Here is a 67,243-nt window from a genome sequence, read left to right on the forward strand (position 1 = left end):
CTATAACCAATGCATCATATTTTAAGAGATCAACATGTGTTTTGCATGTAAAATCTGTTAAGTAATGTGCACCATAATTCTACAGGCTACAGTGCCGGAGTACTTGTACTTTAGATAAATATAAAAACAATCCAAGGAGATGTATAACAGGCCAAAACCTACATTAACTCAGTTTACACTGATATGAGACAAAGAAAAGCAGCAACTCCTCACATTTGAGAAGCTGGAACTAGCAAATGTTTGGCATTTTTGCTTGTAAAATGACTAAACTGATAAATCAATTTTGTATAAAATAAAAAAAATGGCAGCAGAATAATTTTCTGTTGAAAGGCTAATCGATTAATCAAATAATCCTCTCGTAAACTGTCATTGAATTCCAACATGACAGCTCTCATGCTGTATAGTCCTGAAACATAAACAGCCTGAGTGCGCGCAGCTCTCTCCATGTAAGGATGTGCAGCAGGGGAGCTGAAGTGTTTGTAAAAGCTGCTCAGTGGAGAGATTCAGTCTGTGACTCTCACATTTATTCTGTCAAATCAGGCAGATAAATAGATTATTGCGGCGCGTTGTGTTTATTTAAAGCCACTTTATTTTTTTCCAGAATTACATCTTCTGTTTTGGAGACTGTGCCGTCCCTCTCGGCTCCAGCTGCTCTGTCAAACAGCAGACGCTGACCAAAACGTCGGCTCTCCGATGAAATACCCTTGCGCGTGCGTGCGTGCGTGCATGTGCGCGCGCGCGGAAGGGCCTCTGGCGCTGCTCGTGCGTCAGTTGAGGATAAAAACGGGCGGCTCCTCGGCCAAGACTTGACCCCGACTGACTTCGCTGATATGGGATTTTTCCGATTGAGATGATTATCTTTAGTTTACAGTCTCTGGAAATTGCTTGAGTTTCCTGACAGTCTCGAGTCGCAGCTTGGATTTAACTTTCCCCATCCTGTCGCCGCGGTGAGTCCACTTTATTTGAACTTTTCTAAAGGTTTAGTGCAATGTAGTTAGTCGTGTGTAAAGCAGCTCAACATATCAAGCAATTAGTCTTCTGTTTACCTGCACTTGACCTCACAGCTGACGTGTGTTTTTGGAAGAGAATAACTTGAAGTAAGGAGAGTGAAATAAAGTGCGTCCTAATGTGGACACCATGTGGGAGGTACTCTCTTAAAAGTCCTGCATTCAAAATATTAATTGAGTAAAAGTACAGAAGTATTAGCCGTATAAAGTGCTCATCATCCAGAATGGCCATGTTCAGAGTTGTAGATTACAGCATTAATATATAAGCAGCATATTACATTGTAGTGGAGCCAATTGGATCTACTTTATGTACTGTTGGGTAGTTTAATATGTTTCAATGCATCATTGTTTTATAAAATGTGTTTTTGATGTAATAATTCATCTCTGAAGTATAGCTAATACCTAAACTGTTAAATATGTGTAGTGGAGTAGAAGTATAAAGCAGTTTAAACAGGAAATACTCAAGTAAAGTACAAAATACCTCAAAATGATACTTAAGCACAGTCTTGACTAAATGTACTTGGTTATATTTCACCACTGTACAACAGCACAACTGTGTTGGATTTGATTTTTGATTTGGATTGTGGTCAAATCAACAGTTTAATCTGTGTTTTCTACATTTTCTGTTGGTTGATGTTGGCCTACAGGGAGGGATTTTCTGCTTTTAGTAAAAGTGATCCTCACCTACAGACAGCACACTGCTGTCCCATCAGCTCACACCAAACGGTACAACTCTTCTTTGGATGGTGGTTTCCTTACACAAAATCTTATCTAGGTCCTCTGTTGTCGTTTTTATGTTGTACCGTTCTTCACATTAAATAGTTGGGAAACCCCCGACATGGATTTCAGTTGGACTGAACAGGTGGGATTCAACAACGCAACTTTCCATTTAAATACTGTCCTCTCTTTCCACACAGTGTGGTTGTTCGCTGACATTGTTTAAAACAACGATAAACATTCTTGAGCTCTGTGGAGATGCCTTCTGTGAAGACTCACTTGTTTGACAGCTATTTCCTGCATTCAAAGGGAGTTAAAAGTAAGACTCCAACTGTCCAATTTACTCCTCTCTGTCTTGTTTTTTTGTTGTTGTTTTTTTTGCAGGAGAAATGGCGATGATTTCAGGGTTCATCTTTCTATGTGTGCTCCAAGCTGCAATCCCTCAATATGTAACCCCCCGTGGACCCAGGCCAATACCTGGGCGAGGTGACAGTCCAGGACCCACTCCACCTCATCCAACACCAAGACCTGAAGGTTGTCAGAGTGAGTTTCATTCATTTCTTTCCAGCTCAGTAGAATATGATGATAGTTATTTTCAAGAATTGAGGCCTTTTCGAGTAAGAAGTATGAAGATCCTTAACGTAACGAACCACCCTAATAATGCTCTATTATTAAGTAAAACTACACAAGTACTGGCGACAAAATGTACTTAAAGTATCAAAAGGTGGTCCTTGTAAGTGTGATTATATTATTGGATGATTATTATTGATGCATTAACATGTAAGCTGTACTTTAATGTTGTGGTTTGTCAAGGTGGAGCTAATTCTATTTGCTTTATATACTTTTTGGTAGTTTAAACTACAACAATGCATCATAATTCATAGTGATCATTTGTTTTGTATGAAAAATGTTAATCTGAAAAGTAGCATAAAATGAAAATACTCAAGTAAAGTAAAAGTACCACAAAACTGTACCAGTGGTAGTTAAGTATTTAGATCCTTAACTTAAATAAAAGTACTGATACCACATTGTAAAAATACTCTATTACAAGCAAATGTATTTAAATAAAAGGATGTAAGTAGCCTATAATCAGGGAAATGTACTTACTAAATATTAAATTATATTAAAAGCAAAAGTACAAATTGCAGAAAAATGTCCCCTGTGAGTGTTCCACTAATATATATTATATCATTAGATTATTTAGATTATCATTACTCATGCTTTAATGTGTAAGCAGCATCTTACTGTTGTAGTACGTTGAGGTGGAGCTAATGGTTAAAACATGAAAATTATTAAAAGTAAATTAAAGTGATCACAATAATAAGCAACAAATCCTCACACTTGGAACAAGTTGGAACCATTAAATGTTTTTGCATGAAAAAATACTGAAACAATCAAATAAATAAATCAAAAAAGTTGCCAATGAATATTCTGTCAATTGACTTAGCGATTAATCGACTAATCATTTCAGCTGTACTTGTATATACTGTTGGGTATTTCAGTTTATAAAGTATCATATTTTTTAAGGTTTTGTATGCAAAAAAATCTTTATTTGATTAAAGCTGTCAGATAAATGTTGTGGAGTAAAAAGTATTTGAAATGCAGTGTGGAAGAGTGGAAGAATAAAGAGAACACTCAAGTAAAGTAAAAGTACTTCAAAATTGTACTTAACAATGCACTAAAGATGTTGACATGTCTGTCGATGTTCCCTCCTCCAGCCGGGATAATTGACTGTCCCATCAAGCTGTTTTTCACCATCGACACCTCAGAGACCATCGCCTTACAGGAGTCCCCACCCGGGGCGCTGGTGGAAAAAATCAAGGAATTCACCAAGATCTTTGTCCAGAGGCTGGCTGATGAGGAATACAAGGGCCAGATCCAGATCACCTGGTCCATAGGAGGCCAGAACTTCTCCCAGGAGCAGTGGGTCTTCAGCCAGTTCACGACCAGGGAAAACTTCATCAGGAACCTCAGTGGGGTCGAATACAGGGGCAAGGGCACCTACACCGACTGCGCCCTCAAAAACATGATCCAGCAAATGACTCAGCACTACTCAGGGACAGGGGGCGCCCTCTTCTCTGTGTTCATCACTGACGGGCATGTGACAGGAAGTCCATGTGGGGGGATAAAGGCGATGTCAGAAAAGGCCCGGGAGCAGGGGATCCATATTTTCTCAGTGGCAGCATCCAAAGCCATCGATGAAATAGGGATGAGGGAGATCGCTAGCTCTCCATCTGAACTGTACCGTGATGACTACTTAGCTGTGGAGATCGTAGACGGGCGATCAAAAATACAGACCGCATCCATCGATCGTATCATAAAAGCCATGGTAATCTGAAATCTTTCTTACTTTGAATGCTCATGTTTGTATTCAGATTTAAACTGCAGTATCACTGTCAGGTACTTTTCACCTAGTGTTGTCTTCTCTTTGCAGAAATATCAAGCCTATTTACAGGTAAGACAGAACAAAACTAGCAATTAAAAAGGGGTTTTGGATACATTTCTGCTTCTAGAAATGTATTACTACATATATAATATTATTTCATTTTTGTCTTTCCTCTTGTAGTGTTATGAACACAAATGCTTTGAGACTCCTGGAATCCCTGGACCAAGAGGGCCTCCAGGTCCAAAAGTGAGTATCGAAACCCAAAATCAAAACAAATATATATATATAAATGATGTGTTATTTCTGCTTGGACCAAAGATTGTTTTGTTGACACGTCAATATTTGTGCTCATTTCTAGGGTATGAAAGGAGACAGAGGTAATGTTGGGCCAAAAGGTGGCAAGGGTAGGCAGGTAAGTAGAAATTAGCATCATTACTACACTTCTTTTGTTTCAAGTCTGTAAAAATGACATTATATCATTTTAATTCTGAATGTAATTTATTATATTACAGGGTGATCCTGGCATTGAAGGTCCCATCGGACAACCCGGTCCAAAGGTTTGCTGACGCCCGCTGATTGATGATCTTGTGTGCTGCATAGTTAACTAAGTTGTCTTTTTTATCTCAATAACATGTCCTTCTGTGCTCTGATATAGGGAGAGACTGGTTTGACAGGTGACAAGGTGAGAGATAAATCTTTATTTCCCTGCTTCTCTGTTCATCTGTCAAATTGAGTGATGTTGGGGTGAATGGCTGCTCTGCTTTACCTTGACAGGGTGAAATCGGAGCAAGTGGAGCAAAGGTAAATAACACTTTTAATGTTGCTCTTGCGTATGTGTTTCCATTTTATATTCTATTACATCCAACACTGTCAGTGTTTGCTTACTGGAGTTAATATTTCTGTCTTCACTGATGTCCAAATATTATAGGGAGTGGCAGGAGTATCTGGCAGGAATGGAACTGACGGCCAAAAGGCGAGTCTTCATACAACAAAGTGAAATGTACAGTATGCCATGACTCTAATATCTTCAGTATACTGATATGATGTCATTGTCTCTGGGAATTCTTCAGGGTAAAATTGGCCGAATTGGAGCTCCTGGTTGCAAAGGTGATCCAGGTGACAAGGTAAGTCTAGTAGTTATAGGTCAGAAAGTGTATGTTTGGTTAGATCATGACTAGGCCCAATTCTATAATCGAATCGAATCTTATTTAATCATATTTATTAGTTGAAATAATGCATGTGGCTGGAGATTCGTTTACTCGTTTACTGCACCACTGAATCATTTTGTTTTTGTCTCTAAAAGGGACCAGATGGTTACCATGGAGATGTTGGGGATACTGGGCTGCCTGGTGACGCCGGAGAAAAGGTCTGTATTCAATCAAAACTGGGATCTCTTTCTTCCCTTTAACTTATCAGCAGATAAAAACAGTGCAGCCTCATAGAGCAGCTAGCTTTGAGCTAGATGCTAACATCAGCATGCTAACGTGCTATCATTGACATGCAGGTATAATAGCGTGTATGCTAACATTTGCTTATTAGCACAAAACACAGCTGAGGCTGAGGGGAATGTCTTCAGTTTTACAGGCATTTAGTCAAAAAGCAAAGTATTTTGACAAATTAAAATCTTGTCCTGATGAGGGCTCCCCAAAGTCACCACAATTCATCCTGTGGGGGACATGAATGTCTGAACCACATGTCACAGAAATCCCTCCAAAGATTATTGAGACATTTCACTCAAAACCATAAATGTCAACCAGCTGGATCACCAAAGTCATTATGATTCATCCTCTGGGGAACATGAATGTCTGTACAAAACTTTACAGACATTTTGAATAAGCATTAGTTATGTCTTCAGTCGTGTTTGTTTGTTTGTTTGTTTGTTTGTTTAGGGTGACCCAGGCCGCCCTGGAAAGTCGGGTCCACAGGGCCCTGTCGGCGATCAAGGACCAAAGGTAACTTTTAAATTAAAACATAACAGAAAACATTAACAATGATGATTCTCCTTTTCTTCAAAACAAAATCACAGAACTGAATCTCTGTTCCTTAGGGTGAAACAGGAAATCCTGGAAATCCAGGGCCACCGGGGGAAAAGGGACCTTCGGTACAAAATTTATTCTAATTATTATAGATTACGTCTGTTATATCCCAATGTAAGTTACTGTAATGTTACAAAGCTGACTCTGAAATAACACTATTAACTCTTGCAGGGGGTTCCTGGCTCATCTGGACCAAAAGGCGAACGGGTATTTTTTTTTATTTAAAAAAGAGAATTTTGTTTTTATATATATTATATGTTATAATATGTTATGAATGATTATAAATTAATATTCACAGGGAAGGAGAGGGGATTTTGGAACAAAGGGAGGAGTTGGTCCTGTTGGGCCAAAAGGAGAAAAGGTAAGTTCAGCGCTCAGAGAAAGTTATATCATATATACTTATACATATACTCACTTTCACGTTCAGTAATGTCATTTTTATATTTCTGGTTTTGTTTTTGGAGCAGGTTTGTTGCCTTTTTAAAGAACAACCTGGAAAAGCTGCAGAAAATACTAATATAATAATAGATAATTATTATATAATACTAATCTTTATACAATTTAAATATGACTCAACTTACTGTAATGTGTTTAAAAAAAAACATGTGGAGAGGAACATGAGGGAAACAGAGCTGGTGCTAGTGATCTGTAAGTCAAATAATGACTTATTGGAAAACACTGACAAAGAGCAGTGGAGTCTTTTGACCTTGCAAGAGATTTCGACAGCGTGAGAGCCAGACGAGTTCCATGAATATCAAATCTCTCTGTGGGGTTTAACAGAGAAAGATCATAAACTCTCTGTGTTGCTATAGGGCATTCCCATAGCCACATTCTCAGGAAAGTTTCACTGAAATAGATCTCTGTTGCATCTCTGTTGACTGTGGTGTTTTGTATACGTTGGTTGATGGTTAATGTTGTGGCATGAATCCTGATACATTAATTTCTTTTCAAGGGAGAACGAGGGCCACTGGGAGATAGAGGTCGGCCAGGGGAAAACGGACTCCAGGGCTCAAAGGTGAGGGGATCACGCTGTGGGGGGATTTTGGCAGAGGGGTGACTCAACAGCTTCCTAAGAACTCAGCAAGTCCCTCCTTAGACCTCCAATACTGGAGTTTTGCCCTCATGTACTGGTGTCCTGCCAAAAATAGCCTGAGCTGAGCCTGTTATCATAAAAAAACACATTTTGCAGGGAAATTGTTCTGCAAAAGAAGAAATAAGCCTTTTTAAAATGTGTCCATTGCCAAATTCACATCAGCATGAGTAATTCTGTGTATGTGGGCTGGAGTGAAGGTGATGTCCAGTAATGATGTTCTCTCTGTTACTTTCTTTCTCTTCCAGGGAGACCAAGGACTACCAGGACCGAGGGGTCAGCCAGGAGAATCAGGGGGCCCCGGAGGAAATGTGTGTCGTTTATAACATCATATTCATCAACACTAAATGATCATTGTCTGAGCTTGTGTTTTGAGTGGATTCTTTAGAAAGTATGATTCAACTTTCACTGAAAGTTTCTTCTGTGGTTGCAGGGGACCGTGGGAAACCCTGGAGATACCGGACCAAGAGGAGACTCTGGGATACCTGGACCAAAGGTGGGTAAAACTTTTCTATTCATCACTTACACCGTAGCAACATGTAAACTACTATAACGTTCAGTGATCGATGTTATATTTTTCTAAAGGGTGACAGCGGAAGACCAGGATTCAGTTATCCTGGACCAAGAGGACCCACTGTACGGTTTTCTGTTTACCTCACGAAATACTTGCTTGCACATCCTGCATATTTGAGTCTCAAGTGGCTGTCTGATCTTTCCAGGGAGACAGAGGTGATCCAGGTAGAAGAGGCCCCAGGGGTGGCAGAGGTGAATGTGGGGCCAAAGGAGAACCTGGAGATAAAGGATCAGTAGGAGTGACTGTAAGATTAATAACACACAATGTTTTAAGTGTTCTATCAGGGACATCAGGGAAATGTAAATTAACAAAACAAGCACTGATGTTTATGTTTTAACGTAACACTAATGGTATCTAGCCGTGCAAGTAGCTTTCATTTTATTTGCCCAAGTCTTGAGACATGTCTGAGATTTCTGCCACCACTAAAATACAAGTTAATTGAATGGAATTTGGTGCACACAGCGTTGAATATTTACTTTTGAAAGCAACAACAGCGTGTCTTTCCAAAAACAATGGCTCAGGTACTCAGGATAATGCACAGGCATCACTGTGATCACTTTTCATTGGGACTCTACCTTCAGTAGAAAGTAATTCCACAGAAAACTCTTCATAGGCAGGTCTGTGAATTGTTTATGGAAAGAGATGTTGGAGATTTAAATATCAATTTTAAGTGCTTTGTCATCCACAAAATATGTTTTATGCACCTCTCTTGTATTGGGATTGAGGCAAAAATCTTTGAGATCCAGTACATCAAAACCTCAGCTGATGAAACTGAAAATATCTGCAATGCATGGTTAGATACCATTAAAGGTCAGGTGCAAATGTTTTTTTTTGTAATTTGGGTGAAATGTATTTTGCAGTGACTGACAGTGAGAAAAGACAGCATAGTAAACATAATATGCATACGTCTTGTATGAATTTAGCTGAAAAACAAGGCTGTGAAGTCACTAGAGATTGTACCAGGTGCTGTTTCTCATTTGGACACACATCAACAGTCCCAAGGGATCATGTGACACCAACTGGACCAGTGAGGTGTGACGTTTCTCGATGTCAGATATGAAAACAATAATCAGCACTTAAGCTTAAGATGTTTTGTTTAGTCATTAATAGCGCCTACGTAAAACACAATAAAAGACATTTAAAACATATTTTGGAATGAGGTAAAGACTTACGCAGAATATGCAACATTAGAGGCAGAAACCACTAAGAAAAATACTTTCAAAGAAAAGCAATATTATGCACACGCATGAGTCACTTCCATTGAAAAATATGTTTTCTGTGCAGGGGGAAGCAGGTCAGCTGGGTGCGCCAGGAGAGAGAGGACCCAGAGGAGACCCTGGATCTGATGTGAGCAACAGCACAACCACTCAAATAATGACTTGACCATGCATGCAGATTTCAGATCCAATTACATTGCTCTCTCTTTGCGTGTGTGTGTGTGTGTGTGTGTGTGTTTGTGCAGGGGGATCCAGGACCAGTGGGCGATCCTGGGCTCACTGTGAGTACACATTAAAAAGCATTACAGTTTTGAAAATACTATATTAACTATATTTACTTGGTTGTATTACGTCTCACCTGCATACCTGTGACTGCAGGACTGTGATGTCATGACGTACGTCAGGGAGACGTGCGGTTGTTGTGGTGAGCAAATATCACCACTGATCAAACACAGCTTCATTGCTTAGTATCTCTCAGCACACTGATCCTGTTCTTGTCTTTTGTCTCAGACTGTGAGAAGCGCTGTGGAGCTCTGGACATTGTATTTGTAATTGATAGCTCAGAGAGTGTCGGGCTGACTAACTTCACCCTGGAGAAGAACTTCGTTATCAACACCATCAACAGGCTGGGATCTATGGCCAACAACCCTGCGTCCCCAACCGGTACAGTCGAGCAAAAACACAGCACAGACCTCCCTGCAAATCCTTTTGCAGACACGGTTTCAAGTGACAAGCGGTAGAGGTTGCCATAAAAGATTAACCATTTCCAAAGAGTGAATCACTTAATCCACCATTGAATATACAGTTAGAGCCAAAAATATTTGGACAGCGCCGGCCCCATGTTGGTGCTGGACTCATTATTAATACTGTGACTGAAGTGACCAATCAAAAGGGTTAATATTTCAACTTCATACTGTAAACAATGTCAATTCACATTCAAAATGATGTTAGCAAGTTTTTGTTTTCATCTTCATATTAATTTCTGAAAAGCACCTCTAACTAAATTATTTCTATATTTTTTCTTATTTTCAACCAAGACCAAAACCAACAATTCATTTAGGCTACTTAAATGTATAACCTGTGTAGCCCATGCCTGTTTTGGTTTATTCCTCTGTGCCGTAGACCTCCATTGTTGTCTAAAAACTATGAAAAACACATAAATGAGCCAAACCGTTGCACTGTTCCTTCATTACAAAGAAACATGGACACTGTAGTTCATTTTGAGTCAATTCCGCATCCTGCTGCTGTAAACACTCACAACAGCACCATGTGTGTATTAATACATAACTGAAAGTAGTGCCTGACAAATACACAATTTAAACCTGTTTGAGTAACATTTGCTATTAAAAAACCCACATATTTGTGACCCAAAAATACGTGGGAAGAGGTAAGAAATTTGTATTGGTTTTGGTCTTTTCGTGGGAGTTGTTGACAATAAGAACTTAAAGAGTAATGCCAGCCTTATCAAAAACTGAACTCACAAATTTGGAAAGGCACCACTTGACATGTCTGCCTCTTGTAGGTACAAGAGTCGGAGTTGTACAATTCAGTCACAACGGGACCTTTGAGGCCATCCGTCTCGATGACCCGAACATAAACTCCATGTCTGCCTTTAAAACGGCGGTGAAAAAACTGCAGTGGATCGCTGGGGGCACCTTCACACCCTCAGCCCTCAAGTTCGCCTATGATAACCTCATCAGGGACAGCAAGAGAGCCCGAGCCAAAGTATCTGTGGTGGTGATCACAGACGGCCGCTTTGACCCGCGTGACGACGAGGATCTGCTCAAGTACCTTTGCGACGACAACAATGTGGTGGTGAATGCCATTGGGGTTGGCGATATGTTTAAAAAGGAACAGGATGATGAGATCCTGGGGTCAATAGCGTGTGGCAAGAAGGAACGTGTCACCGAGATGAAGCGCTACATTGACCTGGTGGCTGAGGACTTCATAGAAACGATGCAGACTGTGCTCTGTCCTGGTAAGCCTGTACCCGTACACACAGCAGGATGACAGTACTGGTCCTTCTGAGTATTTGTCTAACCCATGTCCATTTGATGTCCCTTCCAGAGCCGGTGATTGTGTGCCCCGATCTCCCCTGTAAAAGTGGTAGGTGTTATTTATGGACAGATTGTTTGTTGGATGTTTTAATGGAGTGCAGCTCAGTGAGATATTTGTTTACTTTCATTACAGAACCTGAAGTAGCTCCGTGTGTGCAGCGGCCGGTGGATTTGGTATTTCTACTCGATGGCTCAGAGCGCCTCGGGATGGATAACTTCCGGCATGTCCGTGAATTTGTGCAGAAGGTGGCAGACAGACTGGTACTGGCCCGGAGCAAGACTGATCGTATGCGATCCCGCTTGGCACTGATTGAGTTCGGCAAGGAAAACGAGAACCACGTTGCCTTCCCTCTCACACACAACCCTGCCACCATCGCTGACGGCATAGCGAGATTGCCTTATCTGGACTCCTCTTCAAGCGTGGGGCCTGCCATCATCCACACCATCGACAACATCTTGGGCAACGGAAATTCTCGCCAGACGAGACGCAACGCAGAGGTTTCGTTTGTTTTCATCACAGACGGCATCACTGAAAGCATCAACCTGGAGGAGGCGGTTAGTGCCATGCGTGGGGCACAGGTCGTCTCCACAGTGATAGCCACAGGAAGTGACATTGACCAAGAAGTCCTAACGAAGCTGGCATTGGGTGACCAGGACGCCATCTTTAAAGGAAAAGACCTCTCTGGTCTGTCCGGGTCCAGTTTGTTTGACCGTTTCATCCAGTGGGTATGTTAAAGAGAGACCACATGGACGTGAATATTATACTGGTGCTACTGCTGTTAATCTAGCATTTTAAACATAAGATACTGGTTAACTATGTTTCTACTATGCACTGTACAATTTGCAAATTACATCACAGCTTTGTGGTTTTCTACATTTGTCAGGAAAACTGTATTCATCTTCAATATTTTGTTATGAACAAAAACATAGTACAAGTCGAGCATTCATCAACCATTAAGCTTTAATGATTTCAGATATTAAACCTGCAGTTTGGTGGACATGGCAGTGCTGTCTTATGTTAAGTCACAAGGGGTTTCTAGTGCTCATAAATTGTGAGATATAAAGCACTCACTGTATCCAACATTACTGAAAATCATTTTAACATATAAGACATTTCAGACAAACAACATTTAAAGCCCTCGACATACATTCTAGTTTTGAAGAAAAGAGTAGTTTTTTAATGCAGTACTAGTATAAACATTAAGTCAAACAAGGTTCTGTCCAGTATGTATGCAGTTACTCAGTATCACCGGTTACAAGTATCAGGGGTCTCCAAGTGGGAGGCGGAACAATGGACGGCTGAATTGGTTTGGTCTGGCCCGGCTGAATGATTGCATTCTTCCCATTTCTCTGCATGTCCACGGCAGACTCTCCCATTGCCTCCCTTCTTACATCATGTCCAGCTGCACAGGAAGAGAAACAAAACATGTACGACTGGAGAGTTTATATGAAAATGTCTCAATAGGCCAGGCACACATCATCAGACACGCACTCTGAGGCACATCCTGCAAATATACAGGAAATGGCTTTAACATGAGTTTGGGGCAAATTAGTTAAATATTTAAAACCTGAAAAGGACTGTAATTAAAAAAAAAAAAATAAATCACAGAAACACTTACCAAGTCATCAACATCTCCTGTATCTTCAGCCGGTGGTGCAGCCACCTCCTCTTTCTTCTCCTCAGCAACCAGAAACTGGGGACAAAATAGGTTTTAGTCCCAAGATCACCTTCATTTCAAATATATATAACAGTGTCCTCAACGGCTCACACCAACTCACCTGATTAGCTTCGTTCTTGGATACGGTGCTTCCTTCAACCTCGTCCTTGCTGATCAGAGTTATTGCATCTGTCAATCAAACAGCAACAATTAAGTCCACAAACACTGAACTTCTTTAGCAGACTTATGATTCAGGCCGCAGAGCATTTTTTTAAGCATCAATCAGCTCCCATTTTGCACTCAGGAAATTATGTGGAAATTTCATCTCATCTCAGGGGAGGAATGATTTGAGAGAAATCCTGCAGCCCTGAGTAAAGAGGCTTATCGTACCTTGAACAAGCAGGTCCCAGAAGACCTCCAGCCCTCTGTTTGGGATGCTTCTTTTCAGGGACTGGAGGTAGCTGTTGTACAGATCGGCATTCCCCTGCTGAATTACCAAAGATAAGAAATATTCAAAATCCATTTATGAGTCTCTAAAAGCTCACATCAACATACAGACACTTAAGCACATACTCACACCAGAACTGGCCTCGGTTGAACTCGCGAGAAATGAAACAGACTCATTGTAATCTTCTCAAGTTGACTCATAATCTCCGTAGCAAAGCCAAAACTATGCGTTCTGATATCTCACAATTATTTCACTCTTCTAACAGAAACCCCCATATCATCATGCATTTCCCAAATGGAAGATAGTGAATGTTTATTTACCTTAACAGACTCCTCTCTAAAAGCCTGGATACAGGTGATGCTTTTCATGTAGTAGTGCGTGTTCTTGTTGCTTAGCAACTGCTCTATCCTGTGAGTCAGTTGCTGACAGACTGGGAAGGACATGGGGGTCACCACAACCAAACAAAAAGATAAACACAATTACCAGGGCTGAACATGAGTCACAATGGTTTATAACGCAACCAGAAGATTTGTTTATCAGGCCAGCTCGCCAGAAAAACTGGATCTCACCCTCTCCAAATGGAAGACTCTTCCGCTTGATCAGAGTACGGAAGTCTCGGTCTGGATTCACGCTCCCCACCTGGTTAAGAGTTTAAAATGAGTGAGGACTGAAGTGAAATGGAAATTTTAAAGTATGCCTGTTCAAACAAGTGCGGAAGTACTTTATTTGGAATAGCTGCTTTTTATCAGTGGCTATCTCTCTAGGATTATTATGCCATCCAGCTCCCCTGATTCTCACCGAAGTAACAGAGCCTTCGGCAATGTCAGCCAGTCTATACTCCTCCTCTTCTTCGTCTCCTTTTGCCTTCCTGGCATCTGGCTCCTCTGAGCTGTAAATGGAAAAAGGGGCCCGTTAGAATACTTATTATTATTACAGAATCAGAAATACTTTATTGATCCCCGGGGGGAAATTGTACAGCCAATAAAACCACCACAGACACTTATACACACGCTTATAAAACACTGCTGTAAGACTAAAAATACATAAATTACATTCCAAATGCTTTTATACAATCTTCTACATAAATATTTTGGACAGCACAAATACTTTTCACTAGATGACTAACAGCTCTGTCTGTAACATTCAAGCACCCTCCACCATACTGAATCCAACTTACTCTTTGCCAAAAATCTGAGCACTAGTCTTCAGCTTCTTTTTCTTCTCCACTTCTGTGAGAGGAAACTTCTTCTTTATCTCCTCTAGTGGAGCCTGGCAACGTTCACTAATGACATCAGGGCGCTCAAGAGCTGCCTTCAGCCATGGCTCCATGGGGGGAAGAGGGGTGCCGGGGCTGACTGCACGATGATGCAGACACTGAAAGAGGGGTTGGGTCAGGGAGGTGAGACAGACAGTGACTGAGGAAGAATATCAACAGCCTCTAGCTGGTGAAGTTCTTGTCAGACAGATGAAAGATTTTTTGTAATGTCACGGAGCTGAGAATGACACTCCTCGTCTCCTTCAAAACTTTGCCATCTGCCTCATCTCAGAATAAATAAGTAATAGGGGTGCTGTATCTCGTAAATACAAACTTTACTGCAGTACCTGGAAGTGCCTCTGGAAGGCAGGGTTGGGAATGTTGTGGACCTTGAACATGTCCTTTTGTTTTGTATTATCATCCTCCTCTACCAACATCATGGAGTCAATGAGAGAGTCCACAGCTGACAGCTGGGGGTCTAGAGGAATCACATAACACGCAAAAGTCCATTCAGTGAAGTCTTCCAACTTATTTTTCTATTTATTACATCTTATTTATTATCCAACTGTAGAGCTGCAGTGCCAGCCAGTATCAGACCTGCAGTCCTGAACCTGTGCCACTTATAAGTAAGAGCAGTGGAAGTTAAAAACTGCAAATGTAGACACACCGGTGTGCGTGAAACCTGGTGAAACAGTTTTAGAATTGCAGCAGCTTTTCCTTCCTGCACTTGAAGGGGCAGCACTGTCATGTTTACACCTGCAGCTCTAAACACTGAAGCTGCTGCTGTGATAATGATTAGAAAGCTCCCTCTTGTGGAGAATCAGCAGTCACTTATAACATCATGTGGGAGTTTGCGAGTTAGTTACAAGTCAGTTCTGTGAGGAGTTTTGTATCCAAAAAGAACATAAAAATGAGCAGAAAACAGTACCTGACGGAGTGAACTTTTTGTTTTCAAGAGAAGGAAATGTAAAGTGTCTGAGGTCTTCCATGAAGGGCAGCTGGACGTACATCAGACACTATTGAGGGTGACAGACAATTAGCTCTGTGATATTTGGCACAGATTCAGTGAATATACTTGAAAACAGCATGCTTAGGAGTGGGTGATCTCACCTCATAGTCTCGCTTGATGCACGGGAAGGCTGCTCCTACTTGAGGGTTGCTGCGCCGGTCATAGGTGTAACGTACAATGGCCACCATTTGGAGTTCATCTAGTGCTCGGATGAGAGCGGACAGCGCAACTCCTGCATGCTGCTCAGACAGAACAGTAGAAACACGAACAGGTCAGCACCAACATGTAGTCACCAGCAATGTGGTGGTTCTCTCCATCCTCACCTCATCGTCCTTGGCAGGAAACATCTTGACGACTTGAGTCCCCATGAACTGATGGCGACGTACCTGCAGACAGATGGGAAAAAGAAACAGCAGGTTTAGGTTTACATTATCTGAGATTTGTGTTACTTGAATACTTTTTAGATCACACTGGAGTAAAAAGTACAATACCATGCTCTGTTTGGTGAAGCCGAGAACAGCAAAGCACTTCCCATCATGTTTGTATTTCATCTGGTCTTGATCTACTTTGGAAAAGGGAACAATATCGCTTCCGTAACGAAAACCTGTGAACAAAAAAAGTGTTTTTTTGTGTTATTATGTAACTAAGTAAAACAACATGAAGCAATCTGGTATCAAACAACTGCCTCACCTTGGATGGTATCATCCTTCTGCACCTCTGTCTCATTGTCATCATCCAGACAGTAGACTGTCTCTCTCTTCACGTCGTCTTTTTGGGTGGTTTGAGCGTCAACTGTAGTCCACATTTTCTTCAGTCTCTCTTCTGTCACCTGGATTACAGTTTACAGGTTTTACAGTTACAAGATACACACTGGTATGTAGGATATAATCAAAAACTGTTTTTTAGTCATTTTATTCTAAGTAAACAAATAAAACAAACAAAACATCTGACTGAAATTCTCCAACACCATTTGCAGGAACCAATGAGTAGAATACATTTTTGCCACAAGGTGTCACTAATTGATCAGAACAAGAACAAAGCATCATGATTACATTGATTACATGTGGAACAGCACTGTGTAATAAGCATGTAGTACATTCATCCAGTGCACTTCACAGTAAACTCACTGCTTTGTATCCAACAATACGGATGGGCAGAGAGCTGCCAATGGTCAGCTGACAGGGCCAGGCCATGGGTCTCCTCTCAATACGTTTGAACATGCACAGCTGCTCAATTGCATTCCTACAGCGGGAGTGAAGCCATATGACATCATCCAATAAAAGCATTACATAAATACTTTTAAATGTAAAAAGAATCCTGTGATTCAGAGAGAAAACATTTAAAGAATAAGTGAGGAAATATCCATTGTTCAATAAGAGCCCTCCAACCTGAAGGAGTAAATTTCATCCAGGCCGTCTTCCTCATCCAGACTCAGCATGATGTGTTTCACCATGTCCAGACGATCCTTCTGTTCCCTGGACAGACCTTTACCCGTGCCCGGGTGGCCAGGGCCTCTTCTGTTCGCATCTCCTCCACCCTCTTCATCGTCCTCCACAGGGAAAGGCAAACTGAAAACGCATACATTTTGAGTAGAACATTGGTGGAAGGAAAGATACATAGGTACGAGTAAATGCCATGAAACTACATGCAATGAACTTTAATCCAGAGTGACTTCTAATAACTGACAGTAAGTGTGAGGAGAATCCAGAAAAGAGTGTCTTTGTATTTATACTAACATAGAAAATGTGTAGCATGCCGTTTTAAACCTATAAATGAACCAACTTTCATCAAAATACCAATTATCAGCTAAATAAAATATCTGCCACCATCAGCCTGATGTTGATGCTGCACTGTAGTGGTCCTGGATGCTGTAGTGCCCTAGGCGAGCTGTCATTCACATCTGTTATAATTTAAATGGCTGCCATTTCTATCATCATTCTATACCTTCACTGGGGCTTCTTTATCTGCAGGTGTGCTCTTGTGTATAATGGCAGCACTGGAGCATTCGGCATGTCATAATGAAATACCATTTTATTGTACGAATGGAGACTACAGCACCCTCTAGCAAAATAGCCATTAGAGCAGCAGGGAGAGCAACAAACAGCACAGCTAGAGGGACTGTTATTAGATATGAATATGATAGCTATCTATGCTATCTATCTTTTTGAGTTTGTGGTGGCCTGTGTGAAGGTAGATAGCTTTAAAATTACACTTGGTGAATGTGTCTGAGCCTTACAAAAACTGCAGGGTGATGCCAGCTTTTTTCAGGTTTTCGATGATAATGTCCAGCTGCTCTGAGCTGGCCTGAGTGTTGAGGTCAGTCAGGAGGACGATGTTGAGACGATCACACTTCTTCCCCCTGAAAAGAAACCCCAGACAAAATGTCACATCAATGAAAAACCAATAATCCCATCAGCACAATTAACATTACAATGCAGTTTAAAACTGTTTGTTTTTTTCTGTGAAGACTGAGAGTTATGTACATGATACAGGCAGCTTCTTACTTTGTTTCTGTCTGAAGGAGATCCATGCACACAACAAGAGCATCCAGCCCTGTTGAACAGCAGTTAAGGAGCGAACACATTCCCACACATCATCAATACACAAACAGAATCTGACGCATGAATAAGAGTCAAAGAGTCGGTCTTTATCCCATAACTTTCACAGAATTGTCTGCCTTTTGCAAAGCACATAGTGATAAAAACATATAAACACACCGGAGAGCACACTTTAGACAATTAAATCCAATACACTAGATATTATCTGAGTGGATCTAATCACTTGAGTCATTAAGTTACAGCTATTAGCTCTGAAATAATTATTATTAAACAGTCAACCTAAAAGTGATCATTCCCATTTTGCAAATATTCAATTTTCGTTGTTAAAAGAGTAAAAATTCTAAACATTTGTTGCTTACAGCTTCACAAACAAGAAGAGTAACTTTCTTTAGTCTATTTGATACCATCATAAGCTGAATGTTTTAGGTCGGTCAGATTAAAGAGCTTAAAACACTACACAGCCCTAAGATATATGCAGGGTTATTGTTAATGTTATCAATTGTTAATGAATCCTTTCATGTGTTTTACAAATGAATGTGAAATGAAAGCCATGGAACTTATGTAACATAGCCTGGGGGGATGAATGTTATTGATAAAATGCTCTTTCAATATATTTTGTCATATAATACATTTTCTGGGAAAACTATTAAGACATTGTTAATGGATAAAACAATTCAACAGGAATGTCTGTTTTGGCTTATCCAGAAAATTAAATATATGACAAAACAAGGTACTTAATCACATTAATCCATAAATAATAAGCACCTTAAGGTGGGTCTGACAAAAGTTATCTCAATATTATCTGTGCCAATTCTTCCACAGTAATGTGAAAAGTGTCATTAGTTGTAGGCTTAAAACTTATATACCTTAACAGAGAGTTAAGAGGTGCTGATAAAAAGCATCGAGCAAAAGGATACAATCAGCCTGCTGACCCTCTGGATGAATCTGATTCTCTATTTCCTCCAGGAGCTCAAAATCAGGCACCATAAGGTGACGATGCACTGTGATGTTCTGGTACTGGCCATCTTGGTCCAGTGAGTTCTTGGTGGAGTCCGTGCCAAACAGAACTAAAGCTAGTTCATCCTTGGTCTCTGCAAACACCTGTCAAAAGACAAAAAGGCATTTTCAGTGTCTGTCAAAGGTGTGTGTCCTTGGCACACACCTAAGCTCAGTTTGCTTCTTGTTTCTTTTCTAAATGTGCAGTAGACGTTTACCTGGCGCTGGACAAACTTCTGGATGACTTTTTTGGCAAGTTCAAAGGGAGGCTCTTCACCGGGGGCAGAGTTGGACATGGAGAATCCAACATCCATACACAACACCAATGCTGACTACAGGAATCAAACAAGCCACTTGTTTTGATCAACACATCAGAGTTGACGTGCTTTGAACACAGACACAGACAAGAACGCATTTTGATTTTTCGAAAGGTATTATTGTTGTTCTCCTGCTGTTAAAACCAGTACAGACATCCAATAGGGGGTGTGACAACGTTTGCTGTAGTCTCAACATGTCCCAACCTGTCGCTGAAGTTAAACGTATGAAACTCAATGAAAGGGAACAATTTGTTTCTAACGTTTGGAAACCGCCCATTTAAAACTACGAACAATAGCTAACAAAGCTGTACAAAAGGGCAATTCATTTCTTTAAGAAGTGTAAAATAACTTACTTTGGCCCCTGCCATCTCCTTTTTTCCCTCTTCCACAGACAGTGTCACACTGTTATGGCACCGGCGAGAAACAGTGAAAGGAAGAGGAACTAAGTTCCTGTTTAGAGGGATAATTCCGCAGTTATCTTAGCGAGCTTCACACGATCTATTACTGTTGGTTGATCGCCGCAAGTTACGAAAAATCTGTTTAACGAAACATACTGGACTTGTATCAAGCCGTGATAATATCATCCGTGGTGTTCTTGAGCTTGAGACGAGCCTGTGAAATGAAATGCAAAAATCAAATGTAGGTCAAACGCCCCCCAGCGTTTCATACGACACTGTGCACAGAGGGACACTATGGCGTCATTTCACGGCTGTAGCCAGGGTTTCAGAAACCTTACTGTCCTCAATCATACAGTGGCCATGGCCCTGGCTTATTTGTGTGGTTTTCACACATTGACTGTCTTCTGTGTTTTAAACTTAAATTGTTCTAACATAAGTTTAATAAATCAGACAATAAAAGAGGGCAGTACAAGTTAGTAAATGTGTGTTGGCCCTGACAGTGCTTTTCTGTAACGTACTGTTTTTGGCTTTGGGGCGTATAGATTTTCTTCAGTAAGCACCCGAGTGTAACACCAGGGTGCCAATAATCAGATCTCAAAGCACCCAGAGAACCAGAGAGCCATCTGCATCTTTGTGCACCATGCAGGGATATATGCTGACTTGTTTTTCTAAGACACATCACAAACCACACAGAGAACAGTGACCTGCTGTGCATTGCTCTTTAATAACACAAAACAAGATGTTGTTTTCTCTTCCACCATATAGATGTAAAAATGAACACATAGTTGCGATGTAATGATATAACACTGTATTTCATGTGTGTGATTCTTTACTTTGCACAACATGGACGGCTGTGTATTTCAATCAGTCAATGATAGCTGTTGTCATTGCCAGAGTTTAAAACAGCCTAGCTACAACAATTTCAGGCAGAGTTTTAGACTTAAATATTTAAAATAAATTAAAATCAACATAAGAGTATTACTGTATGGAAATGTAACAGGAATGCAAAATTGCAGAGAACTTCATTTTACTCGTGTGTGGACCAAAACTGTGTTGATGGTGCCTTAAACATATGAAAATGTCACTATAAATACATAGAAATGTCTGATTTGTCAGCTTGTCCTGACTATGGCTTCATATCATGGCTGTTAAGGGGCCCTGGAGCAAAAATGAGCTGTGGGCCTCTACTGATCCTTCTTTATGCCTCTCTCTGTACATTGTTTATGTACTCCTACATAAACCTACATGTACACATCAAGTACAGAGCACACAGCAGACTTCACATGGCAACGTCATTATAATTAGCCTAGATGCCCAGAAAGCAGCAAGTACTCATATGTTGGGGTATGTCTTGATGAAACACAAATCTTTTTAGGAATATGAACCATGTATGCACAATATCATCCTGAATAATCCAGGCATTAAAAAGGACAAGGCTGGTAATATTCTATATTTTTCTTATTGTCTTATTGAAAAAAATCCATGAAAAGACCTAAATCAACACTTCCTGTGTATTCAAAGCCTGGTGTAGTTTATTACTCTGAGCAGCAGACTTTAATTGTTCTCCAAAAATAATAAAGTCAAAACACATCAATGAGCCACAGTGAGTTACACTGGGTGACATGTTCTTTCATTACCATGAACACACACTCGAGTGTATTTTGAGTAAATCCCACACACATGCAGAAGATACTCACTAGAGCACCAAATGTGTATTAATCCGCAACTGAAAATAGTCCCCAAAAATGTACTATTTACTCCTGTCTGAGTAACATTTGTTTAAAAGGAAAGCAATGCAAAAAAATCTGTGACCTAATTAGGAACCAATGGGTTTGGGATTGAGTGCCACAGACAGGATAGGAAAGTCTGAATTGTATGAGAGATGGACTAACACATTGTTGGTTTTGGTCTTTTCATGGGATTTGTTGACAATAGGAAACATACAGTATAAAGTAACACAAGCCTTATGCATTAAAAACTACATGCTGACACTGAACCCCTTCACAAGACATTGCCCATCTTAAGGTGCTTATTGTTTTAGTCAATATTGTGCTCAATGGTGCATATTCCCATTCAAATTAGTAATTAAGATAATTTCCACAAAGTAACTCTGTCCACTTTCTCCGGTTGGTAATCCAGCCGTGCTTCAAATACAACTTCAGTGAGTGATTATGATGGCTTTACATGCAAGCCAGCATTGCCTTTGTGTCCGTGCACAGCACAGTGATCACGTACATTTAATTACATATATTTACAGACAAAGTGAAACTTGGTTTAACTTTCAGACCTCCAACAATCTGTGTATCAGTGTCCACAGGCAGTTTATCTAAACTTTACTACAGGAGGCAGTATCAAAAGGAAGGTTTCAATGATTGGAGGATAACTTTAACAACTAGAACACATAAAAACATGACCCAGCATTACCACTCCCATGCTCAGAGGGATAATTTATAGAGATCTGGATCCAATAATGCCTTACAACATTTGAATAGTTTGTAACAGTTCAGCATTTCAGGACAATTCAGGCAGTGTTTGATAAGATGTAATTTACAGAAAAGTATAGTGAAACAGCTTTCAAATACTTTCCTGTGACCGACTTAAACTTTCTGTCATATTACTTTGACTTAGGCATACAAACCGAACCCGCACTTTACACCGATGATGTCTGGGCGAGTTCACTGGGGGCCTTGCTCTGCAGAGTACCAGAAACAGTATCAGAGTCAAGCAGCTCTACTATGCTATAGGGGGAACAGTCCTCCAGTCCCAGCTTCCCACAGGCCCAGCCGCAGAAGCCCTTCTCCAGGTCTCTCACAGCCTGCCACCACTCGCTGAAGGCCCAGGACACCTGCACCACAGCGGAGTACAGAGCCAGAGACAGCGCCAAGGGCATGATGAGCATGGGGTAGAAGATGATGAGGAAGGGGCATATTGTGATCTTGTGCCAGAACGTCCGCTCCTCATTGTACACCAGGAAGACATTGTACCAGGTGAGAGTGCCATAGTAGAAGGAGGTGATGAAAGAGAGGAGGAAAACCACTGGGGCACAGGAGATGCTCCACAGGACAACATGGGGTCCATGGCACACACCTAAGCTGCAGTTGCGTTTAGAGCCTTCCCCTGCCTCACACTCTGCGTCAAGACGCTCCCTTGACTTAGCCAGATCCCTGAGTTCCTTCTCTGTCAAAGTGAGGTGAATGTCCACCACCTGACCCTTCTTCTTTCCTCGGGTGATGGTGCCTGTCAGGGTCACGTAGCGGCTGTCTGGAGGAAGGCTCCAGCCTCCTCCTGTTGAAGAGATAATACGACATAGAACAGTTACTTATATGACAGCAACAAAAAATAAGGTTCGCTTCCTCTCTCCTCTAGTTTGGGTGCTAAGCAGCACTGAATTCCACTGGAAACCATATGAGACAGAACAGCAGCAGCTCTAAAAGAAAAAAGCAAAGCTCGACTTCAAATCACATTTTTTTGTCTGTTGAACTTTAATGCAGAATTGTGTTAAACTAAGGTTAATTCTTGCTTTTTTCAGTTTAAAAGTATTTTATGTGATGTTATTTCATCATTTGCGTGGTCCCATACTGATGAAAATACCTCAGATCCTTCTTTAGTTCTGTTAATATTTAGTCAATTTGCATGGTGTCAGTCGAACACTGGCTGAACTGTTAGAATAAGACATCCTGACACCTCTCTCACCTTCTCCTGTAGGTGTGCAGAGGAATTTAGCTCCCTCCTCTGCGCTCCTCTCTGTTCCCTCCTCACCACCTTGGTCCTCTCCAGGCGCCCGCTCCATTTCAGAGCGGTAGACAATAATGGACTCTGGACGCGGGTCTTTCTTCTTCCTCCTCTTCCTCCTTATGGAGGGTCCCGCTTCTCCATCATCCACATGGTTCCCTGATACGTCTGATCTTAAGGAGATCATCTGGGGGCTGCCCTCTCCTTCAGTTTGATGCTCCTCTACCTGCGCCATGCTGTCACCTGATCCAGTAAACTCTGACTCTTAGGCTACTTTCTGATGGGTTATGTATGGAGACTAATCAGCAGCACAAACTATGTCCACCCATTGTGTTTCAGTTTTCAATCTAGGGAAGATTTCTGGTTGAACGATAATGGATAAAAGCACACACACACACAAACAAAGAGAGAAAGTGCTATTAAAATGCAGGTTTGCTTTTTTACAGTCACATTAGTGTAATCCTCTATGTACAGTGATCCTGGCCTAGATTCTGCACAGTCACCTTTTCTGTGATGATGACTGATAAAATCGACCAAATGTCATATTATCATTGATCTAATGGCATTAAGCATCCGAGCAGACAGAGACCAAATCGCACTGGATTGATGACAAACAAAGCATGATAGATTTGTTCAAACAAGGGGGGGTTGCCTCTCTTTTGCATGACAGCGCAACGATACTCTCAGTGGATATGCTGCGAACTCAGTGTATTAACATCATCCTATCCCTTTTACAGAGATAATGACAGAAAAACTACACAATTCATGAACGGAATGTAGTGATTTTGCATCATTTGATAAAAAGGGGGTGAAATCGACAATGCAACCCATTCTTTACACAGCTGATCCCCTCCCATTTAAATCCCACCCATGTCCGCTCTTTTGTCTGCAGACGCCAGCCGGCGAACAACATGTAGGCTCCTCCAGCAAGAATTGCAACTGAAATTCAATCTTACCTTCAATAGGTTGGACGAACACCGGGTAGATAAACTATACCGTGTGAGGATAAATCACTGTATTTGGCTGACACAGTGCGCGAGCCCACACATCACTACGCTGTGTTTTTGCCGATCCAGATGCGCTACGCAAAATGACTTCCAGAATAGCACTAAACCCGCCCATCTGTCCTCTGTCACGCCAATCCATGGATGAATAGCTACCATCCATGCGCCAATCCCGAACCGACCAGGATCCGAACATTAATGTGAACATGAAAAAATGAAGGAAAATAATCTACGTCTATTAAAAGCACAGCTGTCCCAAAGAATGCTACGTGGGAATTAATAACCAATATGTCAACTAGAAATAAAAATAAATACATAAAAAGAAACTACAAAAACCATATAATGAAGTGTATATTTTTTTGTTAATTGTATACAGTATGAGCATATTCCCTCAGTTGAATAATGTTAGCCTATGACAACTATATAGCCTTAAAATGTAATGCAAAATTTCACTATTTCTATGGGCTACCGGCGCCATATGTTTTTGCGTTGCCTCTCAATAACGAGGGAAAACTTAAAGCGAGAGAACGCAAAACATATTGCAAGGTTACGCAGAAGTATTCCTAAACTGAAAAACCCTGAGTTGTCTTCCCAAACTGTTGTCAGTGCATCCACGTGACATTTAACTAAAAGCTAACCCATATGTCTTAGCTTTCTTAAGTAAAATAACAGGTTACAACATATATGCCTCCACCCATAACCCAGTTGATTAAAATAATTACCGTTCTATTGTGTCGAGAGTGAACGTGTGAACCGTTGACAACCGCAGCAGACCGACAGCTTGACCGTTGATACAGGAATCAGCTAGTGTGGCTAACGTTAGGCTGGTGTAAAAATGAACGACCAATACTCAATTGATAATATTGACAGCCTTCTCTTTCAGTTTGGTGAGCTCAGTTATTGGGGTTCAGTTTGTTGTAGGTTAACAGATAGTAGTTTTGCTTGCATGGCTTACAATCTAAAGGTTTAACGCTAGCTAACGTTAGCTGCTTGGCCAACGGATGTCAGTAGCAAGCTAGTTTTGGTGTTAGCTAGTTAGTTAGTTAAACTAAGCTAGCTTAATTCAGTTTAATAAATAGTAACACTTATAACTATATAAATACAACTTCTACAAATAATAATAATAATAATAATAATGTACTGTAGATAATAGTTATTTTCAACTAAGACAACACTAACTGTTGTTTGTATTTTATAGCTCTTCAAACTGTGGAGCTTTCCCAAAAGAAGAATGCAATCAATCAACAAATTAAACGTATGTCTTCTTAATCTAGAAATTGTATATAATTTGACATTTGTATGAAAGGCCAACAAACAGTTAGTTTACCATAGGTTTTATGTTGTGAAACGGTGTCAATCAAGTGTTCACATTCTTGTCAACAGTTTGCAGAGCTGACATTGCTGAGAGGAGATCTCACATTGAAACAATCTGCAGAAATACCAAGAAACATGAGCTGGAAATCAGGGTGAAGCAGAGCACTCTGATACATAATAAAGAAAATGCTGAAAGGTATGATGACTAGGTAATACATGGGCTAAACCATGATGGATCAAGGTGGTACATAATCAAATTTTACATATAACTTAACAGAAGCAGTGCAGTGTAGTATGGATATTCATATATTACTGCTTGTCATCCATGTAACTTTAGCATGAAGGCGGTTCACAGCCTGCTTCTTCAGTATGAGCAGACACTGAAAGAAGAACTTGAGAAGAGAAAAGCCAGCTACAGCCATGACATGTGGGTTCAGTTATTAAATAATGACATATTAAATAAATACATATTTGTGGGCAATTGTAAAAAGAGCTGAAATGTTCTTTATTTCTAACACAACAAGGGAAGTCTACGAAGAGAGAATTGAAAGCTATAAGACAATATTCCAGTCGTATAAAGAATATTATTACCAAAATCCTCTTGCTCAAAAGCTCCTCACGCTGCAGGCTGAAAAAGAGGAGATTGAGTGTCGGATCAAGGCTTGTAATGATCGAATAACAATGAAACAGAAGGAGCTGGAGCATCTCATTGGTAATAAACTTTTTATATCATCACAAACTTGCTCTGGCAGAGCTGAAATATTTAATGCGCTTTATACAGTCAGTTTAATTTCTGTCTGACCAGGTCCAGCAGTCAATTCTTCTTCCACTGAGAAACTACCAGACAGGTATCTTTCACTAACTTATAAATAATAAAGAATAATGACACATAGCCTCCAGCAGAGCTCAGTATTACTCTGATTGAGTCTTTTCTTCCTAGTGTTTCTGGCCAGCAGCCCATAACAGAACCAGAGAAACAATTAGATCCTCACACAGAGGAGGACAGTGATTCTTCCATTGACATCTCCTCTCTTAATCTCAACCAGACAAAGGTACTCGGATACATCGATCAAAACTAATGGCACTGTAAAGCTGATGAAATTCCAGCAGTTATGAAATGTAAAAGGTGAAGCTGGTCCTGTAATAACCACTAACCACTTTGATAAACCTCAACAGATCTTGCAGAATGGTCATAAAACCTCTGTAGAGGCAAATGATGAAGACATTCATCAGGAAAACAAGGTCCAGGATAGTACCGCCTGCAGCCCTTCCCCAGAAGAAGCAAGCAATGAGCTGTGGTCATGTCAACAGTTGGATGGTAAGTAGAGGAAAGCCGAATGTATGACAGCACATTACACACCACATGGCAAATTTTTCACATTTGGATGATTATGTTACATCAAACCCCATCAGCAGAATATTTATTTCTTCAGAACAAAGATGGCCAGATGTGACGCACACCGAGGAGCAGAACCAGGAAACTGGACCGGAGGACCAGGCCTTGGTAATGTTACTCTACTATATCTAGATTGATTAAAATGGCCACTTTTCCCAATTTACCAAAAGCCCATTCCCTCTTTTGCCTCGGGTACTGTCTCTTTTGGGTACTTATTTTAAGATCTGAACAGTGGAGGTGAAAGGCCTTTTAATTATGGGATACTACAGCAAATGTAATTTTTTAAACTGAACTGAAAAATCTGTTGTATCAGATTGTATCAAATAATGACACAGTGCCATTATGGTCTAAACTGTAAGTGCACTTTCAGAGGTTTCTACTCTGGGAAATGCTTTCACACTGTATTTTCTGCACAGGAACAGCAGTCCACTGTTTCAGACATACAGGAGGCAGTGGAGGAAGAGATGGAGGAAAGAGTAGATATAGAGGAAGAGCAGGCACCAAACAAAGAGGACAACGAGGAATTCACTGCTTTTCCTGAGTCATCATCTCAAGAAACTAATCCTCAGTCCTCCCCGACAAAAATGACAGCTGTGCCTTCAACCCCAACATTCCCATTTGAGTAAGGCTTTATCTGAGTTGTCCAACACTTTGAATCACTGTCAAGACAGCTTCTGAGAACTATTTTCATGTTGCTGTTTCAGCTTCAGCCCTGGCGGCGCCCCACATCGAGGGACTTCTGATACCAAATCTCCAGCTTTCCTGTTCTCTCTGAACCCTGATCCCAGCACCCCAGGCTTCTCTGGATTTGAATTCGGCTCATCACAGGAAGAGGTGAGGAGTGAGCAACAGGAATAAGTGATTTGACAGGAATCGCTGTTTCTTAGTTTGCAAATTACCTCCAAGTTTCTTTACAGGACTCATCTTTTGTTTTCACCGGCTCTTTTTTCAATGAGAAGGTACTGCATTTTCACTGTAACCCCTTTTTATTTCATACAATATTACTACAACCAAATATAACCAAACCAAAATAACAAACTGTGTTCATCTCTTTTCAGAAAACCACTGAATCTTCAAGCTGTACGTATCAAATCACATCTCACTATCTTTGTGATGTGTGTTACCTGCTTTGAACTATGTATTTGATTTTTCAGGCTCTGAGTTCCTGTTTGGCCAACCAGAGCAAGGTGAAGACTTCCAGTTTGCCTTTACCTCAAAGAGCCCTCAGACAACTAACAAAGATAATGCCGGGGATGATTTTCCATTTTCATTGAACTTTTGAGAGTTAAAAGAATTACTGTGCTTCTAAGACCAGTTCGTTACTTATTTTCTTCGGTAATGTTCTCATAAAGTGGGTAATGACACATACCTTATATAAAGGTTCATAGTTTGCCACAGTTTGCCAAATAGGACTTTTCCAATACCATTTCATTTTTTTGTTCTATTAAATGTTTGGTATTTATTTGTCTGTTAAACGTAATATCTAATTTCAAGAGCTTTTCACACCACAATGAACATATTTTTAACATTATCACTTTTGAATATCATTTTATTAGAGATATCGCATTAATATCAAAATAATACACAACATACAATTGACAGAATTCTCTAAGCACAGTAGTTGTGTTTAAGTTTATTGTAATAAACTGATTAAACTGTTGATACTTTGTATTTTGCATTAATTAATGACACTACACAGTGTATAAATAAAAGGAAATTAACATCTCACTGGTCACAGTCACATTCTGACAATACATGAGTTCAACCTGTATCAGAAGAGTATCTCAAACCAACCACTGGGGCACTCAAATTTAAATTTTGTGCAAAATATAGAGTAGCTCTCATTTTTAGCGAATGAAACGTGTTACAACATGGATATACACACTTCGTTTACTGAAGGTTCCTGATCAGATTACTTCTGGCTCAGTGAAGTCAACATTTCATTTGCAAGTGATTTTAGAAGCAAACTATACATACCACACAGCATACAATCTGCCTTATATAATCTATTCAGTAGTACATGAATAAAAATTAAGCTTCATGGTCTTTTATTATTGCAGTAATTTGACTGTACAACTATTGAATACCTGAAGTACATTTTTGCATACTTTATCTTTCCTCTAGCTACTATGACACAACAGACTGAGATCAATGCTGGCTTTAAAGCTCTTCAGTCCTGTAAATTGAAAACCATTCTTAAGTATGTAGTCTGTAGGAACAAAGGATGGACAAATAAGGGTACTGTAGTTTTGAAGAGCCTAGAATCCAGAGTCGATGCTGATGGTGCGTCGAGTCACATGTTCAATCTCTCCTGGGACGTATTCACAGAAGCTGGTTTGGTACTTGGCCAACATTTTCAACATCGGCCGAAGATTTATCCACCACTGGACCTTGGGCATCCGGTGCCTGAAAAACAAAGGCATAATTCACATATTTTTAAGACTAATAATGAACACTTGTGATTTGACAAAATTGTTATTTACTTACTCAAAGTCAGTCACAGCCTTCAGTTCGGTGACAGGGATGAAAGAGATGACCTTCCTGTTGAGGCCGAGCACACATGCTGTATCTGGTGAGTTGGCGAACACGCGGCCTGATGGGGAAAAAACAGTGGAATCATTACATCGCTGTGGTTTGACTTTCTGAGCAATTTATTTATGTCAACTACGACTTTATACAGTAACTCTACCTTGTCTGAAGTTTTCAGTCAATCTCTCTGAAATCCACTGGATAGCCCTCACACCTAACTTAGTGCCAAAATTTCTATCAAAGGGAGAAGGTGCCCCTCCCTAGAGCACAAACACAAGCTGAGAACAAATATGTTGCAAGATTGTCTTCACAGTATGAGTGTATATTGTCATTTGTAAGTTGCTGAGCTGTCTTTTGCCAGAGCCGATGGATCTTGTACCTGCTGAAGGTGTCCCAACACATTGACTCTGCAGTCAAAGATGCCCTTCCCCTCTGATGAATACAGCCTATGGAGGAAATCTGTCGTGTAGTTTTCATGGCATTTTTCATTCCTGTTACGACAGAGAAAACAACAGATCAGAAAAGTCTATATTAAAATATATACAGTGTATTATGTTCCAAATACGCTGTACAATATGTCCTTAATTAGTTTTGTTAAAATCAAATAGTTTACATTTTAAGGGCTTTTTTTTCTAGAGATGGTCAGTCCGCCACTTTGGTCCAGACTGAAATATCTCAGATTACCATGACATTTTGTACAAACAATAATGTTCCCCAGATGATAAATCCTAATGATTTTGGTGATCCACAGACAAATTCAACATAATCCAGTAAAATGTCCAGTTTGTCCAATTCCTTAGTTTGTGAACAAGTACCTGCAAACTAAACACATTCCCATCAGCTTCAGCATTACTTTGTGTTTAGCAAATGTTAACATGCTAACACGCTAAACTAAGGTGGCAAACCTGATAAATGTTATCTGTTAAACATCAGCATGTTAGCATTGTCACCGTAATGTTAGCATTTAGCTTTAAACTCCTCACAGACTCTGATGGCAGCAAAAACGGAGATGAAAGACACTCAGACATGTTTTTCCATCAGCTTAAGTATTGCAGGAGAATGTCAGTATGGCTGAATGAGTGATGTGTACCTCAGTACTAGACCCCGCTGGATGTCCTTCTTCATCTTTTCAGTTAAATGCTCCACATTGGTCTGTCAAAAGGCCAGATAGTTAAAGAGACTGAAGGCTGTGAACATTACAGACAAAAGAAAAGAAACAGCAGAGGTTTTTCTTTTGGTCTTTTACCTTAAGGTCGTGGATGTTGAAGGGGTCTTCAAAGATGTAGGCTGCATCAGCACCCACAGCTATACCAGTGCTGGTTGCCAGATAGCCACAGAATCCACCCATAGTTTCCACCACAAACACTCGTCTCTTGGTCCCAGTTGCAGACTGCTTGATCTTGTCGCAACCCTGAAGAGGAAATTGAAATGGCAGTGTGAAAGGAGACAGTGGCAATTAAATGCATGGTCAAAAGTGTAGGTCTGGAAGTGGAGAAAGACTCAACTTTAACTTACTCTTAATTAACACTAAAAACATATACTGTACTGTATACAGTTTTGGAGCCCATTATGCAACTTATGAAAAGCAAAAGACAGAAAGGAGCAGCTTTCAAAGATAAAAACAAAAGCTGTAAATATTCACTGTCATCCCTGCTTTGACTAAGTATACAGAGTTCAAAGTGTATCTCTGTAATACGGCAGCTCATATTAGATGCAATGTTTTCTGGTTTGGTTCAGTTTCTATTCATGTTAATCCTGAAACATCAAAGTCACACTGTTAATTTGCCATCTGCTCAGCATTACCTCCATGGCGGCATTGACAGCCGTGTCTGCTCCCAGGCTGAAGTCAGTTCCAGGGACGTTGTTGCTGATGGTGGCAGGGATTACACACATGGGGATGCAGAGCTCATCGTAGCGACTCCGGGCTTCAAACAGCTGCAGCACACCCTCGTACCCCTTTGAAAGTCACCAAGAGGTAGATTGAAAACCCCTTTGATGTAACATTGACACTATAAATGAATATACAAGTAATTCAGCTCTGGTTCTTTGAAGGGTTGTGTCTGATGCTATACCTCAAACCCTCCGATTACAAGCAGAGCTGAGATGTTGAGCTTGGTGATGGTTTCCACAATCTTCTCCATGTGTTTGTTTGGAAGAGTTCTGAAACAGGACAGAAATTAAAAATCACTTAAAGAGGCACTTCGCAAATTTTATACAGCCTGTGAGAACAGATGTATATGGTCATTTCTCCTGCCGCTCTTGAGGATGTTTTGAGATTGGAGACCACATATTTTTTTACCAGAAAATATGTATTACAAACTGGGGCTGTGAAATTTAAAAGGTCAAACAAAAGACAATATTGAGTTGCATTATGGGAACTTTAGTTGCACATACTAATGAGTAAAAGCCAGGATGTTTCAGCCTCTGCTACATGTAGATCTGGGAAATATTGATTAAATCCAGTATAGATAATTAGGTATATTAAAAGGTCGGAACATTGAAATAGCAAAATATATTGTTTAGATTGTTATGAAAAATCAATTGAGAAAATGTTCATGGGTGTTATAATTAGACAGAAATGTCCATTTCGGATAATCAAGCAAATTAAATACCTGACAAATCAAGGTACTTCATCAAATTGATCCAAAAACGATAACAATTCATTTTCTGTAACGCAGACCTGCTGATTGATTGATGGCCAATACACTCAGGGATATGACAGGGATCATTAACACTATATAGTATAAATGGTATGGCAGTTGACAAAATTACATGTCTCATGGTATATGTTGTCATACTGCCTAATTGTGGCCTCTAAAAAAAAAAAAAAAAGTCTCCCTCAAGTCCCCAAATGTTATGGAGGCACAATACTAAACTGTTGGATTACTCAATATAGATATCAAAGTGTCCAGTCGGTCACCTTTTCGTCCCCAGCAGTGAGCCCCCTTGGCCCGTCCATCCCGCCACACTGTGCCATTCCATCTCAAAAACCTGCAGACAGACAGGCGTCACGTCTCATACAGGTTATTGTTGCTAAAATCCACTGCAGTGTGGTAAAGAGGTAGAGGTAGAGGCCCTCACCGCTCCTTTGGCGAGTCCTTGAAAGCCATCGTGGACAGCGTAGACCTTGTGTCCTTGAGCAAGCGCGATCCTTGCAGCAGACCTCACCGCTGCATTCATCCCTGCAGCCGGAGCTCCCACGTTCAGAATAGCCAAAGAGAAATTGCTCTGGGGGAACATGAGTCAGATACTTATACGCACATGAGTTTTGTGATTAGATGTGGTAACACTGTACGTGTGCATGTGTGTGTTCATATTAATGAGAGACTTACCTCAGACTGGGCTGGCTTCTGGAAGGCAAGAAGCTTGTAGATGTTCCAGTTGTTCTCAAAACTCCTGCAAGAAAATTATTATTTTTTAGCTTGGCCTTGTTTATAATTTGCAAAGAAAAAACAACAGCAAAATTAAATCATGTGCATAATACAACTAATATGAATGGATGATACATTTACAAGGGAAATATTTTGACATACATCAAAGCTGTTTTGCATTATAATATAATGATATATATTTAATATACATGAAACAAATCTCAGCGCTCACCCTCCACGCAGTTTAACAGCCTCATCAAACCTCTTCTCATTCATGGCCGTCTGCACCAACTTAGTCTGCAAACGATAAATTATATAAAATACAGCAACCTCCCACTGTTTGTGAGTGTGTCCATTAAAATCGATAATAGGAGAGAGGAGAGCAACTCACCATCTCCACACACTCCATTAGAGGCAGGCGAACAGCATGGTTACCTGACAGGCCGATGGCACAGGCTGGGGTGTCAGGAGAGGCCTCCATCAGGGCAACCACCGCCTCCACACCCAACTTACTGCTCTGAAAACACAAGCCAGTCCACACATGTCCATAAATGCAGCATCACCTCCTACTTAACTCCAGTGTTGTCTTGTGTTGTTATATGGCTGAGGATTTGACCAAGCTTAAGTTTACTAAGGAGATGTAGGAAGTATTGAAGTATATAAAAAGGCAGTGTGCAGTACCTCATCAGTCACCTATCATTGTAATCATATATGTAGTCTAAATCAACACTACAAAGTCACATTTCTCCCAGAATACAGAATAATTTCTGAAACTCATAAGCCTTACAGCTACATTTGAATTTTATCATGCTGTCCAAGTTGATAAACATCTGCAGAGTTTGTTATGTTCAACACCAGGTCATCTTATTGTGAATTACAGTACTTGATACATGACGATACAATGGCTACTCAACAAAGAAGAACTGCGTTAAAATTGCTGTGTATTTTTTGTAGTAAGTTCGGCTTAGATCTAATTTAGCAGTCAAACTTTACTGGCAGAGTGAATAGTTTCAAGATAGTCACACTGACTAATTTTGTGGTGTAAAAATGCATTTTAATGGGCACCTGCCACCCAATCAGAAACAGATGTTTTCCCTAGAAAATAAAAGTATCATATAAAGGCTATGAGAAGCATGTACTATGTTTTGGCAGTTTAGATCTGCAGTTTATACAATTAAATATTCAAACTATTTCTGAAATAGACCATTTATATAGAAAAAAAAATGGTATGTTTTCCAACTCACCAGTATTCTGTCAAATGCTGAGGGAGTTCCTCCTCGCTGAACATGGCCGAGCACCGTCACTCTGGTATCATAACCCAGCCTCGTTACCACCAGCTCCAAACAGACATGGAGGCAGTTGTGTTATTGGTTTGTCATTTAGCAGGCATGCACAATAGAGAGAGTGTTTGAGAGGAAACTCTTCTAAAGCATTTTTTAAAATCATAGTTTCGGGCAGCAGCCAAGTCTCTGCTGATGCGGAGTAAAGGTGCGTTCTTCATTTATTACAGATATTTGAACACTGAACTGAACGGCTTTCTGCTAGTTCAACCTTTGCCTTTAAACTTACATCCTTTACGTAAGTTGAGGAGATGGGCTTCCCATTTCTGTCGATGGCTCCTTCTGCGATGATTATAATGTTGAGTCTTGACCCCTTTATGCGGCTCTGGAGGTAATCAGACACATACATATTGACCAGTAAATCAGTAAGCACAATCCTGCTTCTCAGAACTGTATTTTAAGAGAGGAAATTCAACCTCTTCTATTCCTGAAATGCTTGTAGGACAAAGAGCACTTCAAAACAGATTAACCTCTCCTGTGAATACATATACAATATGTGTCTGGGGCTAATATACAGTTGTCACTAGTTTCCGTGTCTTACCCCCTCTAGACGGGCACACATACGGTCCTCCCAGCCCTCCTGAGGAGGAGCCTCAGGAATGAAGAGCCAATCTGCCCCAGACGCCAGCGCTGACACCAAGGCCAGATATCTAGAGTAATAACAGCACAGCCATTTGTTTTATTCAGAGGCAGGATAAGGATAAAGGATAGTCAAATAGTTCAGAGTGTTTACTCACCCACAGTGTCGCCCCATGACTTCCAGAACAAAAGTGCGCTGGTGGCTGTAGGAGGTACACAACACTTACATTGAAACAAGCTTATAAACATTTGTAAGCAACTATGTGAGCATACGAACAGATAATTTTCAGATTGTAGTAACATGCAGAGATCCAAGGGAACAAGTCTGGGCAAGATCACAGAAATCATGCCTATGCAGGTATAAATACACAGTTACAGTTACAGTTTACTACCATATATGACAAAGAAAAAGCAGCAAATCCTCACATATTTTTTTGATTAAGAAAATAGTAGCCAATTTATTTTCTGTTGATCAACTAATCAGTTAATCAACTCTGATACCAATATACTGTATCTATTACTGCTACAAATGTACCTTTTTACATTTTCCCCATTAAAGTACCACTGCGTTCCTCTTATATCTTCATATTCTATAACTAACACATAAATATTACTTTTGTCAGCGACCTCCTAACAGTTGCTTTGATGAAACACCAGCTGCTTCCCTGCTGCCACTGTTCAGCCTCACACAGTATCTCACCTTTGTGCGGTGGTCATGATAGCATCAATTATCTCCATGATGCGGTGTAGCGCAGAGTCAGCTCCGATGGTCATGTCAGTGCCGCAGAAGTCGTTGTCGATGGAGCCCACAAGCCCCACAATGTTCAGGTGGTCATGCTGCTTGGCCAGAGTGTCTGTGATCCTTCCTGAAGTAGCACACACACATTGTTGTACAGTAGATGTCACACTAGCAGTTCACTGTTACATACACCAAAGCAATGTTCTTTACCTTATTGTTTCCAATATGCAGTAAGAGTACTTAATGAGGACAAACTATTTTTTTAAGGCTCAGTGACAAGATGACTTCTTGAGAGCCCTTTACCTTTCTGTACGAGCTCCGCCAGCAGACCGCTCCACTCGCTGCGGAAGATGTTGGCCCCGGTGAGGCTGCCGTCTCCACCGCACACACACAGGTTGGTGATGCCTTTCTTCACCAGGTTGAAGGCGGCAGCGAGCCTGCCCTCACGGGTTGTGAAGGCCTTGCATCGGGCGCTACCTATCACAGTCCCACCCTGCAGTCATATCACAAGTCACAGACCAAATCAGGACAAACAGGACATTTTAATCTACAATGTCCTGATGGTATTGTTAGATACATCAGATGTCCAAGATGGAAGTTTCGGATTAGATGAAATGCAAACAGGAAGGATCACAAACAGTCACTCAAGACATTTTTGTGATGCACTTTGATGCCAAACGTGAACTGCAATCCATCTCCTAAACAACAGTGCTTACCAGCCTGTGGGTCGTGACCCCCATAAGGGGTCACAAGATTACTTTAAGGGCTCATGGGGTGATTATTAGAGTAGGAAATAATAAATATATATTCTGCTACAAAAAATAAGGTTTCTTTTCTGAGAGTAATACAGAACCTGGACATAGCTGGATGGAGGACACTATAATGTAGGTTAAACACAACAAAAAACCCCAAAACAATAGATTTGCTTTAGAAAGTAGCACATGCCCTTCAGCACATTTGCTGTATAAATGCAAGACAACTAATGCGAAAAAAACAGTGGGACACTATGAATAGCGCAAATTGCTGCTTCTCAGGCTGATAAGGCTTAAAGCACATGCAGCATGGCCGCTTACCAGATTATAACCAGCATTAGAGGAGGTGGATGAAAAAAATAAAATTCCTATTTAAACCATAAAAAACAGAGAAATAGAGGGAGATATTTAAGACCAGAAAGACACAACAACAGTCCTAACTCACAATAGAATTAAAGGCACAATAGGACTTTTCCAAGGACACAGAAGAGTTTTGGACATGTAACATTAGTAATGTCTGCAGTGAAAAAGGCGTATTATAGCTACCTCTACCACTGCTGTCAACAGTGACTGACAATAATATTTTAACCTACCAGCTGGATGATGTTGGTCACACTATGCCAGTGTGCCAGTTTGATGTTGTCTCCCCCATCCACCAGGCCCTGGTATCCCTAAAACATAACAGACATTTCCAAATTATGTGTTAATGACAAGAACAATGTCGGTTATGAAACCCTAACTCAATGTGCATGTATAATAGGGTCATATTAACACAAACAGCTTGATTACCTCATAAATAAGATAGACCTTGGCCCCCACATAGATGCCCATTCTGGTCACAGCTCGGACAGCAGCATTCATTCCTGGATCAAGAACAGTTGCACAAAAATATTACATTCACCTCTGCTCCTCAAGTCATTACACACAACTTGTTGCACAATTACCCTGCACATGGAAATCAATCAGTGTGGTGGATATGACTTCATTATCTCTTATTGGGCAAAGGTGCCACCCGCTCTGTGGAGACAGTAACCACAGTCCACAGTCAAGCATTACATGAACAGACCCTGACGCTGTATGAGGAAGTACTCAAATCTTGTACTTAGGTAAAAGTAGCAATACCACAGTGTAGAAATACTCTGTTAAAAGTAAAAGTCATGCATTCAACATTTTTAAGTAAAAGTACAGAAGCATTTACACCAAAATAAAATATATAACATTTCTGAATACTTTTTTTACTTAATATTTTATTATATTATTGGATTATAATTATTGATGATAATGTGTACATAATTTTAATGTTGCAGCTGGTGAAGGTGGGGGCTCATTTCAATTATGTTTTTATAAATCTGCAAAGTAACTAAAGTTATACATTTAATGGAGTAAAAAGTGTTTGCCTCTTAATTGCATGGAGTAGAAGTATAAAGTAGGAGAAAACTAAAATATTCAAGTTAAGTACAAGTACCTCAAATTGGTCTTAAGTGCAGTACTTGAAAAAGTGTAATTAGTTACCTTCCACCATTGTTAGTTACATACAATACAGTTAGGTACAGTGTGTATGCAGCCCACACTCGACCTTTGACACCATTCAACTGTCAGTTTGAAGAAATTGTCAGTTAGCTAGTTTTCACTCAGCTCTCCATAAACAAACGGCTATTATTTCCTGCTAATGTTAACATTTGTTGAAGACACCTAGCATAATATCTGTATTTAATGTATTTAAATGTATTATGTACTTAACGGCTACTAATAGCAATATAAAGTCAATGTAAAGTCACCTTGTGCATCTCCACCGCTGGTCAGCACTGCCATGGCCCGACCAGCACCCGTCATCTTCAGCTTCTCCAAGTCCATCGAAGACATTTTGACCCCCTCAGTTAACAACAGCAAGACTGGGCAAAAACGAAGAAATGTCCGTTAACTAGCAAAAGAAAGTGGTTGGTTTGTTAAACCCAACTTGATCCAGATGTCGCTTCCTCGTTCTCAGCAGGTTAAACCTCAGTAAACGGCGGTGACACCCCTTCAGTGTTAGACTCCGCCCTATGGAAAGGAGAGCCCAGTGAGCGTTTATTTTATAACCCTGCGCCGTCCGGCAGAACTCCGCTCAAGCGTCAGCACGTTTTACAACATTAACCCCGCCTCCTCCCCGTGCCCTGAGGTTTATACTGCAAGAAAGCTCAGCACGTACAGCACGAACTAATTTCAACAGGTTTTATTGCACAAGTAATCAAACCAGAGGAAACACCACTAACGAGTTTACATTTTATTTACTTAAATTGTAGAAATATGTATCTAGAACTAGAAGAACTTTGTAGAATTGTTGAGCTAGAGCTACAGATGATTGTTCAGTTCAATACAAATCATACAATTTAAATATTATGTTTACAAAATTTAAAAATATTCAATTAAGCAAGAGAAGTGACCTTTGGCTTGTCAGGCTTATTTTAAGATAAAGTAGAACTTTATTCATCCCAAAGAAGATTTTTGTGGGCAGTAAAATAAATAAATGTAAAATTATATATATATATATATATGCTACATGCTACAGTGTTACTTCTGGCATTCTTTATAATCAGTATTTTAAAATGTGACTGGTGTTAAAATGAAGGGATTTAGTTAGTTAGTCTTTGATACAAAACTTTCTCTACAGAAAATCTACAGAAAATATAACTGACCAGTACTTCTAAAATCCTGTATATGGTTGGATATTTCAAATGATGTTGATATATTATATAAAACCTTTTGACTTCAGATACTATAGCTTCTATATAATATCAGTAAATATAAATTGTTGGCAGAGTTAATGAGATGAAACTCTCGTGTCACAGAAGAGACAGACCACAGTGTGTTGGATACAGTACATCAGCATTTATTCCATGCAGTTGTTTGCTCTGATTTTATTCTCCCAGATGCCCATTGCACTGTACACTGGATAACACAGGAAACGGACAGGATTGGTTGATCGTAATGCCATTCAACAGGAAAGGGAGTTGGAAATGAGAGTAACAAAGAAACAGATGCTTGATACATGGGATGAGGCAACATGATGTCCACAGTTAGAGACATTTCACAGAAATTCAAATGTAAGTAACAGGTATTTTGATTAAAAATGAGAGGAAAGGGATCTCTGCAAGTACAGAAATCGGCATCGCACATGCCTTCAGTACTTAACGTCTCATTTACCCTGCTGTGACCGTCCGCTGACTGGCTTTTGGTTGTACTAGAAGTGATGCCTTATAGCCCATGTCGAGATAAAAATGCTTCAGGAACACTTGATGTTGCTAATTACTGATGTAAAGTCTGCTAAATCAATACTTCATCTGCAACGATAACCTAAATGATGAATGGTCCCCTGCAGGGTCACAATGACAGAAACAATAGTCGATGCCTGTGATATGACAATGCTCTACCATACAAATACTGTTCTTCTCCCATACCAATTCATTGTGCTTCCTTTAAATAATACTTTTCAGGAGAAATCATAGGTCATGACATTTCTAAAGCTGCCTGAAATTAAAAAGAAAATATTCATAACATTCATAATAAATTAATTCAATAATCATGTAGGCCAGCTACAAAGAAAAAAAAAAAGAAGAATCAAAATTAAATTAAAACTTTACAACAATCAATCATACTTCACAGGATATATGCCAGAAAGATGTTATTAACAGCTTGATCATTACCGAGTCATTATGATACACTAGGTTATTTCACACACACGTAAACAAGAGTGAAAAAGGTTGAAGGAGGCTTGAGGAAAGGCAGCAGCTGCTTTCAGTACCAGGTGTAAGCCTTTCCAAAGCTTTCAAGCAAAAAAAAAAAAAAAAGAAGGTAATTTATCCATCAGTACAGTTTTAGATTCACCTTGTGCTACTCTGTTCTTATGACTCACACCCTCCTGCAGTGTTCAATACTGATGTAATACAGTTTTAAGAATTTCCTGCTCATTTTCAACCAGTCGGCTGGTCGTCAGCAACAGAGGCTCGAGGCTCTGTCGGAGCTGTGCGATACACGTTAAAGAGAGAGGACAGAAACAGGTTACATTACATTTACAGATGTTTATATATACACAGGAGTAACTAACACTGAGATGAGGTTGTTGAAAACCAAGAGCAGCTTCATTGCTCTGTGGCCTGGTCTCTGGCTTATATTCCTAATTTAGAATCTCAGCCGTCTGCGTACACTTGAGCTGACATCTTGACATCATTATCGTTAAATTCAACCCTGGCTGGCTATTTTTTTCAACCGCAAAAAAGTCATTAAGGTGGATGACAAACACTCTTAACAGGGACAAAAATAAAGCTCTCACAGATGCAGTATCCCTTTTCAAAGACAACAAGACAAAAAAAAACGTCATATTGCTGGGATTCTAGGATTTGGATGGTCAAGGGAAACATCAGATAAATTACTTTGGGTAAAAATGAGGAATGGTGCCAGGACATTTACATAACACAAGGAAAAGTAAGTCATTGTAACTGTTGCCATCTAGTGGCTGCTGATATATTGCTCCTGCTCTCAGTCGGCACAATAGAACCTGAGCACCAAACCCCAGGAAGGCGAGTTCATAAAAATGGGAAAAATTTAAAAAATATAGCATCTATTATAAGCCGTTTGACACTTGCTGCTCTCCTCTAGCCACCAGTCAGTGTGTTGTGTCTAGCCAGCTAGACGCCTCGGATCCTGAGCAAGCAACTTATTTCTCACCTGAGCGCCAACCTACGTTATTGCTGTTTCTATTCACCACAGCACAGGAAAACAATTAGCATTTTTTTTGGACATTGCTTATTAGACAGTATAAATTTACCCTGCTAGAAAATGGTACGTGGGCTGCACCTAGTGATTTCAAGAAATGGGATACTGCACCCGGATTGCAACTAAAACGCTCTTAGATCTCTACATAACATTAAAGTCTGTTACAGCAATAAAGGGTTGAACATCAAGGCTATCCATAAGATCTTTTTTTTTATATTCCTGCATGGTCCATTATATGCGCCACTCAAAGAATGTTCCTACATACAATAATTGGTCCAGTCCAGTTTCTCCTCGAACAATCCTGAGATGAGACTTGAAACTGTAATGTTTAATGGAGAGGAAAGGGCTTTGTGTTCGCACACACACACACACACACACACACACACACACACACACACACACACACACACACACACACACACACACACACACACACACACACACACACACACACACACACACACACACACACACACACACTGATAACTCCCTTAACAACTCTGGTCATGACATCTGATTGATGATGACAATGACGTTGGCGTGTCTTGGAGAAGGACGAGCTGGGTCACAGAGGAAGAGTCACTTTTTTGTTGTTGTTGTTGTTTTATATTTTCCTTAGCTGTCAGCTGACTCTTCGTCTCTGTTGCTCTGCTAGCTTGTCCACTTCATGCAGTCTTCTGGCAGCTATTGCATTTTGCAAGCTGCACAGGCATGCTAGGACAGTTCAGCGGGGATCCTGATGACTAAATGTGTGTGTGTGTGTGGTGGTTCTAGGGAGGGAAGGAGGGAGGGAGTCCGGTTGTTCATGCTGGTGTTCACACTGTTTTCATGAGCTCCCTGTTCCCCACTCACCATTGGTGGGGACAGGATGGAAGTGGGTACTGGGGCTCTGCACTGTAAACTCATGATAAAGCAGGTTGGTCTTACTTCAGTAAGAGGGAGTCCTTGTTGGTCGAGGATTTCGGACTAAAACAGGAAGATGCTGAGAGCAACTGTAGCAAAATCAGTGACACTCCTAGTCTGTCAGTCACCTGAGAGACCAACAATCGCAGTGATGTAACTCCACACTGCTAGTCCTCAGCCTCTGAGACATCAGCACTTCAACACATCCTACTTCTCATCATCATCATCATCATCATCATCATCATCATCATCATCATCTGCATCTGCATCTTCGTCCAGTCTCTCCCCAACACACAGCCCATGCTCAGTTTCAAAAAGTCATTTTTTTCTCTGTTTGGATCAGAGGGCATACAGAGGTCCTGAATTATCCTTCAAAACTCAGACAAAAATAAATTATGAATGTTACACTGTCTACTGTACATTATCATTCAAAAGGGAATCCCTGCCATGGGTTGACTGGATGCTGTGCTAGAGATGAGGGAGACTGGGTTTTATGAAGGGAAGGTTAGGGGTGGAGGGGGTTCTGGGAGAGATTGCATGGGGCTTTGCTATAGGGAGTTTTGTTTACAACGTCGTCCTCTTATTGCTGTATTTTCTGCAGGGCAGAGTGGAACACGATGGCCTCCAGGCAAAAACAGAACCGAGCCCTGGGGCGGGATTCACCACGAAGAAGGAGCCCCGACTTTGTTGTTTCTAATGGTGGCATCGGAGCACTCTGCTTCTGACGTGTCACAGTCTGAGTCCCCAAACTGTAGCGGATTCTGGGAGGAGAGAGAAAGAAGAACAGAATCAGGCAAGTGCTTTACAACATTGATTTTATCATCTGATCATGGATTTTTGGGATGGAAAATATATATTGATATATATATATATATATATATATATATATATATATATATATATATATATATATATATATATATATTGCCCAACATATTGAGCATGACTGATATGTGAACGCTTTGTTTGTTAATTGTATTTAATCTACTAAAAGTCAGGGGATCACCAAAATCAGTAGGATTCATCCTCTGGGATGAAACCTGTACCACATTTGCAATCCATCCAATAGTTGTTGATGTTGTTGAGATATTTCAGTTTGGACCAAAGTAGTGGACAGACCGGCAGACAAACATTGAAATCCCTAGAGCCACACCGCTAGCATGACTAAAAATACAGACCTAACATGACGGAACCTCGCATATCCACAGTACTGACCTCGTAGCTGTGTTCGTCGGAGCACAGTTTTCCCAGTGAGATCTGGGTCTTCACCCTGCGGACCGCGCACTCCTTGTCAGAGAGGCCGTCTGACTGGGTGGAGATGTCGATGGGGATGTCTGGTGTGTGCGACAGCAGCTCATCCAGGTGCTCCTCCTGACTGGCGCTCAGCCTCTCCAGTGGCCCGCTGTGGGAGTGGTCACTGGTGTTTCCCTCCTCTCCGTCAGACACCGACAGGTTCTCTGAGCTGAAGGTGGAGTAGGACTGGAAGCTGCTCATACAGCGATGAGGTCTGTGAGGACGCAGAGGAAGAATAACCTGGTTCACTATATTTGGGACATGCCAATATTACAAATGATTATTTTGGTTATGATGTGGTGAATGGTCTGTAAATGACCAACTGTATTTTACCTCTGTCTCCTTGGAAACTCCACTTCACTATCGACCTCCCCCTCTTCCTCTTCAGATGACTCATCGCCACCCTGTAAGAGAGACAATTACAGCAGTTAATCCTTTATTACATCACAAACACATACTACAGACTCACTGATGTGAGGCTACCAGCTGCGCTCACCTTCCTGAGAGGTCTGAGAGTGCGGGGCAGTGCAGTGGGCAGGGTGTGAGTGTGTTGGGATGCCTCTTGTTCCTGTGGCTCAGTCTTCTTTGTGGACTCTCCATCCAAGGCTGGATCTTTACTGGGAGCCCCTAAAGAAGACGGGGTGCCTTCCTGGGTGTTGAGCAGTGAGTAGTGGGGCAACTCTGGATGGTTTGATGCAAGAGGGGTCTCCTGACAGTGTAGGCAGCCGGGAAAGGGATGAGCCTGGCAGCAGGGACACAAAGACACAGCACCAGCACCCGGGACGGGGTTGGAGCCGGTGGATGAAGTCCGCTGTCGTGTGTCTGCATCCACGGCAGTGGATATGAGGTCAGGGCTGGAGCCAGAAACACGGCGCTGCAGGTGGTCTGTCTGAGGGCTACGGAGGGCTGCGGCAGGGCCGAAGTAGCGCAGGTTGTTGGCACAGTTGACGACGGCCTCCTCACGGCCCTTCAAGGGGAGTAAGGGCCCCTCAATTGGTAGGTGGTGGTGGTGGTGATGGAGGAACTGCTGCTCCTGCAGAGACTGAGTGTCTTCTGGTGCCCCAGTAAGAGGCTTCAGCAGCCCAGGGAACTCGCTGTGACTTCCTTTACTGTTGGCGCGACGGTGGCGTGGCTTGCTTCGGTACCGGGCTTTGCCAGGAGGCGTGGAGACCTTCGGGCTGGCTGATAGTGGAGAAGGGGAGGGGAGAGGGTCGATGCTGGGGATACCATCAGAACGAAGCAAGTCTGGCCTGAAAGAAATGCATTCGGCAACATTAACATAATATTAATATTATATATGCCCAACTCTGTATGTCCAGTGTCTTCTAATGACACTTATGGCTTTACCAGAACATGTACAGTAGATACTCATCTAAATGAATGTAAATCCCATCTAGATGACCCTAATGCTAATGGATGTATAGCAGCTGAAACAGGGAATTATCGTCTTTTCTTTTACAATTACATGTTCAACTTGCTAAGCTTCAGACCTTTTAGTTGGGGGCATCCCAGGTTTGTGGGAAATGCTTCCTTTCTTCTTGATGAGCTTCTCTACAGCGTTGGACCGGACGATGGGTCTGACCAGGTGGCGCTTGTAGGTCCCAGGATATTTCTTCTCCACTGCCTGCTCTCTCCTGTAAGGATGGCAGAATTAGTTTGGAGTTATGTTGGTAAACAGCATTCACATTCAGTTCTACAGAGATTAGTACTTTTTTTACACCAAACTCTGGACTGATATGATTTTACAAGACAAGTAAATTGTTGCATCTATTTATCTGTATCTGTATCTATTTACATGTCTTTAAAATCAATTTAGGTTATCTTGCAATGTCAACAGTAGTTTTTTGGAAAGACCCATGACAACGTACACAGCTATTCAGCAGAGGAAGGAAATTCTGACGAGTGAAGAAACAGGTCAAGGAACTGGCAACAAATCAAGGGAGGAACAACAACAAAGAACAATTTTTTATTTGAGTCAAAATAAATAAATTCCCATGAAAGCGGAAATTGTTTGTGTTGTCACTCAAAAAATGCCCTATTGTTCTTGTGAATACAAACTGACCCAAAACAATGACTAGCTGAATATACTGTCAGTTGTCGTGCCAGGCCATTGTAATAATTTCAAATGTTACTGGAAATGCCTTTGTGAAAAAGGAAATAGTGGCATACTGACAACCAGTAAGTCCTGATAATGAAGAAAGGAGCAGGACAGAAGTAAAGCTGATGAATACTGTGATATTTACATACTTCATTAGTTCCTTCTCTCGGACCTCCAGCTGCAGCATGATGGCACTGAGCTCCATGTAGAGGTTGTTGGCTCTCTCCAGTTTCCTCTCATAGTGCTCCCGGATGTCCAGAGCATGCCTGAACGTGTACAGGGAATGCAGACAAATGTTTACTTCCAACAACTTCTGCTTTTAAAACAACATCATGCAAAATTGCATTTTAAGGGAATTATACATCAGTACAGATTGGCCAAATGGAGGCATTACAGCATTTGTTTACCTTTTACAGACAGAAAGAATCCATGCCATCAACGGGCAACATGTTTAGTATTGCTTTCTTTTCCCGTACAAAAATTGCTCTCGCTTTCTTTTCTTACACACCTGAGTTCATCCCGCCTGCGTCGGATCAGCTCTTCGTCCAGCCTGTGGATACAGGTGCCTTCACTTTTGATCTTCTCAAAGTGTTTCTTCACTTCATCCCTCCATTCTGACTGTAACATGGATGGACACAGACAAAAATGCTGACAATCCACTCACAGACACAAACGCCATGAGATGATTTAAACTCAGCACTGTGCCTAAGAGAAAAATACCATCTCGAAAAAGTAAACACTGTCCTGGGCTTGAGCGCTACCCTCAAACTTATCTTAAGAAAAGAAGTGTATAGAATCCTGTGACTCATAAAAAGTGAAGATTATTGTGTTTTGCAGTAAAAGTACAAACCTGAGACTTGAAGTACGTCTCCTGGGGAGCTCCTAGGACATCAGCAGAGGCAATGTCGAGGTGCAGGAGAATCTGGCGAAACGAAGGTCTATTCCTTGGCTTGCCTTGCCTGGAATCAGCAAAAAACGGGGAGAGGAGATGTGATTAAATAAGAATGGTAAGAATGCTCTTTTTTTTTTTACTCTTGGGCAATCCTGTATGGTGCATTGTTAGTATTTATCTTTACTAAACCCAGTGCATTCACCATGTTTGTTTCATGAGGATTTTGAAGCCATCCGGGCAGGTGGAGGGCACAGGAAGGTGGAGACTGTTGCTGCCAACACCCCAAATGATGGCAGAGGAGTCCACATCTTTGTAGGGAATCTCTCCGGTCAGAAGTTCCCACAGCACAACTCCAAATGACCTGCAACAAACAAGTAAAGAGAGTCAGGTCTCGCTACAGCAACATCAACAGAATATTAGACTTTTACCTGCACTTTTATGTCCTTTTATGTACTATATCTTTTAAAATAATATACTTGTCATTTCAGTACTTACCAGATGTCTACTTTTTCAGACACAGGCTCATTTCTTATCACTTCTGGGGCCATCCAGGCCACTGTACCCGCAAATGACATCTTTGTACTTTTGTCACTGAGCTCTTTGGACGTTCCAAAGTCTGAGATTTTCACAGTGTCGTTGTGGGTCACCAAAACACTAAAACAGACATAAACGGAAAAAACACACAGACTGTTAGCAAGGTCAGACTGTTTGATTAAGAGGAGCAGAAAAGACTATATCTATATAACTGTATGGTAATTCTAGAGTTATTATAAATACTCATGTTCACCCTTTCATATCAAAGCCGAGCAGTGTCAGACCGACATTAATCCAGGTCAGATGACCTGGGTTAAACCATTCAGATGGATGCCAAGTTTTTCCTGTGACATTCCGCTGCTTTTAAAGGGATATGAACCCCTTTTGTAACATTTCAGTCTTCAAGCCTAAAAGACTCAGCTGTTGCAGGAGCACATTTCTGCATCTGAATCACCCCATTAGCAAAATGAGACTGACCTTTCCAGCACATTCAGCCTGCTATCATTCTGCTGACTAATATAGTGTTTGGCACTGCTGCAGCATGATGATACTGATTATAGAAACAGGGCTACACAGTGTGCAGAGGATGAGGCAGGATGAGCAGGATGAGATAGGACACTGTGTCTTACTCTTACATTAAGGCGACTAGCTTTTATTAATTCTGAGAATTGCATCTGAGTTCACAGCTGAAAGGATGAATTGTTGTTGCTGCTGTGGGCTAAGAAATCTTAAACAAGGCTGCTGAGCTGTTTTCCTGAGCTTTACAGATCAGCTGCTGTATAAGTGGCAAAACAAGAAAACATACTGTACATTCCTGTAGATCAGAAGGGAGCATTTTCACTTAATTTAACTGTATTTATATTGTAACTCAACAAATCAAATTATAAATGTTTTTTTCATAGTAGTAGAATTAAAAAGTTACAAAATTCAAATTGAAGGAAGTCTCTCATCTTATAATACCAGGAGACAAGGAAACTCACTTGGGAGACTTGAGATCTCTGTGGATGATTTTGTGCAGGTGTAGGTAGTTCATGCCGCTGGCGATGCCTGAGGCCCAGTCCACCAGCATCCTGGGGGTCACTTTCCTCCCCGCCCTCAACACCTCATACAGCTGGCCCTGGGCACAGTACTCCATTATGATGCAGTAACAAGGTGCCTGGGTGCACACACCCCTAAGTTGAACAAAGCACGGGAAACACATTTATATTTATGGTGACAGATCCTGACGATACCTGTCGACGATGCACATTTTGACACCAGCTGAAGCCTTGCATCAGGCAACATGCAAGGTCAAGTGATTGCAGACTTACTTGAAGCTGATGATGTTTGGATGCTTGAGTTTCCGCAGGTGTTTAATATCCGTCTCCTTCTGCTCGCGCACCTTCTTGATGGCCACCTCTTCAGAGCGGAACTTGCCCAAGAAGACGGCTCCTTGTGCACCGCTGCCCAGCCACTGCAACTCTGAAATCTCCTCAAATGGAACCTCCCACATGTCTGGAAACAATAGATTATATTTTGTCAAAATAAAAGCTATATATTGTTATTTTTTGAAGTCTATATGTATGTAATTTTGATCTTTAGCATCATTTTTGTCTATTCGTCTAACACTCTTTGTGCTCTTAAAAAGGAATAGTTCGATATTTTGGGGGAATAAGGTTATCTGATTTCTTGATACCACTCTGTTGTCTGTACTGTAAATATGAAGCTACAGCAAACAGCTGGTTAGCTTAGCTTAGCACAGATTGGAAATAGGGGGAAACTGCAGCTAGCCTGGCTCTGTCCAAAGATAACAAAATCCACCTACCAGCACCTCTAAAGCTCACTAGTCAACGGGTTATATTTTGTTTCTTTAATTTGTACAAAAACAACAATTTGCTATTTTATGGGGGTTATGTGATGTACTATTTCTTGGCTGGGTCCAGTCTCCGTTGGTTGTCTGGCAACCTCATGGTGACACCAGGACTCAAGGAAATGAAAATGAAAAGTGAAAATGTCGAAATATTCCTTTAAAAAGTGAAAAAACACAACACTATCACAAAACAAAATAAATATAATATAGTTTAAGTGTCCTATAACCATCCTTATGGGAACGTAGCATCACAGAGGTACAAATTTGTGGCACTCTACTAAAACACACACACACACACAACATGGTAAACACTAGATATCATATTTCTTTTCCATACTAAGTAAAAATAAAACCAAAAGCCCTGTGCTCAACTGCTATAAGTGTCTCAGATATTCAAACAGTGAGTCATATGCTGTTCCTTCCTCGTTATGTGGTTTTGAAACCAGCTCAGAGGAGAAGCTGTGGTGCTGAAACCTCCAGCCCACTACATTTGGACATTAGCTGACCAACCACAAGGCCCAGCCCAGTTCTGTCTGACCTCGACTCGTATCCTGGAGCCTCTGTGTTCAGCTTGCGCAGGCAGCCCTGCAGCAAGGTGAGTCTACCTTAACCATGACCTCAATTAAAACTGACAGCTGTACAGCTTCACCCACAACAACAATATGGTGAAGCTAGGGGTGGCTATTCAATTACAGTTTCAGACTACACTGGGAGAAACGGGAAGGGAATCTTTTTTTCTTAAAGAGACAGGGATATCTGAATTAAACACAGAGCATTTAGTTCCCTAAGTTGATGCCAGGCAGGTAGATAAAACCCAGAACTAACCTTGCTGTTGTAGCTTGTATTCTGTTGAGTATGTCTTCCCTATGATGTTCCAGACAGGCCGAAGACAGCCGAAAAGCCCCTCCAAGAAGCCCCCCGAACCAGGCCCCGCTCTGTGGAAGTGCAGCTTGATGTCATCAGGGTGATGGGGGTGGTTCTGCTGCCCCTCTCCACTGTGGTCCATAGGACAGTCTCCTTCTCCCATCTGCTCCTCCATTCCACTGCCACAGCCGTGCTCACAGGAGGCCGGCGATCCGGCTTCCTCGTGGTCTTGCTCCCGCAGCTGGAGCACGCTGTTATCAAAGTGGCCACCCTCGCTTCGTGTCGAGTCCACACTCAAGGCTGTGTTTGGGGGAGTTATACCCCCCAGCATAGAGTCCTCGTCCTGGCCGGGTGGCTGCAGCGTCTGCAGGGGAACGGGCAGGTGCGTCGGCGGGGCCAGATCTGTGATAATCTGAGGAGGTAAGTTGGACGGAGGGGCCTGAGGAGGCTGAGGTTGGGAGTTGGGCGAGTTTGATTTCTTCATGGCATCGCCAACCACAGTGAGTTTGAGCTCCTCCTTCAGCTTTCCCACCAGCAGGCTGGGGCAGGAGGTCCACGAGAGCACCTCGGGGGAGCTACCCATGGTGTCGTGCATGTGCATGGGCTTCCCAGTGATGATGAGTGGGGCGCGTCCTAACACACTGGTTTGTCTGAATGCTGAAAATCACCTGCAGAACAGGGAGACAGATGCAGAACAAGAAAGAGAGACAGGTTAGCTGAAATAATAAAGTACATGGAAAATGAAATGCAGATTAAAATAAAAAGCTGAGTTAAATCCATTTGGATGATTGTGCACACCTCTGACACAACATAAACACAATTATAACTGTTGCCATGGGGCTCTATTACTTCCACAAAGAGAAATGCAATCCTCTCATTTCCTCTCATAGATTTGGGATTGAGAGAGCTTACATTAATGATGATTATTTTTAACTATGGAGTGCAAACACTGCAGGGCGGAGGAGGTCAGAAATATCAGACAGGCTTTAAATCCGTGCATAACAGACAGAGTTGCTGAATGAAAGACATTGCAGAGGAGATAAAATAATGCAATTCTGGGAAAATTCTGGGAAACAGTTGAACTAAACCAATCACATGCACACACACAACCGGGGCTGTACTATGTTCCCTGTGAAGCAGTAACAGTATAGCAGGGATTAAAAGTCTTGCTGTCTATTAGGACTGCTGAGAGCAAAACATCTGGCACACACAGCCCATTCTCACTGCTTAACCAGAGGGGCCGGCCATAGCCACCACAGGAGTAGGTGAAATGGGTGAAACCCTCCATAACAGTATATATAATTATATATCACAATATGATATAATATAAAAATCTAATATTGCAATTAATTAGATCTGTTCTTTGATTTGCAAGTTTTACCGATGTAATGCCCAAATAAATCCAGAGATATTAAAGGGGGTATGGCAAAATCTCTAATGCATTCAAATCATCTTAAAGTACATGTAAAAGTCATGTTGCCCAAACCTGGTTGTCACCACTGCCTACAAAAGCCTGAGGGAAAAAGAACGCAGATTCCCCAAACATGGCAAATGAGCTCAGCGCAAATATGTACGTACAGCAGCAGAGAGTCTAACAGCTTAAAGAACAAACAAGGATAAACAAGAATAAGACGGTGTGTGACAAATTAATCTCAACTCAAGGTCCACCTACTACCTTTTTATGAGCTATTAATAGCAACTCACAGTCTTCATCAGCAAATTAAACTACCTCAGGTGTCATCATGTGACCCAAGCGTGGAACTTAGGTCATGTGATAAGAAGTGGTCCCAACAACAGTTGCTGGTAAAGACTGTGAGAGGCTGTTGAAAGTCATTTTGTCATGCATACTGATCCCAATGCCCATGCTTTCAGTAATGTAGTAAAATGTCTCATTGCAGTGTTTGAACAATAGAGGAAAAAACACATGCAGAAGTTAACAACTGAGTAACACAACACGGAAAATGTATGAATATTCAGAGTAATTAAGTTATCATTATTCTGTATTTATCCTAAATAAAATAACAAAACTATGCATCAGTCTGTAAATATCTTTAAAAAATGTCACAAATATATATATATATATATATATAACTTCCTAAAACATCTGGGCACTGTATATTCTAAGCAAACAGTGCTTAACAGTGCATTTGTTGGGGACTATTTTGTTGATGTGAGTGTGTGGGGGTGTATTGGTGTGCAATGCTGTCTGCCACTTTTCAACACCATCATTGCCAAAGTCAGAAATGTTCAAATCCTACACATGGGGGATTTTAATTTGTTTCAATTGTAGCATACACTGTGTTTTCAGCGAGACAGATGGCCATTTATCCACAGTCTTGGTAAAAAAAAAAAAAAGCGGCACAAAGCAGTGAATCAACTTAGACGTTCCCTCACTGCTACTGCCGCCAATCAAGTTTGAGGGGGCAGCAGAAACTGGAGAGCGAGGGAGATAGTGAGAGGCTGTACAGTGTGCAGAGTCAGGAACAGGAGATCAAAGTCCAGGAGGGAGGAGACAGAGTGGCAGAGCAGTGAGCTGTGTTACGTGGAAGTTTCCTGAAGGGGAGACATGTCCAATTGAAAACACACTTTGTTTATGTTGCTCTCCGTGGGGCACAATGGCATGAATGCACAGCTCTTCCTCTTGGCATAGGTCAAAGTACAAAAAAACCTTTGATCCCTCTGATGCAGATAACTTTGCTGCAAAATCTACGACATCAAGCCTGAATTCCAGACCCCAACGTGTGCGTTTATAGCATTTGTTATTAGGCGTTTTGCCTTTTTGGATACTTTGGCTAGAATGAAGAGAGAGGGGGGCAATAAAAGTTCCTGACAGGACTCAAAGTGGACAGTTGCATGGTATGTATCCTTGTCCGTTTGGTCCACACAGACGCCGCTTACATGTTGGCGCAAATGCATGTACTGCATCTGGGTGTATCCACTGGGGGGTAACCTGAGCGCTGTGAGAGTGTAGTGGCTGCCAGAAGCTCATCTATAATGTAGGCCCGTCTCTAAGCAGGTTGCTGAGAGTGCAGGGGAAGGAGAGAATGCTCTCTCAGGTATCCAATAAATCCGTCCCTTCCATAGCCGAGACAATCGAGCTGTACGAGTCGAGGCCCATGCTGTAATTCCACCCCACGGACGATTCTCAGAGCTGGGCTGCTGACGTGGGCTACAGTGGGTGGATGTGGTCGGCTGGACAGAAACACGCATGTGAAGACACAAGCCTGCACGCACAGTAACCCCTAGAACCCAGCTAAAACCGCACAATTATGTTGTCTAAATAATGACTACAGAGCACAGTCTGACAGAAAATCTGATGCCTTTCAACTTCTTATAATTTCCACCCATTTGTACTCTCTCTGCCCAATCTCTTTCCTCTTTCCTAAAAGGCTGAATCGGGACCGAATCTATGCATCTATATCTGACGCCAGGAATAGGAAACGGACCTCTCCCATTAATCTCTAATGGAAGATCTCTATGGGCATAGAATCCCATGAATAATGTCTGCACCTCATCAAGAAGGGCCCAGGGTTTCATTTACACAGTCATTTATTTACAGGACTTTCCGAAGGACACGCTGACCATTCCTCTGATGTCAAAAAAAATTGATGGTTGTATGAAAGTAGATATTGCTTCAGTGAACGAAACAATGCAGATGCTAAGCAGAATGGATAAAATGAAGAAGGGGGGGGGTAAAAAAAAAAAAAAAAAAGAGAGAGAGAGAGAGAGAGAGAGAGAGAAATTATCAGGGGCTGATCCTTTAATCCCTCTACAGGGCTCTAGAGACAAGCTTGTACAAATACAGACCTTATTCAGCCCTCCCCCTCCATTTATCCTCTACACACTTCCTTTAATTTCTTGCCTCTCTAAAGGCGACCTAATGTCAATGGCCAATAGCACAATGCATCATGGTAAGTACGTCTTTAGAAGACGAACACACTTATAGATGTGGAGCAGTATTAGCAGAGAAAGACCTCACTGGTGTTATTACTGTACCACACTTTATATGAGAGTGTGTGTGTGTACATGGCAGCTGGTGGTGCAGGGGGATCAGGTTCAAAGAACACATGTGCTCACGTGCTCACACACACACACACGCACACACACACACACACACGCACACGCACAGGGCATGTCTGGCAGGATCCAATAATCCCACTACTCCCAGCAATCCACTGGGGAAGGGAGTATTTCTTGTGCCACTCAGCAAATGCCAATATGGTTGTTTAGATTGTGTTTCGACTGTGAACTGTTTCACAAAAGCAGCTGGACCTTCCACAACATTAATGTAGCAACAGAGAGACAGACAACATAGACAGAGGTGCACATTGCATTCACACTCACACAGCAGCAGCAGCAGCGTCATCTGTGCCTTCATCACTCTGCTCCTCATTAAGGGAAGCCCTGCTGGGCCCCATAGGGAGAAACTCCCTTTAGATGACAGCTGCGCCACCAACAAAGAACCAATTTAGACCCCTATCCCACCTCATCATTCACACGTTACCATGTCAACACAGCATCCATCCTGACCTTCTGCTACCAGTCGCAGTCACTCTCATCCAGCACTCAGGTTTGGAGAGGCCAAAAAGCCCCCAGGTTTTAAAGAATAACAACATTTATTCATTTATCAGAATATAGTGGCCTTTTTTTGAACATGTTACAGCTCTTTACCTCAAACGTGCCCCACGGGCTACATGATACTAAACATGTGTCCAGCAGATTTATTAAAAAAAAATCAGGCTTTCATATCATTAGACAGCTAAGACATATGGAAACGTACGGCTGCAGCACAGTGAGCCAGGGTCAAACCTTTTCACAGATACTGTCCAGATCCAGCAGACTGGTCTGCTTCATCGCCCCATCCTGGAGAGCTCATTGCTGGAAGGAAAAGATAAATGCCGAATCAAGAACGTTTCTATGCCTGCTGACCTCCTCAGGAATCAAAAAGAGCAAAAAATGGAGGATGAGAGCAGTACTCGTCTCCACTGAGCACCTCAAGTAACCAATAAAGGAAAAGAGTATAAGACTGGACAAATACAAGAGTGTCTTATCATCAGTGGCTCTGGAGTCTCTATGGTCTGAACTAAACATGTGACCGTCTGTTATTCTGGGTCACAGTTGAACAGCTGAACTCCGTATCTGTACTTGTTTCTCTAGTCAGTACAGACTATGGACTTTCATGGCTGTCGTTCATCGTGTGAGTCAACAATGTTATAAAACAGACATCTGGAAACATGCTGCTCATAGATTTCTTTCTTGTCATTGAGGCAAACACAATCATAACATATTTAGCAATGTAAACATCAAATACAGAGACCTCGGGAGATATGACTCTGCCAGCAGAGCTGCCCAGTCCTGATTTGATTGTCGGGATGTGGGCCGATGTTTAAATCAGCTTTTTCATCGCCACCACGGCCATGAGTCCTGTCAGAGGGGATTGGACAGCCTGCTGAAGGTGGGTGAAAGTAATAATCTGCTGGTGCGGGCACAGTAGCGGAGGGGAAAATAAACAAATTCTGGCACAGCGCTCAGGCATCTGCCCCGACATGGCTGACATTTCCCTATAATCCCTCTTTCTTCATATTCTGATTCCCTCTGGTGACTCACCTGGGATGACTTAAATACCTGGCAGTGGCTGGAGGGGAAAGCAGGCCACAGGACAATAATCCTTGCCCACCTACCTACCTGCCTGCCTGCTCGGGGTTTGACTGGTGTTGCTGGGGCAAATAGGAACAAGGTCAAAGCTGCTCCTGCTGAAGCCACAGGGAAAGTGCCAGGTGGGATCAACCGTAATACGCCTGGTTTGTTGTGAAGGCTGGATTTCTCATGAAGGAGGAGGAGGGGGAGGGCAGTCAGGTGGATGAATGAAACTGCCAGAGAGAGTTGACTGATAAGAGGATGAAAGAGTGTGTAAAAACAAAACAAAAAAAGCTACACTTCGTCTGAAGTCCAAAACATCAATGCCTGACTATGTGGTTTCCTAGTTTGTGAAACCAAATTCATACTTGAAGAAACCCCCCCCCCCCACACACACACACACACACACACAACTTGTGCCTCAAATAGCCTCAGCCGGTACCAGCCAGAATTGGAGAAAATAAATAACTGAAGAAAAGAGTGTGCGCCATCGACACGTCACACACTCTCCCTCCAGCTTCATTCTCCCAGCCTCTCAGTGAGGCTGCAGCCAGCACTGCAACCAGGACACACGGCCTCCTACAAAATCTGGAACTATCATGCATACTCTTGTCCGAAAAGCTCACAGGGCTTCAACATCGGCCTTTTTTCGGTCAAGCAGAGTCTTTGTTCCCCGCGATGCTTAACGATAAAGCTCTATAGAGCTCTATTTATGAATACTAACCAGATCCATCCGGATAGATGATGAATGTAAGCAGACAGAAAGGGACGGTGGGGCCAGGGAGACAGCGGAGGGAAAGAATGGCTGAGAAAAAAAGAAGAGGAAAAAAGGCAGATTAGGGAGACAGAAAAAGGACATGGAGGGTTTTGAATGAGGTAGATAAGGAGGAACATTTTGTGGCTGGAAACAGAAAAGAGTGAGAGCAGAGAAAAATGAATGAGAGATGGACAAAAAGGAGAAAGACAAACTGCTTTTCTGCTGCTGTGTCGGTGGCTGCTTGCGGCATGATACTGTACCGACCACGCTCCAATGGGAAAGACTCCCAGAGCGACAACAAAGGACACAAGAGGAGCCGGCTCCATGTGAACTGGGCCTGTCTGCCCTGCACGGCCAGGAGACAGCAGGACACACACACAGAGACACAGACAAACACACACTCAATACTGCACACCAGAGCAGCTGCTGCCACAACAATCCCCCTTGTGCTCTTTTAATAGGGATGGCCTGCCTGGCCCGCCAACAACAAGGGCAGAGGAGAGAGATGGACACAAAAAAAGTGACACAACAGACAAACACGCATATTGCAGGAGAATGGCTGCGACTGACACCATTTTAATGGCTGCAATATGAAAATCCACAAAGTTACAGAGGAAAAAAAGAATAAATGGGGTATGTGAGTTTAACAAGAGGAAGTGGGTGTTGTACTACGTGTTCTGCCTAAAGACAGACTGCCACAGCAGAAAGCCAGGAAATCAATACACATTAGTGCTTCTATTAGCTCCTGGGGTTCATACTCTTCCTGCCTGCCTTTAAAAAGAAAAAACACAACATGCACTTCATCTATGTTTTGATATTAAATGCTGTACCCCAAGCAGCTGAGGTCGGACACTCCAAATTCAAATGGCAAACTCCTCATGGACATGAATATGCAGCCATTATTTTAAATGCTCTGTGGAGAATGGATGGATGGATGGATGGATGGAGCTCTCCCCTCCTCCACCCCTCCTCCTCTCCTCTAAAGCCCGGCTGCCGGCTACTCATCCAGTGCAGTTACATAAATGTGCTTAGTAGCAGAGGACAGAGGTGGGCACACACAGAGCTCTTCTGCTGCCAAGCCGAGTGCATAAAGAGATGGACGAAGATGCAAAGTGGAGGAGAGAAAAGTCAGAGGTGGACAAAGAGAGAGAGAAGCAGAGTTAACTAACGCAAAATGAAACACTGGAAAGGGAAAGTGAATGTGCACATACTGAAATAACTGTGGCTGTGCGCAATCCACGTGTGTCCCAGAAAAGTCTGCCATCTCTGACCACCAGCGTTATAATACCTCAGTGTCATTTGGCTGCTACATCAGGAGGTGGTTCTGTTGGTCTATACCTTCACATACATCACAACTTGTCCTTCAGAGGGCACAGAAGAAGTACTGCATCAAAAAAACAGCAGCAGCATCACCGCTGAGCCTAAAATAGCTCCTGCACGCACCGACGCACGACTGCTCCACACACTCCTGCAGCACTGCTACTGAACAAACACTGACAGCTGATCCACATGCAACACACACACACTTGGGACGTCTCCTTGCAGACATACACACAAATATACAAATATACAAGCAGGAGAAGTACTTCCTCATCACACCGCTCCCACTTAGATGTACGGCAAAGACACAGCATCAGCAGATTACTCACAGCAGACAGAGCTCAGATTCATGGTCCTCTCTCAGCTCCGAGGCAGGGACGGAGGGAAAAAAAACAAAGTCTCGGGAGAAAGACTGAACTGACGGTCACGATAGAGAAAAACAGCAAGAAAAGCAGGGAGAGAGAGAGAAAGACGGAGGCTGGAGAATGACAGGCATTCCTCTAACTCCCGCAGCACCTGGGCTGTGAGTGGGTGGCCGGCAGCGTCACCGGGTCGCTGAAGACCTGCTCACGTCACACTTTTCATGAATGGAGCTGTCTGACGCAGAGAGGAAGCGGCTCAAAGAGCAGGCGAGGAGGAGGAGGGGTGGAGCCTGCTGCACAGACCCAGATAGGAGGAGCAAAGAGAGATGAAGAGGAGAGGAGGAGAGGAGAAGAGGAGGAGGAGGGGGGATGTATTTCAAAGCAGCACCAGCTGGGAACAGCAGGTTAGGCTGCGGTGGCGTCTCTGTAAGTAGGACAGACTGCACAAGAGAAAATCCCTTTGTACGAAATCAGCAATCAGTTCCCTCCATGCCAATTGTATCAGCACCCCACATGTGACGGCGGCACACTGGATCCTGTATTGGAGCATGGGCCATTCACTAGTGACAAAACATTTCACGCAATTATGGCTGCAACTGTGTGCTGATTGTCTTATCTGATTAATCAATAAGCCATATAGCCTATATAATGTCAGAAAAAAAAAAAGACAATCTCTCGTCTTCTCCAACCAACAGTCTGAAACCCAAAGATGTTCAGTTTAGCAGCACATATGACCGAGAGAAGCAGCAAATCCTGAGAGGCCGGAACCAGAGACGTTGTGGTATTTTTGCTTGAAAAATAACATGACCAATTAATCGATTTTCAAAATAGTTACAGATAAATTGGCTATTGACCTACTACTTTCAGCTTAAAACACAAAGGCCTCCACTTTCTTTAAACAATGTGCAACACATAATGAGGATTAATTTGCTTGGTAGTCAAGTGTGGCACAAAGTGAATCCTCTATAACTCCACTGTCAAATCTGTTTCTATGTAAATAATAAATAAATAAATGATCTCACTTATATAGCGCTTTTCAACCTTCACGGTTCCCAAAGCGCTTTACAGCTAAGTCTCATTCACCCATTCACTCACACATTCACACACCAATGGCGACCGAGCTGCCATGCAAGGTGCTGGTCACCATCGGGAGCAACTTAGGGTTCAGTGTCTTGCTCAAGGACACTTCGACATGACGGGGGCAGCCGGGGATCGAACCCCCAACCCGCTCTAACCAGCTTCACCTCCCGTGCGACAGTGCTAACCACTGTGCCAGTAGCAGTTAATTTGTTAAAGGCACCCTTTATAAAGGGTTTACATGTTGTAACTATTGGCTTTATTAATGGCTAATACATTTACTAATGCTTTATAGATTAGTTATAATCCAACTTTGGGGTTGTTATGTTCTAGGTTCTATGCATCCTCTTCTAGGAAGACACCATTTCTTTTCTCATTTATGACTTTTAACTGATCTTTACAGTATTAGTAAATTATGTATTACCTACTAATAAAGCCATTATTTACAACTTATACTACATAAAACAATGTAACCCAAGACTTTCTTCATAAAAACTATTTTCCATGTAAATTATTACTTAAAATCTTGAGTTGACCGAGGTTACATCCAGCTCCTCACACACACAGTTCAGATTTGCTCCTGTAGTCAAATCTCTGGATATGTGATAGCAATTATCAAGTTATCATGATTAACCTCCATTTGCACCACAGGTAGTAAATGCTCTGCACAGCTGTGCTTCCTCTTAGTAAGCTAATAAGTATTCTGATGCAGACTGACTGAAAACCACATGAATTTGGCCAATTTGACCAAGTTTCTCATGATGCGGAGCACTCAAATCTCAAATCAAACCACATGAGTCCGTTCTCAGGAGGAACAAGAAAGTTCAAGCTTCAGGGCTGACAGGCTACGACAGTCGGAGAAAAATCAAAAAGGTCAGAGCCAGAATGTCAGAGGAACTGTTCTTTTCTCTCACCAAAAGGTCATTTAATGTCTCTCACACTCCTGAATGTGCTGAAGTAAAACCACTTAATTCAGCCATTCAACTTCTCAGCACATTTGTGCGTACTCGTACTGACCTGTCAGGTGGTTTCTGAGCATCTCACAGGTTTGCAGAGTGTGATCTGGGCTCAGGTTCGGCTCCGTCTTGTTTCTCACCTGCACACACAGAGTCGTGATAAAAGGTTCATATGTGACAGGTTAAACTTTGTACAGGCAGATGAGGATGATGCATTGAGTCCATGATGCACAATTGGAGTGCTAACAAAAAGGTATTGCCAGCTGCAACATCTTCAGGGTGACATTAAAAATCTGACTGAACGGTTGAGTCACCAGATAATAAAAAGGCTGGAGAGAAAAGGGGTTGCAACTAAGACAGAGGGAGGTAGCGATGGTGTGTCTGTAGTATACGAGTGTGTGTTTGTGAGTGATTGAGACCGACTGTGAAAAGAGACTGATTGAGAGGGAGGGCCTGCGGGTGGAAGGAAAGGCTCGGGGAACAGATGCTCCACCCCATCCTCTTGTTACAGGCCCAAACCTCTGGGGAAGATGAAGATGGGGTGGGGGGATTGGTAGTAGGAATGTAATGATGCATGGAGGGTGGGTGAGTGGGTAGGGGGTTGGGAGATTGGAGCAGCATTGTCCAATCTCCATCCTCAAACCACACCCCAGCAGGGGGACACTGCCAGAGGAGGAGGTCTGGTATCCCGGGGCGAGGCTGAGGGGGAGACTTCCAAACACGGCCTATAAATGGCGTGAAATGACAGATGAGTCACGGTGCAGATGGCCGAGGATGCTGGCTCTAATGGGACTGACATGAGGGAATGGTGAGTGTGTTAGCCGATTGCTGGGATCTGTTAAAACGACACCTTTCTGATGCAAAGTTCAAAACAAACACAATGTCAAGCATTCTTCTGGCCCCGAAGAGAACAAGAGTGGGTGTACACCGAAAAAGCTTATTCTTGCCATGTTGCTGAAGACACACTCCTGTAAATATGTACACTGCATACACAAAAACACAGCAGGGGATTTCCCAAATCTACAGCTCTGGTTAAATATTGGCAGAGAGAGAGAGAGAGAGAGAGAGACATTAGATATCCATAAGAGGATGGATTTCAAATACCTGACCTGTTTGCTCAGCGAGAACATCTAGCTCTGCTCTATAGCCAAAAATCCAAAGGTCAGCAGATCACAAGCCTGTGTGCTCACGTGGAAACAAGCAAAGCCACATTGTATTACGGAAAAAAGCCAGAAACACGCTAAATAGAAATGAGACTTTTAAAGCAGCTATAGGTAATTCTGTCTCAGGATTTCATGCAACATTGCCAAAAGGGCACTCTGTACTTCTGTAAAACCATTTTCACCAAGTGTTGAAAGTTTTGAGAAAAAAAAAAGCACAGGACATATTATGAAGAGGTCTTTAACACGTCAGCTTTCAGCTTGATGAGACTACAGTGGCAAAGTCAAATAAAAAGAGACCCCAATTAGGTAAAACGTCTCAAACTACATAAACTTCCCTCTACGTGCCCAAAACTCTGCCAACAAACGATTACCTGTCTCATCACAAAGTCTTGACATGTTTATGTACCTCAAACAAAGCCTCTCTGTTCTAGTATTAGCAGTGACATAACATTATGTATTTATCAGTTTGTTGTAGTATTTTCATTTGTACTATTGTGGTTGTTGGTTTCAAAATTAGCTACTTAGTCAGCAGCTAAAAAGGCTTTCCAGTTGTTTTTTTACCCAAGAGTTAGCTTTTAACAAATATTGATTGCATTTACTTTAAACTCATCAAAGTGGTGTTGATTTGTGAGGACCATATATCTTTCTAACAAATAATGCATGAATGTCATGAGTCAACATAAAACAGCTTAATTTCAGTGCCACATCAAAAACTGATTATAGTGAGCCATGGCTGTACGAGAGCTGGCTCTAATTTAAAAGTTATTCTCTCTGCAGATTTCCTCCATTTTTCAATTTTGCTACAAAGATTTTTTGTATTATTTAACTTTAATTAAAAGTTTCAAATTACTTTGGAGAGCGACAGCAGGGCAGCTGAAATCTGAGCTTTTTAATTTTCTACTTTGATTACAGCTCCCTCAGGTAGACACTGCCTTTAAGTGAGTCTGCTGATCAGTCATGAAAATATCAAACATTTTCTTTTGATCACAAGAAGAAATCACAAAATAAAAGCAAAGCTCATTATGCTCCAGTATAACAGTTTTTTTGTGATCATGAGAAACACTCATGGTCTCTCCCAACACACCTCTGCCGAGTCGACCATCTGCACATATTTACTATTACTGGAATTACATGGACAAGCCAGCAGCCTGACTATGAGGTGCTGCTGTGTGTTCATTTGCAGCGTGCGGGTGGATGCTATGCTCTGTGGCATGCCACTGCTTGTTATGCCACAGAGGCGTTGAAAGTCTTTAATGATCACCAGTCACTGGCAACTCATGATTTTGCTCCAACATGTAATGAATGAAGTCATAACTAAATAACACAGGCAGGGAGCTTCACCTGTCTTTATCACAGATGTACCTGTTACCTGAAAACACTATGTTGTGATTTTATTCTTACTAGAAAGTGTATAGAACAAAAACTCAAAACTCATTCATTTGCAATTCATCTTCTGTCACTAATTGACTAACTCCAGCTCTAATCCACACAGGCGAGAGTGAGATCCATCATCAAATCTCATGTTTATCCAAACAATTATGTTTTACATTTATTTATTCCTTACCCCCCAGTAGGCCATCTGGACTGATCCAAACTGTAGCAATAACCAGATATTGACATCCTTACTTTAAGCATTTCTGAACCAAAGAGGTAAAAAGTGTCTGACCTCAGTCTCTCATTAGCTTTATTCCAGCGGTGGCCACAGCCTCCTGTTCCGTCTCCATCACCGGCACACAGACATGATGTACAGCCCGTCAGTGCTCCATGTGCCCTGGCTTCGCCTCCAAGTGCAACAGAGCTGTAAACCACACTGGCTCAACTCCGTTATACACACTCATTACTATTTCACCAGCATTGGAACAACAGCACTGACAGCTCCTGTGTCCCCGGCATTAATAAGAGAAAAAGCACCATCGCAGCTTACAGTGGTTTACCTTTACAATCTGCCATCGCATGCAGCGGCCAGGTAAAGACACGCCGGCCCACACACACACACACACACACACACCTATGATTACCAACAAATAAATAAGGCTTCCATGGAGGTCTGCACAGTCTTACAGTATGTCGACATGTTCAGGTATGTGGCTATCATACAGGGTCCCATGAAATGATGATTAAAGCACTGGTGAAGAAGACGCAGTCAAATCTCACCACAAAAGCCTCTCCAAATCAAGTGATTCACTTATGTTAACAAGTATAAAACCAGTATCAAAGATATAATTACTCACTATGAAGAAAAGTATTGTTCACTTTCACTGTCAGATGAAATACTTGTACAAATGAAGGATTATATGTTTCTTTTTAGGACACATATCTACAATTCGGGGGCTCTCTCTGTTCATTTGAATTTTAAGATAAGAAAAACTCTTATGGCATTGTCTGAAACGCATTGTGTTATTGACGTAAACAAGGCTGTTTTTTTATAGTTGCTGAAAAGTTGAGATTTTGGAGATATCGCTATATATTATGAGCTATCAGCCGCAACGTGTCCTCAGCACCACATATAGAAATCTGCTAAGAACCGAAAGTTGGCAATGAATGTCTGGTCAGATTCATTATCTTTTCTATTTATTCTTTGATCAGAAAACTCCTGAATTAAATCTAAAGTGTGCCTGTTTTAGATTATTTTATGTAGGCAAAGTCCTTCTACAGCTGCTTGTACTTGAATTTTTTTGATTGACAAAAAAGGATTTTGCAGATAAACATGTTTAAATTCAGCAAAGTAAGGTACTGAAAAAGCCCCTTAAGACCTTATCACGTTATAAATCTGAATCTGCAAAATATCTACAGCCTTCAAAAAATTCTGTGAAATTAAAAGTATAATGTTTACCTCTTAAAAGTGGACTAAAGGTAGAAAGGCAATACTCAGGTAAAGTGTCTACATTTAAAATTGTACTGGACAGAACCTGAGTAAATGTACTTTAAATTTCTACCCTGTGTGACTGCAGTGTAGAGACAGCCTGAACCAGCAACCTCTAAGACAATCAATGTGATAAACTTGAAATAGTGTACAAAGCAATTAAACGGTCAATAAAAGCCTTTCTCAGCCACTGTGATTGGCTCAAGGTCTATTGTTGGCACTGCAACAGTCTGTCTGATCTGCACAGAAACAGAACAGATACTTCAAGAAGGGAGATTTCACTCTCTTAGAAAAACTGAATCAAACTAAAGATTCATAGCTCACAGTAGGTTAACTACATATCAGGTCGACATTACGCTAAGACCAGGATCTCACTTTTGACATTTGTTTTTACCATAGAAAATATTATGCTATAGAAATATACAATTTCAAATAGGTCAACATATAAAATTGGCAGCAACATAACTACAAAACGCAGCTAAAAAACAAACCAAAAAGTCAACTTACCTAGGAAAGCTAAATCAAGTTAATGTTTGCTAAAGCTAGCTGGGGAGACTTAATTAACTTTTTTTTCCCCCCTCATAATTTCCTGTAATTGGCAAATATCAATTCTAAGGAAAAAAAACATCTAGGTAATTTAATTTGTTAGCCCACATAAATCAGGGCTAACAGCAATCATACAAATAACAGCTAAAGTAGTCCTGCTAAATGGTAGCTAACCTAGCGTTAGCTTAGCTTATAGGTGTAGTGGAATTCACATGATGTATGACATGAGTAGTTAAGATGCTTTCACACACACATCACACATTTACATGTACTAAAACAATAAAGAACACATTTTGTTTGTCAATACCGTCTTCTGCCTGAAGATAAAGTGCTGATTTAGGTCAGATATATAGGGGGTAAAAAAAAGACATAGGAGCTTGGGTAGCGTTTAAAAAAAACAAAAAAAAACTGGAAAGCCTTTTTAGCTTCAGACTAAGTAGCTAATTTTGAAACCAACAACTACAATAGTACAAATGAAAATACTACAAACTGAAAAATCCTTTTTTTGTTACTGTTTTTTGTTACTCTGTAGAGCAGTATAGCAGAGCTTTATTTACTTATTTATCTATTCTGGGGGGCTGGTGTCCTCTACAAGACATCTCCTTTACTTGCAAAACTTAAAATTACTTACAATTTTTTTTTTACTTTACAAAAATCCTTGTGATTACGTGATGTGACAGTGTGTAGTTACCACTTTAATCAAATGCTTTTTTTGGTACCAACCACAATCCTATAAATCACGCAGCCCAGATCCAGCTGGTCGGCCGTTGGATAAAACTGAGTAATTGTAGGGAGGAAGTCAGATGAGTCAGATGAGAATAGACTGGTCCTGAGTATGTTGACTTCATGCATAAGAACAAACCTGTTTGCCTAAGATGGATGATCGAACAGGCCTGCCAGGCGGATTGGTTGGCTTTACAAAAAGCAAGCATGGATGAGTGAGTCCTGCACACAACAACAACCTCTGATTCTGAGAGACAGATAATGCTTGTGAGATTACCGTGCTGAGCCCACCAACAACCCACAGCCTGACCAATGCGCGCCCAGAGGAAATTATATAACAATGACTGTTCAACGCTCCCGGAGGATTCTGCCCGCACCACAACAATCCCCCTATCCTGGTTCCCTCTTTATCATGAGTGCAGAGTAGACTGCAGGAGCAAACAGATGAGGAGCAGCAGACAGAAAGCCTGGCTGTGCTGTCCTCCCTCCCAACTGTATGCACCTGGTAATCCCGAGTGTGATTTGTGGGATTGCGTGCAGAGCTACGATGCAGAACTCATCAGCCAGTCTTAGATAACACAAAATGTTATGAAGGCTCTCCAGCCTTCTTGCTTCTAATTATTTCACTAAGGAGAATTATAGAAGTGGGAGGAAATGAACACCGCCATTCACATGCACTTCACCTCCTCCTTAACATCCCTGGATGGAGGATATAAGAAAGAGTGTGGGGCTGCAGTTGTGGTCTGCATGAGATTACGACTGTGTAGCTGTGGGTGTATGGTGCTGCTGCCTGCTGCCCACTGGGGTCAGAGGTTAGACGAATATGTGAGGTCACAGCTGTACAGAGGCAAGAGGAGACTGCAGGGCAGAGCGCACACTGTACATAAAGCATGTACTGTACACAGCTGTGTGATTAAGTACAACAACCGTAAAGGAAAATTTCGATATTTTTAAATCTGGGCCCTATTCTTATAAATTTGGGGGTCTAAATGACTAATAGTTACCAAAAGTAAGAACTGGTCTAGTAGGTTTCCTCAACCGGCAGCCGCAAACAGGCTGCATTGGCTGCAATGTAAGTCAGATCCTTCTGTTTAACCAGAAACAGAAGTCTCACTCGAGGCGAGGTCTCGCTCTGAAATCTCGCGAGAGGTGAGTTGTTGCAGGAAGACAACAGTGTTTCTGGTTAAACAAAATGATTACTTACTTACTCTTTTAACAAAAAGGTCTATCTCTGTAGGGATCCTTTCCACAATATTGTTAGACACTTACAACAACAATTTGTCAGTTCAAAAGTTTTGGTAACTCTTACTTATTTAGGCACCAAAATTTGTCAAAAATAATAATAATAAAATAAAATAGGGCCCAGGTTTAAAAATACTCCAATTTTCCTTTTAAACCAAACTTCTCACAAAATCCACACTCAAATTGTATAGTTTAAACTTTTCCACCTTTCTTTCTCACAAACGGTCTGTATTAGAGCTACACCAATTGACAAGCAGGGCCAAGATTAGTTTATTGCAGATATATTGGTATCAGATATATCAGCATTTGTCAGTCCACTAGTGAGGAATGACCAGGGTTTTTATTAAACTGCAAAATGTCAGGTTCTGATTATCAATATTGTTGCCAATCATTTTTCTGACTATCAACAGCTCTAATTGTTCTTCTTTAAAACTCCTAAATATCAATTTGGTATCAAGTTAAGAAAATCAGCATCAGGCTATATAAATATCTATATATATATATATAGGTTATACAGTTTGCCTCTTATTTGAGCTTGTTGCTGCTCCAGTTTAACATTTGTTTTGGTCACGTGGTGCATGCTGCACATTCACACCTTCTGATTGATTTCGGGAGATTATCCCCATTGCATTAGACAAGCATTACTCATGGACACTTTACACTACAATCTATGAGCAACACTGAATCCCTTTTATGCACAAATGATTCTGTAGATGCACACATCAGAGGTCAACACATTTAAGCAACCATACACACATACAGACACATGCAGCCTGTATGACTAGTGCATGTGCTCTGGTTCTCCTCCACTCGTGTGTGTTAATATGCTCCCCATGAGGCGCTGCAGGCTGTGGTAATTATAGAAGCTCAGCTAGCAGACACATCACAAGAGAGAAGTACATTTAAAGCCATGTGCAGTAGCTTGAATACAGT

General features: G+C 41.5%; 6 protein-coding genes across 11 annotated transcripts; 2 read left to right on the top strand and 4 right to left on the bottom strand.

Moving 5' to 3' along the window:
• The first annotated feature begins 895 nt into the window (after positions 1 to 895).
• LOC139292795 (collagen alpha-2(VI) chain-like) lies at positions 896 to 12,082 on the top strand. 2 transcript variants are annotated; one of them, XM_070915178.1, is made up of 28 exons: positions 896 to 947; positions 2,109 to 2,267; positions 3,443 to 4,053; positions 4,159 to 4,179; positions 4,291 to 4,356; positions 4,469 to 4,522; positions 4,623 to 4,667; positions 4,766 to 4,792; positions 4,885 to 4,911; positions 5,039 to 5,083; positions 5,181 to 5,234; positions 5,414 to 5,476; positions 6,000 to 6,062; positions 6,158 to 6,211; positions 6,318 to 6,353; positions 6,445 to 6,507; positions 7,099 to 7,161; positions 7,485 to 7,547; positions 7,670 to 7,732; positions 7,822 to 7,872; positions 7,956 to 8,054; positions 9,095 to 9,157; positions 9,273 to 9,308; positions 9,406 to 9,451; positions 9,538 to 9,690; positions 10,550 to 11,005; positions 11,095 to 11,133; positions 11,218 to 12,082. In XM_070915178.1, exons 2-28 carry the CDS (start codon positions 2,114 to 2,116, stop codon positions 11,817 to 11,819), a joined length of 3,117 nt encoding a protein of 1,038 aa, XP_070771279.1. In that variant the 5' UTR covers positions 896 to 947; positions 2,109 to 2,113; the 3' UTR covers positions 11,820 to 12,082. The 2 variants fall into 2 exon arrangements, with proteins under 2 accessions (XP_070771279.1, XP_070771280.1); XM_070915179.1 differs by having other exon boundaries at positions 2,109 to 2,258.
• On the bottom strand, positions 12,027 to 19,706 carry xrcc5 (X-ray repair complementing defective repair in Chinese hamster cells 5). Its single transcript, XM_070915180.1, has 21 exons — positions 19,679 to 19,706; positions 19,227 to 19,340; positions 18,930 to 19,113; positions 17,959 to 18,007; positions 17,691 to 17,813; positions 16,843 to 17,022; positions 16,582 to 16,696; positions 16,145 to 16,283; positions 15,946 to 16,058; positions 15,778 to 15,840; positions 15,556 to 15,693; positions 15,374 to 15,461; positions 14,793 to 14,923; positions 14,368 to 14,564; positions 13,989 to 14,079; positions 13,760 to 13,829; positions 13,511 to 13,620; positions 13,133 to 13,229; positions 12,864 to 12,931; positions 12,704 to 12,778; positions 12,027 to 12,487 (listed from the first exon to the last, which is right to left on the bottom strand). Exons 1-21 carry the CDS (start codon positions 19,691 to 19,693, stop codon positions 12,473 to 12,475), a joined length of 2,175 nt encoding a protein of 724 aa, XP_070771281.1. The 5' UTR covers positions 19,694 to 19,706; the 3' UTR covers positions 12,027 to 12,472.
• A 2,667-nt stretch (positions 19,707 to 22,373) lies between these two features.
• tmem169b (transmembrane protein 169b) lies at positions 22,374 to 23,690 on the bottom strand. Of its 2 annotated transcripts, none has more exons than XM_070915314.1 (2): positions 23,417 to 23,690; positions 22,374 to 23,005 (listed from the first exon to the last, which is right to left on the bottom strand). In XM_070915314.1, the coding sequence occupies exons 1-2, from the start codon at positions 23,688 to 23,690 to the stop codon at positions 22,374 to 22,376; spliced, it is 906 nt and encodes a 301-aa protein (XP_070771415.1). The 2 variants fall into 2 exon arrangements, with proteins under 2 accessions (XP_070771415.1, XP_070771414.1); XM_070915313.1 differs by having other exon boundaries at positions 22,374 to 23,008.
• A 1,604-nt stretch (positions 23,691 to 25,294) lies between these two features.
• LOC139291944 (protein SIX6OS1) lies at positions 25,295 to 28,451 on the top strand. The gene is made up of 14 exons (XM_070914017.1): positions 25,295 to 25,346; positions 25,658 to 25,714; positions 25,843 to 25,969; positions 26,111 to 26,200; positions 26,298 to 26,485; positions 26,579 to 26,621; positions 26,714 to 26,825; positions 26,950 to 27,095; positions 27,187 to 27,277; positions 27,586 to 27,791; positions 27,874 to 28,003; positions 28,087 to 28,128; positions 28,228 to 28,249; positions 28,324 to 28,451. Exons 1-14 carry the CDS (start codon positions 25,295 to 25,297, stop codon positions 28,449 to 28,451), a joined length of 1,434 nt encoding a protein of 477 aa, XP_070770118.1.
• A 293-nt stretch (positions 28,452 to 28,744) lies between these two features.
• Positions 28,745 to 38,446, bottom strand: pfkla (phosphofructokinase, liver a). Of its 4 annotated transcripts, none has more exons than XM_070915333.1 (22): positions 38,258 to 38,446; positions 37,269 to 37,342; positions 37,073 to 37,150; positions 36,031 to 36,220; positions 35,689 to 35,854; positions 35,147 to 35,191; positions 34,951 to 35,059; positions 34,639 to 34,734; positions 34,314 to 34,406; positions 33,461 to 33,586; positions 33,302 to 33,366; positions 33,031 to 33,094; positions 32,780 to 32,926; positions 32,619 to 32,689; positions 31,771 to 31,858; positions 31,502 to 31,654; positions 30,945 to 31,109; positions 30,789 to 30,850; positions 30,078 to 30,189; positions 29,859 to 29,958; positions 29,657 to 29,762; positions 28,745 to 29,575 (listed from the first exon to the last, which is right to left on the bottom strand). In XM_070915333.1, exons 1-22 carry the CDS (start codon positions 38,340 to 38,342, stop codon positions 29,428 to 29,430), a joined length of 2,343 nt encoding a protein of 780 aa, XP_070771434.1. In that variant the 5' UTR covers positions 38,343 to 38,446; the 3' UTR covers positions 28,745 to 29,427. The 4 variants fall into 4 exon arrangements, with proteins under 4 accessions (XP_070771434.1, XP_070771435.1, XP_070771436.1 ...); XM_070915334.1 differs by having other exon boundaries at positions 32,780 to 32,934; positions 33,030 to 33,094; XM_070915335.1 differs by lacking the exon at positions 34,314 to 34,406.
• A 4,347-nt stretch (positions 38,447 to 42,793) lies between these two features.
• Positions 42,794 to 50,265, bottom strand: map3k13 (mitogen-activated protein kinase kinase kinase 13). The gene is made up of 13 exons (XM_070914627.1): positions 49,626 to 50,265; positions 48,262 to 48,445; positions 47,932 to 48,123; positions 46,913 to 47,071; positions 46,620 to 46,778; positions 46,376 to 46,484; positions 46,034 to 46,143; positions 45,675 to 45,791; positions 44,918 to 45,061; positions 43,924 to 44,677; positions 43,761 to 43,831; positions 43,350 to 43,641; positions 42,794 to 42,895 (listed from the first exon to the last, which is right to left on the bottom strand). The coding sequence occupies exons 1-13, from the start codon at positions 50,263 to 50,265 to the stop codon at positions 42,794 to 42,796; spliced, it is 3,033 nt and encodes a 1,010-aa protein (XP_070770728.1).
• Between the last annotated feature and the right edge of the window lie 16,978 nt (positions 50,266 to 67,243).

This window comes from Enoplosus armatus, chromosome 11 (assembly GCF_043641665.1).
Source record: "Enoplosus armatus isolate fEnoArm2 chromosome 11, fEnoArm2.hap1, whole genome shotgun sequence".
NCBI lineage: Eukaryota > Metazoa > Chordata > Actinopteri > Centrarchiformes > Enoplosidae > Enoplosus > Enoplosus armatus.

Coding starts and splice junctions, on each gene's coding strand:
- tmem169b (XM_070915313.1), bottom strand. CDS start 23,690: ATGGCGCAGGTAGAGGAGCATCAAACTGAAGGAGAGGGCAGCCCCCAG. Junction 23,009..23,416: donor CTGCACACCTACAGGAGAAG/GTGAGAGAGGTG, acceptor TCTCTTCAACAG/GAGGAGGCTGGAGCCTTCCT.
- pfkla (XM_070915334.1), bottom strand. CDS start 38,342: ATGTCTTCGATGGACTTGGAGAAGCTGAAGATGACGGGTGCTGGTCGG. Junction 37,151..37,268: donor AGGTCTATCTTATTTATGAG/GTAATCAAGCTG, acceptor GTTATGTTTTAG/GGATACCAGGGCCTGGTGGA. Junction 29,763..29,858: donor GACTGAAAACTTCAGACAAG/GTAGAGTTACTG, acceptor TTTCCCCATCAG/GCCGCGTGTTCGCCAACTCA.
- LOC139292795 (XM_070915178.1), top strand. CDS start 2,114: ATGGCGATGATTTCAGGGTTCATCTTTCTATGTGTGCTCCAAGCTGCA. Junction 6,508..7,098: donor TTGGGCCAAAAGGAGAAAAG/GTAAGTTCAGCG, acceptor TTTCTTTTCAAG/GGAGAACGAGGGCCACTGGG. Junction 7,733..7,821: donor CTGGGATACCTGGACCAAAG/GTGGGTAAAACT, acceptor ATTTTTCTAAAG/GGTGACAGCGGAAGACCAGG.
- LOC139291944 (XM_070914017.1), top strand. CDS start 25,295: ATGAACGACCAATACTCAATTGATAATATTGACAGCCTTCTCTTTCAG. Junction 25,715..25,842: donor AATCAATCAACAAATTAAAC/GTATGTCTTCTT, acceptor TCTTGTCAACAG/TTTGCAGAGCTGACATTGCT. Junction 26,826..26,949: donor TTAATCTCAACCAGACAAAG/GTACTCGGATAC, acceptor AAACCTCAACAG/ATCTTGCAGAATGGTCATAA.
- map3k13 (XM_070914627.1), bottom strand. CDS start 50,265: ATGCACATGCACGACACCATGGGTAGCTCCCCCGAGGTGCTCTCGTGG. Junction 46,779..46,912: donor TCTGAAAAAGTAGACATCTG/GTAAGTACTGAA, acceptor TGTTTGTTGCAG/GTCATTTGGAGTTGTGCTGT. Junction 46,485..46,619: donor ATCCTCATGAAACAAACATG/GTGAATGCACTG, acceptor TGCTGATTCCAG/GCAAGGCAAGCCAAGGAATA.
- xrcc5 (XM_070915180.1), bottom strand. Junction 16,697..16,842: donor GATGAAATTTACTCCTTCAG/GTTGGAGGGCTC, acceptor CTCCCGCTGTAG/GAATGCAATTGAGCAGCTGT. Junction 13,230..13,510: donor TTAGAGAGGAGTCTGTTAAG/GTAAATAAACAT, acceptor TTGGTAATTCAG/CAGGGGAATGCCGATCTGTA.